Raw genomic sequence first — 72,089 nt, 5'->3', positions numbered from 1 at the left:
CAACTAGATAGGTCAAATGGTAACCCACAACACTTGTAACAAGGTTCTGTCTTGGAGGGATTCGATCAAGATTTCCAATTAGACTCGACCATTGCAAAGACTTGTCCAAGACTCGAGTCATCTCATCCGAGATTTTCAAAATTTTGTTCAATTTTTCAAAAAAAGAGGGAATATAAAAATGAAGAAGAGAATCTTGATGGATAAAGAAACCTCGCTTCTTAGAGTCTTTCATCAAGTGGTTTTCTCAAGTATTCTGGTTTCTTTGGTCAAACAAAGTTGAGAAACACAATATTAGAGATTGGGATCTGGTTAAGGGGACTGCAAAGAGATTCAACTGTGTTGCTGCTTCTCAAGTCTTTGTCATGCTCCATCAAGGGATGGATTTGATCAAATTCATATAAATGTTTTGAGTTGGTTGATGTTGCATAAGAATCAAAAGGATTTTTGTATTACTGAATAGGGAAAAAATGGATTCGGAAATGTGAAGCTCCTCTCAAAGGAAAGCTCATGGCTGGCTGAGGTCATAATGAGAGTTGATATAACAAACTAGTATCATGAAATATAGGGCTGTGGTGTTGGATTTGCTGATTAATTTGTGCACAACTGCCTTAGTAAGTTTTGAAATCTTACTAAGTTAGTATGAAAAGTGTTTTCCTAAAAATAATAATTGGGATTACACATTAACAGTTAAGGTGTTTACCTGTTACGTTTTGACTAGAGTTTAGAGATATTATATTTTTACTATGGTCAAAATAAAAATATTAGCATTTTTAAAATCAAAATAATAATAATTATTATTTTCCTTTATCCTCTCTCCTCTACATCCTTAAAACAAATATTTATTATTATTATTATTGAAAGTTATGATATGTATATAATATATATTTAAGATTTCATGAGGACGTTAGCATTCTCCAATACTTTTTTTTTTTCAAAAATGCTCTTACTCATTTTGTCATTTAGTGAAAAAGAAAATATTATATTAATCTTTTTACATAATAAATATTTATTAATGTAATTAATACTTGTCTATTTTATAATAAATACTAAAGGTATTTAATCTTTAGCATACTCCAACACCATCAATGCAAACAAGCATTTATTGTGTAAAATACCAACAATAAAAGACAAATGAATAGAGATATTATTGAAATAATAAAGTGTTGGAGAATATTAACATCTCCATAAGGTCTTCGATGTAAGCATTCCCCTTATGTGATAGTTAATTATATATATACATATCATAATAACTAACATGATTTTTTTCAAAATAAAATAATTTAAAAAAGAATTAGAATTTTTTAATTTGGGAAAATTTTAGAGTAATTTTTTTTTTTTGCATTAGAATCTTTTAAAACTACCGAACGTAAATCTAGGGAGAGTCTTCTCGTGGAAAAGCATCTACGGTTATGTACGCACCACCATGTCAGATGTGCCCCCGCCCCCCCCCCCCCCCCCTGTGTGTCTTCTATGTCATCCCAACATAACTCTACCTAGAGGACACACAGGGACCGGGGGGGGGGGGGGGTACATCTAACATGGTGGTGTGCACATAACCGTAGATGCTTTTCCATGAGAAACAAATAAAAGCATCTACGATTATGTGCTTGCCACCACGTCGGATGTGTCCCTCGTGTATCCCCCTATGTCACTCCAAAATTAGTCATCTAGGGATGGTGGGATATTTTGTGGAATCCCCTAGCCTTACAAACTTATTAAGATTTCAACTTTTACTAGGGTCGTTTGCCTCACCTTGTGACCTCCAAAAACATGATTTGATCCTACAAGGTTGTAGAGGATAAAATTCTATGAATTGTAAGACAAAAACTTTAAATTATTATTTTTCACCGAGGATTTATTTAATTTTTGTAATTTAAATATTAATGAAGGTATTTTTGAATTATTTTAAAACTTTATAAAACTAACTAATGTGAATATAAGGATGGTGAGATATTTTATAGTTTTCAAAGATAAAGAACTTGATTATAGGCCGTGAGATTACAATTTTCTTGTTTTTGACCAATACATACAAAAATGTATATATAAAAAAAAAGTGTTTTTGTTTTAAGGAACTAAAAGATAGAGGATAAAAGAAAATAATCATTATTATTTGTAAAAACCAACGACCTAATCATAGGCTGTGAGATTACAATTTTCTTGTTTTGTGTGTGTGTGTGTGTGTGTGTGTGTGTGTGTGTGTAAGGATGTAGAGGATAGAGGATAAAAGAAAATAATTATTACTATTTTTTTTATTTAAAAAATGTTAAATATTGGTAGTGATGTGAAGCTATGGGAGTTGGCTTTTTCTATTTAATTTTTTATATATAAAAAAAGGTCTTTTTTATCCATATTTAATATTAAAAAAATTAACAAAAAAATATCTATTTTTTCTAAAATTATTTTTTGAATTAATATTTTTTTCAAAAAATAGTTTTAGAAAAAAAATATTTTCCCTTCAGAGCAAAAGAAATTGAAAAAAAAAGACACTTTTGGGGGGTAATTTAGTAAATGGGAAAAATGCCACTTGAAGTGCCGTTTTAGGTTCTCTTGATAATTTTGAAATAATTATTATATTTTTGATAAATGTTAATTTAATTAATTTTTTTTTATAATCACCCCTCCCCCCGTTTGTTTTAGAGGACATGTTTTACAATGATTCAAAATGTTTTATGTTTCGTTCGATTCTTGAAAATCGAAAAGGGTTACCATGGTTCTTGAGTGTTTCGATTCCACTTATTTTATAATCGAAATCTGAACTGACAAGAACTAGAACTGAAAAATAAAATATGAGTCTAGTTCTAGGTACGTACCTTAGGATTTGAACCGAAACACATTGAAACTAGTTGGAGTATTTGGAATAAAAAGCTAGGAAAAGGCCATTTCAAAGTTTTTTAGAAACCCCACTCTTTTCAGTGGCATCTCCACCTTGCGTAAATGTTTGAAGCTCTCCTATGTTATCAATTTGATGACATACCCATTGATCTCAGTCTTCTCTTATAAATTTATAGAAATTGACTTAAAAACTCTCTTTTTCTCAAAAAGTTTTCATCTACATCCTAATGATGATGAGGGCATTTAGGTTATTTTCCATTAGTAGATCAAAAAAGAGCAAGGTCAAGGAGGACATGTTGATGGTTTGATAATATAAGGAGACATACCAAATATTCACAAAAATATTGAGAAGGCAACCAATCAATTTAAAAGTAAAAGGAAGCCTCACGTGAAGATGAGGAATCCAATGGTTGAATCCTACGAATGACTAATGAAAAAAAACACATGATCCCAATCCTTTAAATGCAAAATTCAATGGATGAGATTTATCCTCGGGATAAGTATGTCTAAGATTTGTATTATCAAGATACTTATAAATCTCAACCATTGGATTTTGAGTTTAATGGATTGGGATCATATGTTTTTTTGAAGATACTTATCCCGAGGATAAATCTCAATCATTTGGATTTTGTATTGGAAGGGTTGGGAACTTGGGGTCACGTGTCTTTTACCATGAGTCATTCTTAAGAGAACTGATCCCAACCATTAACCTATCCAGATCCTATGCAACCAGGGTGGAGGAATGAAACCCTCCTCCCACACTTCAATACATGCCACGTTAGCCACATTTAAAGGAAATTTTGCAAAGCTGATATTTTAGGCTTTAATTCCTTGAAATGTGAATAACGGTTGCATGAATTGAGGTGTGAGAGGAGGGTTCAATTCTTCCACTCTGGGTGCACACGATCTGAATTCTTAACTTAATATGAGTGTTTTTTTTTTTTTTTCTTTCTCCCCGTGTTTTGTGGGAGGTCAGGGAGTTCAAATTCTTAAGTAAGGAATGGTGAATGTAGATGTTGCAGCAATGGGGTTTACAGTTTTGGTGTTTGAGCCAGTTTTTGAGAATTTGTGATGGGGTTTTCTTTCGTTGGGTTGGAGATTGTGTTGCATTGTACGTACGAGACTGCTTCTTTGGATCAGCTTGGGAATATTACATTACATAAGGTAATTTGGTTACGAATCTTACAAATTTTGTGATTTCTGTGTGAAAGTTTACGTTTTTATGATGTGTAATGTTTTGATATTGTGTTACTTTAGAAACCATTTAAGAATTATATAGACTGTCTTCTCTTTAAAATGCTAAATAATTTAGAGATAAGAGAGAGATAATTGGGTTTCTCTGCAGTAGAAGATCTTTTGAATTAGTTAGTAGAGCATTTCATTTGTTAATATGTTTCTAATTTTTTTCTCTTCTTAACGTAGAATATTCATGGTTGCATGGGTTGGTCTCTCCCTTCCTTCAAATTAACAACTACAGCCATAGTATAAAAGAGGACAAGCATACTTTTCCCCCAATTGGAATTGTGGACAAACACATTTACCTGTTTAGATGCAACATTTGTTAGCGTGTCTTTACTTCCTCCACTCATTTTGCTTACATCCTAATTGGCCATATGTTTATGTGTACATGCTTACTTTGAAGCTTTGTCCATATTATATTATTATTATTATTATTATTATTTTTTGAGTCGTGTTGGGGTTGACACGAACAAAGACATAAAGGTGACAAAATGATGGGGTGTCACACACATTACCGTAGATGCTTTTCCGTAAGATATGAGTAAAAAGTATCTACAGTAACGTGCACGTCAACACATCATTTTTGTCACCTTTATGTCTCCATTTGTGTCATTCCTGCGTTTTCCCTTCTTTTATTATTATTATTATTATTATCATCATCAGTAAGCAAGGTTCATAGACCGCCCCACCCTTATATATTAATAAAAACAGGCAAAGCTGAGGAAAAATAAAGTCAGGTCCTCTAATGTAATAAGCAATAAATCAGGAGGAACAATGTCTTGAATATCTAAAACAGAAAAAGAATTAGATCTCAACATCACTAAGTACTTCTAAGACGGATGCACCTTCTTCATCAAGCAATTGATGATCTAGAAAATATTGCAAAAATTGCTTCTCTCTTGATTTATAAGAGGGTAGATCAAAATTAGAAAAAAATGGGAAAAAAATGTAGGTTTGATCAAGGTTATGAAGATAAACACAAATGAAGCGAGTTCTCAGCATGGGTCAGGATTTGGATTCATAGGCAGAAATAACATGAGAGAATTTCTTTTTATAGGGTGGAGTAATACGGATTTTGCAAATATAGTTCAGATTGAGCTTCAAGTTATTTTAGAAGCTATGAGATATGCAAGGATGAAGGGAATTCAACGAATTATAATTTCCTCTAATTCCTTATACTCAATTAAAAGCATTAAGCATGAAATCAAGCATTCATGGAAGTATAGTGAAATTCTACTGGAAATTTCAGAACAAATCAAATTTTTTGTGAAGTGTGCTTTTGAATTTTATTGGAGAGAAACATATCAGACGTCGGATTATTTAGCAAAATTGGGATGCTATTCGAATAATTATTTTGTTATAGAAGAGATGAGTAATGTTCTTCAAGATCTAGTGAAAATTATTGAGGAAGATTTAATGCGTATGTACACTCATTAGAAGTGTTTTCAAGGTGGGGTCCCTTTAACCCCAACTTATCAATCAAAAAACAAAAAAGATTATGAAAATTTGAGGGTCAAAAAACTCTAAAATTTAAAATTAAAATTCAATGGTTAAAAATAATTTTTTTAGACTTTTATCTTTCTCAATACTTTTTTGGATGTGACTTTGAAGCGGCCAAGCAGCTTCAAAATTTGGGCAGAATCCTCATCTTTACACGATGTGTGACCCTTCTACTGTTGAAATCGATCACTTTGATAGAACTCTCAAAACAACTGAACAAATTAGAGACTTGTTTGAGATAATTTGAAATTCCTGGATAGATTGACCTCTGGTGACAATTCTATTCAATAGATAATAATTATATAGATTCGGTTAACATAACCGCATAACTATCATAATGGTTACATAGATTCGGTTAACATAACCGCATAATTACCGAAACTACAACACCAATATGATTTGGTAAATATCGACACACTTTAATAAGTTACTACATAACTACTACTCTAATATCCTTCCGCAATCGCATGTTCCTTTGATTAAGAAATGTGTGATTGATTATATAAAATTAATGTTCTTGTGTCATGATGTGATTGTGGATTGGTAGTCAAAAACATCGATCGTACTCGTTTGATAATGTCATAAATTTGTTGAATCTGATTGCCAATTTCGTGTCCTTGATGGAGATGAAGAATTCAACTTGATGGTTGCTAGAGAGAGATAATTGACAATATGTCCCTTGTGTAGAAGACGAGGAGCGATACACTCATCTCGAATGAGCAAATTGTCAGTTTAGGCTAGAATGAAACCGGACGGATTTTAATTCATGACTAATAAAATCCGTGGGATCAATCATTGGCAATTGCCTTAAGTGGGTCCTCGTGGGCTCATCTTGAGCTGATGGGCTTTGGGCTTATTGATGGTACCCATAAGCAACAGTAGTGGAAAATCATTGGACTTTTTTTTTTATTTTCTTTTTCTTACACGAATAAATATAGGGACAAATTAAACATTGGTTGGACTAATTTTGGACATGTGAACTTGAGACGGGCTCGGGCTTAGGGAGAATAAGCCAATGAGCTGACCATGTTCAATTGGGCTTTGTTGGAGACACTTGGATTTTGGCTTAATAACAAGATAACTCAATATCAAACGAAATGACTAAAGACTTTGGGACTTGGGATGTAAGAACCTCCTTGATAGGGAATGAGTTAATGATTAGCATGATGTTGGATCTGGCATACAAAAGGTTATGAGGAAAAAGATTTACAATGACAGTTACAACAACAAGTGAGAAGTGGAAGAAAGGCAACAACAAATATGCTTAGTTTCTTCCATCTTTCTTCTTCTTTATTTCTTTCCTCTTTTGTATATCCCAAGCCATAAAAGTCTATGGTTCTGACACACCCCATGTAAGCAGAGTCCATTGAGTATGCCACATGGGCGAGCATATTATCATCACTTTTAAAGAAAGGACTACGAGTTTGTGATCCCGAAAAATATATTTTAATCAACGGGACAGAGGAAGATGATATCAAGCCTTTTATGTTAGGATACCGCCTTCTTCTTCCTGTCTCCATTTAAAATATATCGACTTTGCATGTTCTTCTAAATCCATATACATATTTACAAATAAATAAGGTTGGTTCCATGCCCACTTAGCCTTCTCTCATTCTACCACACTTAACCTTCTTGAGCACTATTTCCCACATTAATGGATGATATTGCAGTTGATGACATGATGCAACTAATCTTTCAAAAAAAAAAAAGACATGATGCAACTATCATCATCAATCTCAATCTCTGCTACTTCTACAGCAAACGACGATGATGATCTGACGTTAATCCAAAAGACAGCATTTGTGATAGGGTTTTCAACATCTAACGTCGCCAGTCGTGGGATCTTCAAACATCCAGGTGATGGTCCAAAAATGCTTGAAAATATGGATAATCAGACGTATGTGATTCTCTGCAAGGTCTACACCTTTGCTATGTTCATAAGCTTGGTATTGGGTCTGATGCTGCTTCTACTACTCCCTCAAATGATGAAGAAGAATTGCACTTTTATAATGGGGAAGAAGTTGATGATGTGGTTTCCAGTATTTTTGGTGATGTGTGCTTATGCACTTGGCACCTATATCGATCTTATGTTTCCTTCATCAACATTTCCACTGTTGCTGCTACTAGGAATATCATAGTATTAATATTGTGTCTGCTATATTGACTTATTTCGATCTCCTCAAAATGCTCAAATTAATGTTTGGTGGTTGTGTTTTGTAAGTATGTTTTATTGTGTATTCCTCTCCGCTGCGATTCTCATCGTCACGGATTGTTGGATTTGGTTATATACATCAATACTTAAAAAAAATGAAGTGACTTTGTTTTATATATATTCATTATAGGCAGGTTCAGCTGGCAACGTTAACAAGCCAACGATTTGGCAGCTTAAAAGTTTCAAATTGAGCTGATTTGTTGTAAGGATGGTCTCTATGATGAGGAGATCATCCTCACAAAAAATCTGCCAAATCTGAACCTTCTAACCTTATCAAGAGTGATTAGAATTGTGGACCCTCTTTTTTTTTTATCGATAATTTGTAAATCACTTTTGATGGATTTAAAAGTTTAAGATTTGGCTGATTTTTGTGAGGATAATCTCCTCACCCTAGAGATCATCCTCACAAAAAATCAGTTCAATCCAAAACTTTTAAGTCATATAAAACAAAATTGACTCCCCAACTATAGTTGCTGAATACCACCTATATTTATAAGGGTTATGTTTCTATTTTCAGTTCAAGCCGTACCAAATTCTGATTTCGTTTGTGACCAAAATGTCAAGATTCATCGAACAATATGGTAGCCATGCATGCAAATTGCATAACCAAATTTTCATTTTGAACAATTTTATATGAAATGAGCAATTAAGGTCCCGTTTGATTAAGCTGCCTGAATCTGTTGTCAAAAATTGAAACACTGAAAAGTTTGTTTGATAGAGCCTTGTAAAAGTGTTGTGTTGTTGACCAGAATATGATAATTATTGTTTGATATAGCTTCTAGAATCTACTGTATTAAGGTAAAATGACCAGAATACCTTTAAAGTTGAAAGAACACCCAAAATGCATAAAAAATTACCAAAATACTCTTATAAATATATAATTACACTAAATATATATGAATATAATAAAATTATATAAAAAAATTAAAAAATTAATTTTATTAATTTTAAAATATTTATAATTCTAAAAAAATTGTAGAAAAATTTATAATTCTATAGAAATTTCGGCAGTATCTCCTCTTAAAAATGGACATATAAAATTTTTCTGATAAATAAAATACTTGTATAGTATGCAATCCAATATTCACATTATATCGTATATATATAACACATCCACATAACATCTAATTTACATTCTGACATCATTTAAATATAATAATCATAGTTAATATAATAAGTAAAACTGAAATAAATAAAAACATGAAAAATATACATCCAACAAATGCATACAAAAATTTAAAAAAAATTGAGAAAAAAAATTCTGAAAATTTCTTAAATAACAAAACTATAATCACGTAGACCCTAAAATTGATAAAAACAAATTCTAAAATTTTCATATTTATAGGGTTAGAAAAATCATGAAAAAAATTCTTAAATTTTCTTAAATAACAAAAATATAATCAAGTAGACCTTAAAATTGATAATAAATTTTTTTTTTTTTGAAATTCCCATGTTTATAGGGTTAGAAAAATCAAACTAAATTAAATAAAATTGATAAAAAAAAAAATTTCTAAAATTTGCTTAAATAACAAAACTATAATCAAGTAGACCCTAAAATTGATAAAAAAATATTATGAAATTTTCATGTTTATAGGGTTATAAAAATCGAACCAAATTAAATAAAATTGATAAAAATAATTTTGAAATTTGCTTAAATAACAAAACTATAATCAAGTAGACCCTCAAATTGATAAAATAAAAAATAAAAAAAATAAAAAAAAAATTCTGAAATTTCATGCTTATAGAATTAGAAAAAACGAACCAAATTAAATAAAATTAATTAAAAAAAAAATTCTTAAATTTGCTTAACTAACAAAACTATAATCTAGTAGACCCTAAAATTGATTAAAAAAAAAATTCTAAAATTTTCATGTTTATAGAATTAGAAAAAACGAACCAAATTAAATAAAATTGATAAAAAAAAATTCTTAAATTTGCTTAACTAACAAAACTATAATCAAGTAGACCCTAAAATTGATAATAAAAAATTAAAAATAAAAATAAAAATAAATAAATAAAAAATCTGAGGGTTAGAAAAATTGAACAAAAAATCCCATTTGATTCACTTGTTTGTCGAGAGAGAAGAGATTAAATAACAAAACTACAATCAACAAAACTATAATCAAGTAGACCCTAAAATTTATTTTAAAAAAACTCAGAAATTTTCATGTTTATAGAGGGTTAGAAAAATTGAACTAAAAATCTCGTTTGATTCAAATGTTTGTCGAGAAAAAAGAGACGAAGTCAAACTCCTTCGATCATGCAGATCTGTGCGAGGCTCGACAGAGAGAGCTTTGCGATAGAGAGATATATGGTTCATGCAGATCTATACGAGCTGTGTGAGATGCTCCTCGACAGAAAAGAGAATAAAATAAGCAGAGAGAGACAGAGAGAGAGAGAGAGAGACTGAGAGGTGAGATTGAGAGGTGTGCGAGAGACAGAGGTGAGATCGACAGCTTCTGTCAATGAAAGGTTATGTCAAAGAGAATAGAGAGAAGGGGTAGGGGTAAAATAATATTTGCACATGAACCGTTTATTTGGTGATGAATTCTCCCGCAAACACAAATAAAAAAGCGCCTCTATTGGGCTTCTCAAATTTGTGTTTTAAAACGCAATTTCGTAACGTTGTTTTTATCAAACGGTAATTAGACAGCAAATCGCAGTTTTTCACCGCAGACACAGTGAACTCCGCGTTTTGAAGCAGTAACAAACACCACCCAAGATTTAATTTATGCAATGATAACAAAGTTTAGATTTAGTAATTATTCACCGTAAGCCCAATTTGGTTAATTTGGATAAATTCAAGAAAATTTGACAAAAATTTTAAAGAATATACAAATGATGTTTTTCCCATTTTATCTTGCTCTTGAAATTTAATTAATGTAGAAGGAAATACAATTTTGAGGCTTAGAGGAAGAAATATTATCATAATTCCCCATTTAAGATTTGAAAATATTGGAAGAATTTTGTGACTATTCTACACTTTGGCTCACCTGAGTCAACTCATGTTTATATCCCGAGGATTTTTATAACCATGTCAAGATACCCATTAGGAAGATCTCATGTGCTTAGAATGCGGTGGCTGACTCATAGGTACTCGGTTCACACTCCAAACCTACAAGTTGACTAGTCAACTCAAAATTTGCATTTACATGTAAAATATGCAAATGCAGCGAATCGAAAAAAGAGCCACACAAACTACAGTAAGGAAAAGTGTAACTGCTTTAAAAGTCAGAGCCGCCATGGCACGTGCTGCGGAAAACACTTTGAAGCAGTGAGGCGCTTCAAAATTTTGAAGTAACCTCTCTATTGAATTACACGTAGGTGTTCCACTTTAGCGACAATGCAGGTGTGTGAAATAAATTTAAAAATGCCACGTTTCATGTAATGAGTAGGGTTGCTTCAAAATTTTGAAGTCCCCTGCCAGCTTCAAAATTTTGAAGTCATGTGGCGCGGGCCAAGATTTGGCTAGCTGCCCTTTGGAATTAGGGCACATGCCTACAAATAATATTTGAAAACTTGGAGATATCGGATGGGGATTTGGACGGTTCTTTTATATTCGAATGAGTTTAGAATATGAATACAAACATTAATGTATCCGTTTCAAAAATACACGACTCGATTCAAACAATGTTTCTATAGCTATACAGACAACTTAACTTTTACAGACAAAGTCAAGTCATCCCACGCTTCTATCATTCATGTGGGTATTGGTTGGTTGATCAAAGTATCATCAAATCGTACCCTTCCATCTTGTGATCCGTTGGAACGGTTGAATCACAAGGACTGATTAGCATTCCAATGAGATCTTCAAACGTTAGTATTATAAGTTCAGTGATTGATACCCTTTAGAATCCATGGTTTTGTTTTGCGCCTAACGAAACTTTCTTCGCTCCTTTTTTGTCCTTTTCCGTATTTAGACACACGCGGACACACCGTCCTGGCCTTGGCTTTTAGAGAGCCACGTGGACACCGTTCTATTAAAGTGGCACACTGTACATAGTCCTTTAGCACGACCCACTTTTTCGAGGGAGTAAAGTACACGTCGAGATGCCAATGCTTCCCCATGTCACGTAAGGAACTCCAACGTTTTTTGGACCTATCTGTATCACGTAAAATGATATCGACACTCTTTTTCTTTTTTTTGCTTTTTTATTATATTATAAATATAAGATTGGGTGGGTATGTGTTAATTCTTCATTCCCACTTGTCTCATTCTCTCATTCTCACATATCTCTCAATTCTTCATGGCTGACATTGAAGCTGATGACACAGTGCAACTATCATCAATCCCTGCTTCTTCTGCAGTCGACGATCCGACGATAACCCAAAAAACAGCGTTTGTGATTGGATTTTTGATATCTAACATCGCCAGCCGTGGGATCTTCAAACATCCAGGTGATGCTACGAAAATGCTCGAAAATATGGATTATCAGACATATGGGATTCTTTGCAAGGCCTACACCTTTTCAATGTTCATAAGCTTGATATTGGGTCTGATACTTCTCCTTCTAGTCCCCAATATGATGAACAAGAATTGCACTTTTATAATGGGGAAGAAGTTGATGATGTGGTTTCCAGTATTTTTTGTGATGAGTGCTTATGCACTTGGCACCTATATCCAGCTTATGTTTACCTAATTAATCATCATCTAGAAAGAAAAAAAAAAAAAGTAGATTGAATATCCTGAGTGTACATCTATGATTCCCAAACTTGTTGCGTCAGAGGTGTCGATTGAGTATGCCCACGTGGTAAGTCATCACGACTCTATGGAGTATTGTTGTGTCTGTTGTTGGGTATTTTGGGTCTCCTCAAAATGTTCATTAATATTAGGTGATTGTGTTTAATTATACTTTATATTTATCTTCTCAATACTAAATAAAATGAAGTGACTTTGTTTTATATATATATATATATATATATATATATATATATATATATATATATATATATATATATTTATAGGGATTGCATGTGTTTCAAATTTCGTTTGTGACCAAATCTCAAGATTCATCGGAACAATATCATAGCCATGCATGCAAATTGTATAACCAAATCTACACTTTTGAGCAATTTTATTTTTTTTTAATTATCTAAAGTGAATAATTGAGGCTTCCATTTATACCATATTAACAAAGTTTGGATTCAGTAATTTGGATAAATTCAAGAAAGTTTACGAAAATTTTTGAGATTATATACAAATGTTGTTTTTGGGTTCCTATAAAAATTTATAATCTTAACTTCCCTAAAATTCCTATCTTGTTTTTGACATTTGATCGTCGGAGAAAATACAATTTTTTTTTGGAGGGTAAAGAAAAAAAATTGGAAGAATTTTGGGACTGTTTTATATTTTGGTTCAGCTGAGTCAACTCAATTTTTATAACCCAGAAGATTTTTATAACAATGCCAAGACAACCTATGGATAAGATGAGACCTATTAGGAAGATCTGAGAGTCATAACTCGGTCCTCACTCCTTAACATAGTCCTAAAACTTGACGAGTCATCTAAAAATGCATCGAAAACTTGGAATTATCACAATCTTTTAGCTGGGTTTTGATCCGTCAATTTAAAGAGACAGAAAAAATTCAGACTGATAAGACGTTTCCAGGATATAAATGGAGAACTGCTATTCCCGCACCAATTCCTATGTAAATCACCAAAGAATTGCACATAATTGGAGTGGTGTTAGCAAACGTTGGCGTGGCCATAGAATCTCTTTAAAAATAAACCTGTAACAAACCATAGCTGAAAATGGGCTTTCAATATCAGGCCACGAGTGCTACGGCGGTTTGGCCTACAGGCAGCTTGACTTAAGTCGTCGCAGAAAATGATCCCACACTTCTTTGCCTATGAAAATAGGATACCCCAAAAGTGCTGAGTTTTTAATCAAAAGTCTTCACTTAGTCAATACTTGGTTGAAGTGGCATAGAGACAAAATCATAGATCTTTTCAATTGAGATATATGATTATATATCTTTTAATAGTATGTGCAATTGTGTATCCCGAGAAAAAAGATCTATGATTTTATGTTCATACCACATCAATTAGGCCTGTCAATGGATAGTCGAAAATTCGAATCCAATTCAAATTCGTATTCGAAATTTTGGATAATATTCAAAAAATTTGGATTCAGATATATTTTAAGTATCCGAATAGATTTCGGATACGAATTCGAATGTTACTATATCCAAATCGTTAATATTCGATCGGATAACAATACATATTTTACTTTGAATTTATATTATATATATATATATATATAAAAGTAAAAGACAATTTTTTTATATTATATATTATATATCAACATAAGTCATCATTATACAAGACTTTTCATAATAAATAAATAAAAAGTGTCAAGTAACTTTTGCTATTATATATTATATATAAATAAAATCATAGATTTTTGTAGAAATCTTTAAGGACATGGCAGTCCCGATGCTTATGGTCGTACAAGAACTTCAATCAAATAGAAGATCTGTGATCACAGAACATCTAGAGATAAGATGCTTGAATTGGGCATCCAAATCAAAGGTAAGATCTTACCATAGTTCCATCACCATAGAAGACTTCGAAAACTCATCATCGCTAGTCTTCTCCTTCATAGAAATCCTCATCCATTTTCTCATATGTATTGAGATCTTGGATTTTAACTTTCAAGTGATTCCTCTCTCTCTCTCTTCCTTCAAATTACAATAAAAAATCCTTGATCTTTTGTGTTGAAGATGACTGGATTAGAGAGGGAAAATTTTAGGACTTTTGGTTATGGGTTGAAGATGAGGTCATCTCGATTAATCATAGATTAACTTCGAATCGGATAATATAGGATATCCGACAAGTCAGTCGAATTCGGATTCGAATGTCAATGTATTATCTCCGATCGGACTCGAATTCAAATTCGAATATTGATATATATATATATATATATATATATATATATATATATATATATATTTTATTCGAATTCGGATATAGACATATCCGATCGGATATCTCTCCGTTGACAGCCCTAACATCAGTCGAGTATTGACCGAGTAAAGACTTTCTAAGTAGATTCCCTAGCTAACCAGGTTAGTAGTCCAAAAGAAGTATTTTATGTTAAAACGACAGTAACGAAAAATTCATCAGACCGTCATAAGATCAGGAATCCTAGTCAATATAATGAAGCTTCATGTAACCCTCAGCCCTCTGTCGCCGCCAATTTTTTTATTTTTTTTTTCATTCGAGAATCGAGAGTCAGAAAAGGTTGGAGAAGTGCCTACGCGTCAATTTATTAGAAGTGTCAATTTTTCTCACAGCTGTGAGCAGCCAACAACCATTTGACATATGGTGCAGAAACATACATAAGAGTGAATTTTTTTTTTTCTCATAGTCACAGCTTCTTCTCATGAAGTGGATGATCCGATGCTGGCCAAAAGACAGCGTTCGCAATGGGGGTTTCGACAGCAAACGCTGCCAGTCGTGGGCTATTCAAACTTCCAGGTGGTGGTACTTCAAGTCAGCTTGAAAATTATATTGGAAATCCAAAGTACGAGATCTCTGCATGGTGTGTACTTTTGCCTTTGATATCGGGTTTGATGTTGCTTTTAGTACTCGCACAAATGATGATGAACCATAATGCTACTTCTATAATCAGCAAGAAACTGATGATGTGGGCTTCAGTAGTAACGGTGCTAACCTCTTATGCATTTGGGATCTATATCCATCTTATGTTTGCCTGATCGTAAGTAATTGTTGTTTGTATCTGTTGTTTGAGTTTATTGGGTCTCCCCCAAACACTCAATTAATGTTTGGTTTGTGCATTTTCATTCATTATATTATCATCCACAGTCATCCGTATTCTCTGCTAAGCGGATTGTTTTGAATTGTGACGTGTTCGGTAAAATGGAGAGGGGATACTCTGTAATACGTGTTATTTTTGTAATTCCCTGTGGTTACTTTTAAGTAGTTGAGAGATTGACTTGTTTAAAAGAAGAGTCCCGATAATCAAAGTAACCCACGTGGCAAACTCAATCGACTACCCTGACATGGCAATCTCCCTTTTAATTCTTGAAAATTTCCCAAATTTTTTCAAGCTTTCATGAAGATATTCATATTAAAAATATATATATATATGGGTCTCTTTCAGCAACAAACATTTTGGCAAAACATTTTTCAAAACATGGGTTAGATGTTTTGGAATGAGCTGATTTTTGGTGAGGATGATCTCTATGGTGAGGAGATCATCCTCATAAAAAATCAGCCCCATTCCAAAACTTCTAGCCCCATGTTTACAAGTTGAAAAATCGTGGACCGTCCATTTTTTGTAAATCATTTTTGATGGGTTAGAGGTTTTGGAATGGGCTGATTTTTGGTGATGATGATCTCCTCACCGTAGAGATCATCCTCACCAAAAATCAGCCCATTCCAAAACCTCTAACCCATATTTTGAAAAATGTTTTGCCAAAATGTTTGTTGCTGAACATTTCCATATATATATATATTTCAAACTTGAACCAAGGTGTTGAAAATAAACGACTACCAAGCACCCAAATTTAAAAATAAAATTCAACAGTAAAAATATATATATATATTTTTTTAAGTTCATGTAATTTTTTCCTCTACAAATCTTAGGCATTGGATCATATTTTTGAATGTCACAAGGTGATCAGATCAGAAAGTTTTATTATTTTCACTATAGGTAGGAGAGAGAAATTTTCTTTCTAATTGTTGATGTCATTCACACAACATTTCAAATGATTGTTGAGTTGTGAGCAAAAAATCACTCCACCAACAAAACGTGCCATGTAGTACATCTTACCTATATTATAGGAACGGGACATCAAATTGGATAAACAAAGATTTGTTGTTTTGAAAGTTATGTGCTAAGGTGATGAACCAATGACACAATGTCATGTGTACTGAAAAGTTACTAAAAATAAAGCACTTAAACTACTCCCAAATTTGACTTTCAGTCGTTATATTTAACTTATTCAGTCGTTATATTTAACTTATCCAATTGTCAAATTTAATTTTTCTTAACTGTCTTCAACCAACAAAAGTGGCTTTATTATCTAACATAACCTATTTTGATAGAGGTTCCTAAGTTTTTTTTGAGTTTTCTATAGGCATATTTTATAATTTCGTCAAGCTTAACCCATTTGTAGGTACTAATATCCATTTGCATTATTTCCTTTTTATTAACTGACATTATTGGCTTTTGCATTAATTTGCAAATGTATGTTTTCGTGTATTTGTGTATGTGTAGGATTGTAGGAGTTGGAATTTATATTGTTAACTATTGATGGTGCAAGACTTTTGGAGAGGTAACTATAACTTTTGTTATATTTTACTTTATAACTTGTCCCTCCAACTGATTTTACGAGAATCCATTACAGGTTGGCTTACTTTTGGGGTTTCAACAGAAAATCCAATTGGTTCTCCAAAATCTAGTAATGAGAATGTCTTTGAGTGAATGTTTTGGACCATGAGAAAAATGTCATTTTGGATTGCAGTAGATCCAAGTGGATGTCCAACATGTACGAGGTTCTAGTTGATGTCATATGGCACAGGTAAGCTTAAGAAATCACCTACGCAGTAAGTGTGTAATATGTGACATCATCTTTATAATTAAACTTTCATTTTTTGAATTTACAACTTAGAACTGCAATGAAAGAATATAAAATCTCCAGTTATTACACCTGGTTTTTCATAGTGACACCATACATGTTCTATCTTTTAGTTTGTAAAAGGCCAATACATATTCTGTCTAGGTGGGAGCTTGTATGAAGTTTAGACTTGGTTCTAACTTTTTTGGTTGTTTTTGCTCTGCTCCCATGGCTTCTGTTTACATATTAGTAGTACTTGGTAGGTCTTCTTGACCTCCTTCTATAAGCCTTCATTTGCTTACTGATAATTTCAATGACTCTTATCAATTGGAACTGAAGCAAACAAAGGGTTATAGAAGGAGGTCAAGAAGTCCTACCAATTAAGCTTCTAATGTGGCAACTGCAACCACTGTGGATGCTAACTATAGTTTACCTCCTAATGTTGTGCTGATCACTCTTCAGGTGATCTTGTCTCAAAGGACTATTAAGTGTAAAATGGTGTGGGTTTTATAACACTTTGTCTAAGAACTGTATTAGTGATGAAGTGCTCACTTAGCTAAGTTGGTAAGAAGTGTGGCCTATTCTATATTTCATTTTTCAGTTTGTTGTCATTGCTTTAGCAAGTGTTATTCTTTATGGTCTTCTTCTATTTGTTCGAAAGAGCTTGAAGATTTTGCAGCTTTCTATTCTATATCACAACAGTTTCTCCATTATTTTGGAGAAATATGATTTTGTTTGACATTTAAATCTAGTTGTCTTCATTGCATTAACAAGTGTTCTTTTCTTTTATTTCTTGAAAAACTTGACATTCATTCACAAACATGAAAAACATTAATTGGCTAACATTGTGTGTATCACTTATAAGCCCGATCTTGGGAATCAATCTCCTATGTTTGTTAAGTAATTCATCTAATTTTTTTTTTTTTTTTTTCCATCCATAGAGCTCTTGTACAAATATTTTCAGAAGAAAAACGCTGGGAGTCCCTCAAAGTAGTCTTTTAGCATTGCCCCCTTGAGAGGTGGTCGAGTTGATAATTCTATCCACATTGTTGAGCTGGGTTCCATGGAGATGCTCACTTTCTTGTTGAAAATTTAAAATTTCAGCTTCTTAGTGTCATCCAGCCTAATAAATTTACAAACAAATACATGTCTTTCTGCCTTACCTTGATTCCAATGAATTGCTATTGTGTTCATCAAAGTTCTAAAGAGCCCACGGATTATAACTTATCATTATGTATCATCTGACCACATCAAATGTGTCCCTCGTGTACATCCCTGTGCCATTCCAAAATTAGTCATCTAGGAATGGTGGGATATTTTATGGAGTCCCTAGCCTTACTAACTTATTAAGATTTCAACTTTTACTAAGGGTCGTTGGCCTCACCTTGTGACATTCAAAAAACAAGATTTGATCCTACGAGGTTGTAGAGGATGAAATTCTATGAACTATAAAACAAAAGCTTTAAATTGATATTTTTCACTGAGGATTTATTCAATTTTTGTAAGGGCCTTTTGTCATTTAAATATTAATGAAGGTAATTTTGAATTATTTTAGAATTTTATAAAACTAACTAACGTGAATATAAGGATGGTGAGATATTTTATAGTTGTCAAAAGTAAAGAACTTGATTGTAGGTTGTGAGATTACAATTTTCTTGTTTTTGACTAATACATACAAAAATGTATATAAAAAAAGTGTTTTTGTTTTAAGGAATTAGAAGATAGATGATAAAAGAAAATAATTATTATTATTTGTAAAATCCAACGACTTGATTATAGGCTGTGGGATTACAATTTTCTTATTTTTGACCAAAATAACCTTAATTATATTAAGTTTAAATATAGAGTTGTAAGAAGTGGTGTTAGTTTTTTTTAATTGTATTAATTATTAATTTTTTACGAAAAATCTAAATACATACAAAAATAATATATATATATATATATATATATATATATATATATATATATATGGAAATGTTCAACTTCCTAAGCTTTACCCTATACTTTAACAAACGTGTTTTGTCCTATATGGGTTAGAAGTTTTGAAATGAGCTGATTTTTGGTTAGGATGATCTCTATGATTAGAAGATCATCCTCACAAAAAATCAGCCCAATCCGAAATTTTTAGCCCCATGTTTACAAGTTAAAAAATCGTGGACCGTCCATTTTTTGTAAATCATTTTTGATAGGGTCAAAAGTTTTGGAATGAGCTGATTTTTGGTGAGAATGATCTCCTCACCATAGAGATTATCCTCACCAAAAATCAGCCTATTCCAAAACTTCCAACTCATGTAGGACAAAACACATTTGTTAAAGTGTAGGGTAAAGCTTAGGGTGGGGAACGAGACCCAAAGAGTCCTTCGGTAGAGTGGATGCACAGAAAAAGGACATCCTTTTGAGAATCGAAGATTTAGATCATAAGGAGGAGATGAATCCGATCTCGATAAACGACAGGGCAACGAGATTGAACCTTCGCGAGAAGTATCAGCGGATGGCACTTATGGAAGAGATCAGTTGGAGGCAGAAATCCAGAATTAGATGGCTTACAGAAGGGGATGGTAACACAAAATATTTTCACTGCATGGCCAATGCTCGAGATAGAAACAATCGCATCACGAGGTTGTGCGTGAATGGGGAGTGGTTGGTAGGGGAGGAGGCGGCGGCAAAGGGGATTGTAGACTTTTACTTGGATCTGTACACCGATGGAGTTGGAGATAGACCGAAACTTGATTTGTTGCAGTTTGATAGAATATCTTAGGCACAGGGCGAATGGTTGGAAAGACCTGTTGAAGAATATGAGATATGGGATGTCATCTCATGCATGAAGAGCGATAAAGCACCGGGACCAGATGGTTTCCCTATAGAGTTCTACAAAACTTGTTGGGAGGTCATCAAGTGTGACTTCATTGCCCTGATTAATGAGTTCTTTAGAGAGGGTGTGCTGGATCGTGATTCCAACTGTACCTTCATCGCTTTAACTCCAAAAGTGGTGGGAACTGAAGATATTAAAGACCTGAGGCCTATCAACTTGATAAACACTAGTTACAAAATCATCACGAGTATCTTTGCTAGAAGATTGAAAGGGGTCATTCAAGGGATAATAGGGGGCAATCAAAGCGTTTTTGTCAAAGGGAGACAGATTCTTGACGGAGTTCTAATCGCAAACGAGTGCATTGATTTTAGACTGAAGTCGGGAAAAGCGGGTGTGGTGTGCAAGGTTGATTTTGAGAAGGCCTACGATCGCGTCAATTGGCAATTTTTGGAATATGTGTTAGGGAGGATGGGTTTTGGTAGGAAATGGGTTACATGGATTATGGCGTGTGTAACTTCCCCATCTTACTCGATTTTGGTGAACGGAACTCCTCACGGTTTTTTTAGGAGCTCGAGAGGCCTTAGACAAGGGGACCCCATATCACCTTTCTTATTTATCATAGTGGCAGAAGCTTTTGGTAAGATGATGGATAGAGGGGTAGCGAGTGGAACCCTTTCAGGATTTTCAGCAGGGGCAGGCACGGTTACCATTTCACATCTCCAATTCGCTGATGATACTCTAATCTTCTTGGATGACTCCATAGATCAGACAAGGAGGCTAGGTGGATTGTTGTGTTGCTTCGAAGCGATGTCCGGTATTCCAGTTAACACGAGAAAAAGTAAGGTGTTCCCGGTAGGCTTCGCTAGATGTACAATCCTTTTGGCAGCATCGTTGGGTTGGTAGGTGGGTAGTCTTCCTTCATCATACTTGGGGATGCCTCTGGGGGCCCCCTATAGGAGGGTGGCGATTTGGGACCCGATAGTGGAAAGAATCGAAAGGAAACTAGCAATGTGGCAAACCAACTATCTTTCAAAGGGAGGTAAACTAACTTTGATTAAAAGTGTCCTTTCTAGTATTCCAATATACTTTCTCTCTCTTCTCTCAATGCCTCGAAGTGTAGAACTAAGGTTAGACAAGTTGTTTCGTAATTTTTTGTGGCACGACAGAATTGGGAACAGAAACCATCATCTTGTGAATTGGAAACAGATTTGTTCATCTAAGAAACATGGTGGCCTCGGCATTAGGAGACTCGGGGAGATGAATGTGGCTTTGAGGGGCAAGTGGTTGTGGAAGTTTGGGAACGAGGAGAACAGTTTATGGAGACAAGTTATAGAAAGTAAGTATAAGCTGAGTCGGACAGGGTGGGCAAGTGAATCAACCAGACAACCATATGGATGCGGGCTGTGGAAGAGTATCATGAGGATCATCCCACTGTTCAATATGAGAATAAAATTCAGAGTGGGTCAAGGCAATCGAGTAAGATTTTGGGAAGACACTTGGTGTGGTAATCGACCTCTAATGGAGACTTTCTCAACCTTGTATTCCATTTCCTCGAAGAAAGGGCAACCAATCACATCTGTCCGAAGAGTTATGGATGGAGGTGTGGAATGGGATCTTGGACTTCGAAGGGACATTGATGACTTAGAACTTCAAGAAGTTGGTAGGTTAGTTGGTGAGGCTTCAAGTATCGACCTCCGTACGGGAAGAGAAGATGAAAGAGTTTGGATAGCAAGCAAGGATGGAAGATTCTCGGTACGCTTGTTTTACCAATCTTTGTACAATAATGGGGACTCGTCTTTTCCTCATGTCTCAATTTGGGGTCCAAAGGTGCTGAGCAAAATTGCATTCTTCACGTGGACGGCGGTTCTAGGAAGGATACAAACGACAGATTTGTTCATGCGACGGGGATGGAGTGGGGGCAAGTTGTTGTGTGCTATGTATGGAAAATGGAGAATCATCGGATCACCTCTTAATTCATTGCAAGTTCTCGCATGGGATTTGGACTCATTTTCTTAACTTATATGGGGTTTCAACATGCTTACCGGAATCAGTTAAGGATTTATTCATTGGTTGGTCGTCAGTGGGCTATTCGTTTGGTGGCACAAAGAAATTGCTTTGGAATATTACGCCTTTTGCAATTTGTTGGGGGGTGTGACTTGAAAGGAATAAGCGTATATTCGAAGGAAAACAAAAAGATTGTCTAGACACGATCATGTTTATCTTGGGTTTTATCTTTTGTTGGTCTAAGGTGTATAAGGAGCTTAGGGGTCTGTTTTTTGAGGACTTTTTGTACAAGTGGGATGGGATTTGCGGATCTGTACGTGAGTAGCGCTATTGTGTAAGGTCTTCCCAAGTTGGTCAACTCGACCGATTTGGTTTTTTTAATGAATACAATGTTATTTATCAATATATATATATATATATATATATGGGTCAGGTTCAAGGGCCATATGAGAAAACATATGAGAAAACTTTTGACGGTAAATAAAATTTTAAAATATGGGTTAGAAATTTTGGATTGAGCTGATTTTTTGTGAGGATGATCTCTATGATGGGAAGATCATCCAAAAAAAAAAAAAAATCAGCCCAATCTGAAACTTCTAACCCCATTAAAAGTGATTTAGAATGTGGACCGTCGATTTTTTATCAATTTTATCACTAATTTGTAAATCACTTTTGATGGATTTAGAAGTTTCTGATTGAGCTGATTTTTTGTGAGGATAATCTTCTCATCATAGTGACCATCCTTGCAAAAAATCAATTCAATCCAAAACCTCTAACCCTTATTTTGAAAAACGAAAGTTTTCTCATATGGCCCTTGAATATATATATATATATGGGGCCGGTTCAGCAGTTCTAAAGTTTGCCAAACATCTTGCCAAACATTTTTCAAAACATGGGTTAAAAGCTTTGGAATGAGCTGATTTTTTGTGAGGATGATCTCTATGATGAGGAGATCATCCTCACAAAAAATCAGTTTATTCCAAAACCTCTAACCCCATCAAAAGTGATTTACAAAAATTGGATGGTCCACGATTCTTGAACTTGTAAACTAGGGTTAGAAGTTTCAAAATGAGCTGATTTTTGGTGAGGATGATCTCTTCACCATAGAGATCATCCTCACAAAAAATCAGCCCATTCCAAAACTTCTAACCCCATCAAAAGTGATTTACAAAAAATGTTGGCAAACTTTATGGTTGCCGAACTGCTCCCTATATATATATTTGTTTTAAGGGTGTAGAGGACAGAGGATGAAGGAAAATAATAATAATTTTTATATATTTAAAAAATGCTAAATATTGGTAAGATGTGAAAAATATCTATTTTCATTAAAAATATTTTTACTAGAATTATTTTTTGAATATAATATTTTTTATTCAAAAAATATTTTCCATTCAGAACAAAAGAAATTGAAAAAAGGACACTTTTGGGGAGTAATTTAGTAAATGGGAAAAATGCCACTTGAAGTGGCATTTTAAGTTTTTCTTGATAATTTCGAAAAAATTATTTCATTTTTTAAAAATATTAATTTAATTAGGTTTTTTTTTTTTAATTCACCCCCGCCCCCCTTTTTTTAAAGGACATGTTTTACAATGATTCAAAATGTTTTATGTTTCATTCGATTCTTGAGAATCAAAAGAATCGACTGTGGGTTACCATAGTTCTTAACTGTTTCGATTCCACTTATTTAGAATCGAAATCTGAGCTGACAAGAACTAGAATTAAAAAAAAAAAATATGAGTCTGGTTCTAGGTACCTTAGGATTTGAACAAAAACACATTGAAACTAGTTGGGAGTACAAGGAATTAAAAGCAAGGAAAAAGCCATTTCAAAGTTTTTTTTTTATAGAAACCCCACTCTTTTCATGTGGCATCTCCACCTTATGATAAATATTTGAAACTCTCCACTGTTGACCTCAGTCTTCTCTTATAAATTAATAGAAATTGACTTAAAAACTCTCTTTCTCAAAAATTATTCATCTACATCCTAATTATGATGAGGGAATTGAGGTTATTTTCCATTAGTAGATCAAAAAAGAGCAAGGTCAAGGAGGACATGTCCTGGGTTTGACAATATAAGGAGGCATACCAAATATTCACAAAAATATTGAGGGGACAACCAAACAATTTAAAAGTAAAAGGAAACCTCAAGTGAAGATGAGGAATCCAATGGTTGAATCGTACGAATGACTCATGAAAAAAACACATGATTCCAACCCTTTAAATGCAAAATCCTATGGTTGAGATTTATCCGTTGGATAAGTATCTCCAAGATTTGTGTTATCAAGATATTCATAAATCTCAACCATTGGATTTTGTGTTTAAAGGGTTGGAATCATGTGTTTTTTTGGAGATACTTATCCCGAGGATAAATCTCTATAAGTTGAATTTTGTATTTAAAGGGTTGGGAACTTGAGATCATGTTTTATTTGCATTAGTCATTTTTAAGAATCAACTGATCCCAACACATTAACCTACGAGTCCGGATCCTATGAAACCCTCCTCCCACACGTCAATCCATGCCACGTTAGCCACATTTAAAGGAAATTTTGAAAAGGTGATATTTTAGGCTTTAATTCCTCAAAAATGTGGCTAACGTGGCATGTATTGAGGTGTGGGAGGAGGGTTCAATTCTTGTACCCTGGGTGCACACGATCTGGATTCTTAACCTAGTATGAGTTTTTTTTTTTTTCCCCCGTTTCTTGTGGGAAGTCAGGGAGTTCAAATTCTTAAGTAAGGAATGGCGAATGTAGCTGTTGCTGCAATGAGGTTTACAGTTTTGGTGTTTGAGCCAATTTTTGAGAATTTGCAGAGGATTTGTGATGGGGTTTTCCTTCATCGGGTTGGAGATTGTGTTGCATTGTTCAAGACTGCCTCTTCAGATCGGCTTGGGAATATTACATTACATAAGGTAATTTGGTTTCAAATCTTACAAATTTTGTGATTTCTACATGAAAGTTTACATTTTTATGATGTGTTCTGTTTTGATAATTGTGTTAATTTAGTAACCATTTGAGAATTATATAGACTGTCTTCTCTTTAAATTGCTAAATAATTTAGAGATAGAGAGAGATAATTGGGTTTCTCTGCAATAGATGATCTTTTGAATTAGTTAATAGAGCATTTCATTTGTTAATATGTTTCTAATTTTTTTTTCTCTTACGTGGAATATTCATGGTTGCATGGGTTGGTCTCTCCCTTCCTTGAAATTAACAACTATAGCCATAGTAGAAAAGAGGACAAACATATTTTTCCATTAATTGGAATTGTTCCAATGTATTTACCTGTTCGGATGCAACATTTGTTGGTGTGTCTTTACTTGCTCTACTAGTTGTGCTTACATTCTAATTGGCCATTTGTTTATCTGTACATGCTTAGACTTTGAAGCTGTGTCCATACTATTTTTTTTTATCGGTAAGCAGGGGTTATAAAGCGCCCCACCCTAATAAAAAAAGGCCAAAGCTGAGGAAAAATACAAGTCAAGTCCTCTATCACTCAGGAGGAACAATGACTTGACTATCTAAAACAGAAAAAGAATTAGACGTCAACATCACTAAGTACTTCCAAGACAGATGCACTTCTCTATCAAGCAATTGACAGTATAGAAAATATTGTAAAAATTGCTTCTCTATTGATTTGTAAGAGGGTAGATCAAATTCAGAAAAAATGGGGAAAAAAAATTGTAGGTTTGATCGAGGTTTTGAAAATTTGACGGTCAGAAAACTTTGAAATTTAAAATTAAAATTCAATGGTTAAAAATAATTTTTTTAGATTTTTATCTTTCTCATACTTTTTTGGGTGTGCCTTTGAAGCAGCCAAGTCGCTGCAAAATTTGGGTAGAATCCTGATCTTTACATGATATGTAGCCCTTCTACTGTTGAAATTGTTCACTTTGATAAAACTCTCAAAACAGCCGAACAATTTAGAGACTTGTTTGAGATAATTTGAAATTCCCGGATAGATTGATCTCCGGTGACGATTCTATTAAATAGATAATAGTTACATAGATTCGGTTAACATAACTGCACAACTATCACAATGGTTACATAGATTCGGTTAACATAACCCCAAAACTATCGTAACTACAACACCGATATGATTTGGTGAATATCGACACACTTTAATAAGTTAATACATAAGTTTGATTCAGAAACGTGCGATTGATTATGTAAAATTAATATTCTTGTGTCATGATGTAATTGTGGATTGGTAGTCGAAAACATGGGGCATACTCGTTTGATATCATCATAAATTTGTTGAATCTAATTGCCAATTTCATGCCCTGGATGGAGATGAAGAATTCAACTTGATGGTCGCTTGAGATAGATGATAGACCTTGTGTAGAAGATAAGGAGCGATACACTCAACTCGAATGGGCCAATAGTCAGTTTAGGCTAGACTGAAACTGGACAGATTTTAATTCAAGAGTAATAAAACAAGAAAAATGGTCGACAACAGACCGATAAACAAGCTCAATGCCAGCTCCTTCGTGGGATCGATCATTGGCAATTGCCTCAACTGGGCTTTCGTGGGCTCATCTTGAGATGATGGGCTTTGGGACTTATTGATGGTACCCATAAGCAACAGTGGTGGAAAATCATTCAACTTTTTTTTTTCTTCTTACACAAATAAATACAGAGACAAATTAAACATTGGGGTCACTGCTCATTGGAGTAAGCTTTGTGCACGTAGATTGGAAAATTTTGGACTTGTGAACTTGAGAAGGACTCGAGTTTGGGGAGAATAAACCAATGGGCTGACCATGTTCAATGGGGCTTTTTTGGAGACATTGGATTTTGGCTTAATAACATGATTAGGGGTGCGCATAGTTCAGATTTATGACAAAATCGAAACCGAACCAAATATGATCAATTCTACAAATTTAAAATCAAATCAATTCAATTACCCTATAAAATAAAACCAATCAAATCAACCTTGATTCGGATTGGTTCATATCAGTTCTCATACTTATTATTTTTAATAATAAAATTAAAATAGTTAAAACTTAAAATTAAGTAAAATAAATATTAAACAAAACATCACGCATAACACAATACGCATAAACAAAATATCAACATACTTATAATTTTAACATAAACAAAACATCACACATAATATATTAAAAATAAAAATCATGTGAAAATTAAAAATTAAAGCAAGAAAGCAAATTTTAACATTTATCTTGTAAAGGACGATCGAGTATTGTTTGAATGTTTTTACCTTTTGTCTTTTAAGATTATATTATATTATATATATATATATATATATAAATTGGTTCAATTCTATTATACCCCTAATCCTGAACCGAACCAAATCAATTGGTTTTTCTTTAACAATCCGCACCCGACCAAATCATGCTCAATCCGAACCAATCCAATCCAAAAGTCTTCAGATTGGTTTAGTTCTCAGATTTACCCGATCCAGTGTACACCCCTAAACAAGATAACTCAATATCAAACGAAATGGCTAAGGACTTTGGGACTTGGGAGGCCTTCAATCTCAACTTGATTTGGTGTAGATGGCTATGAGGAAAAGATTACGATGACACTTACAACAATAATGGTCACCATGTGAGAAGTAGAAGAAAGGTACAACAAAGATGTTTAGTTTCTTCCGTCTTTCTTCTTCTTTAAAGGCGTTGTGCAACATGTTCACAAAGATGGAAGGTGTTTGTTGATTGGAAATGGGAGCAGTGATGAGATCTTCAATAAATTTACCATGGAAGGTGAAACAATGCCATCCAAGTGGTTGGGAACAAACCTCTCAATAAAATGTGGGCCAATTGTAGGAACAACAATGATGATGTTGAGATTGGGTCAAAACATATTCTGTTAGTCAAAATGCTTGTCAGACAGAATTTGATCAGAAGGATATGAAAATGGAAGGATAATGGGCTAAGATCCAGCAAAGAAATCTTCAAATTTTAAAATCGAGATCGACCATGGCTCTGATACCATGATAAAACTCTCGGAACAACAGAACAACATAGAGACTTGTTTGAGATAATTTGAAATTGCCGGATATATTGATCTCCAGTGACAATAAGCGCATAACTATTGTAACTACAACACCAATATTATTTGGTGTATCTCGATACACTTTAATAAGTTACTACATAACTACTACTCTAATACACTTGTCCCTCAATGTTTTTGTGAATATTTAACATACCTCATCTCTCCTTGACTTTGGTCTCCGTTTATGGATTAAGGGAAAATAAGCTCAATGCCCTCATCATCAACGTTATCATTGTCACCATCATCTCATCCCCATCAGTATAATGATGAAGATGACTAATTTTGAAAAAGAAAATAGTTTTTAAATTATTTTCTATTAGTCTGTAAAAGAAGATTGAGGTCAAGGGGGTATGTTCCCAAATTGAAATATGTTTTTTCTGCCTTGTGCTCCCAAGACCTAGCAACTTAAGTTGCAGCCACTAATTTCCAGTGACGTAGATACTCAATGATTGCTTTAAGTAAGTAACATGGGCAAGAGTCGTGATATACGGACTCCTTTTTTAGTACGCACCCTTCATATAGATTCATCAATCTTTTGCTTCGGGATACACAAATAAAAAGATATATGATTTTGTGAACTGCCAGGTCAGGGGTGCATACAAATGAGGGAGTCCGATTATCATTAATCTATCGGCAAAGCATGTTGTTTGGACTTTGGACTGACCATTAATTATTAGAGTCGTGCAGGAGTAACATTGAAATGTACATCGATTTTCACATTACTGAAGTGGAGGTGCTCACATAACCATATATGCTTTTCAATTGTATCTCAATGAAAAGCATATTTAATTTTGTACATACAACCACGTCAGTGATGTGAGAATCATTTTACTGTTATTTTGGCATTTTACTGTTTATTATGCAAAAAAGTGTAAGACCTATATTTAAGATAACCCTATTAAAATTGCATTAAAATATATATATTTTTCACTTTTTTTTCGCTTGAATGGAGGTACTACATTAGAATATTGGAGAGAAAAGTAATAAATAACTTCTTACTACACTGCACTTATGTAGTCATATGCATAGTTAGCAATTCGGTGAATGGCAAAAAATTGTTACGGGATTAATTTGAAGACGATTTGGAATATACATTTAGTATTTTTTTTTGTTTTTTCAGATGTGGACAAAAATTCGAAAAACGACAATACAATTTGGAATATATATTTAATAGTTCGTTTAAAAATTCAAAAAATGGCAAAAATGCGATACAAAAATGTTTCAGGTATAATTTGACTTCAATACTCTAAAAAAATTTCAAAAATTTGTGTGTATACATATTAAAATTTTCTTAATATTCATATCCAAATATTTTGAAAACTCTCCTATCTTTTTAAGATTTATTATTTTTATATCTTATTCTTTAAAATCACCATCAATAACTTTAATATTTGAACTCATCCTGACAAATTAAGAACATATGATATTTTTATACATGTATATCAAACACTTAAGTCTTATTACAAATCAATAACATTTGGATACCTTTACAAATATTCCATTTTAATATTTATTCTAAAAAAACATATATAGAAAAAATTTAAATTAAGAATATATTTTTTATCTTATGATTAATCATATTATTAATCCAAATCTTCATAATGCAAAGTACATACTAATCTGAATTAATAGAGTTACCAAGACTCATGTTCAAAAAAATCTGATAGGAGAGAGAATATATGTAAAAGAAGTGAAAAAATTTATTGTTGATTGAGAATCGTGAGATTTGATAACAAATCAATATTAATGCAATAACAATCAACAATCAGTGATTGGATAAAATCTTTTAGTATAAACAGAGAATAATGAAAATAGTATCACGACGACAACCTTCGTAAACAAATATGTCAGGTCTCTCTCCCTATTATTGACTTCATCACAAAGATAATTAATGAGGAAGGAGGCATTCTCTCCACAGATGCATGCGTTCTATCCCATCAACATTGATAGAGACAAGCCTCCCACAGCTCATCTGCTGTAGTTTTTGTTGAAAGTGAGCGCGGAGAGTTTTTTTTTGTTGGGGGGTGAATTTTTTTTTTTTTTTGATAAATAGTATTATATTCATAAAAAAAAAAAAAACAGATCTAGGCCAGTCAAGATGACCAACCTAGCAGGACCTTACATCAGACGCTACCCACTAAAAATACACAACATCCCATTTGGGGGGGGGGGGGGGGGGGGATTTGATTATTTCATCATTTTCCAATTGTATTTTTAAATGGGTGCATAGAGACTAAACCGTGTGGGGATAAACCGATTCCTCGAGCACTGTGGAGCGCCGCGTTACAGTTGACGTCAATAGCAAGGCTTCCTTCGTCTAATCTCTCGTATGCGTGGTGGACTGGGTTCCTCGAATGTGAACTCGACCGTTTTCCCAAAACATGTGAAGCTTCTTCCTTGATTAAAACCGCCACTCCTAAAGGGATCCCAAAACCGCCACTCCTGAAGGGATCCCAAAACTTGGCACTTAGTTTCGACTCTAAAGAGATCCCAATATATATGGCTTGAGTTTGGACTTTAGCTCTTAATGACTATTGCGGGGGATCGAATTTACTGTGACCTTATGATAGAATTGTTTGATGCCTCCATCATACAAATTCAAATTTTGCTTTAACCAATCATTACAGAGCTTGGATCACCACTTCTCCGACCCGTATACAAAGATTATATGATCATTACAGAGCTTGGATCACCACTTCTCCGACCCGTATACAAAGATTATATGATGATTGATAGGCTTAGTTTGATTATAGTAAAACTAACTAAAGTAATGATTTTTTGACTCCCCCTCCATACTCTCGTAGCGTGGCATGGCATGTGCTAGAATCATAGATGTGTGCCTCTCGAGATAGAAGAACTACACGTTTATGAGAATGTGCAGATATGTTTTCCAACTATAAAGAAAGAGTCATGCTAATCTAACTATCTCGTGTGGCATACTCAATCCACTCCCTAATGTGGGGTGTGCTAAAACCATAGATTTTCTTTCATCGGAAAACACAATTGCACAGATTTATGGGGATGTACAGTAATATATCTCGAGACATAAAAGTCTGGTTCTGGCACATCCCATGTAAGGGGAGTCGATTGAGTATGTCACTTGGGGGAGCATATTATCATCACTCATAAAGAAAGGGCTAAGAGTTCGGTGATCCCCAAAAAAAAAATGACCACTACAAAATATGAGGTATTTAGAGGCGGTTTTAAACCGCCTCCAATTACGAGTAAACCGCCTCCAATATATTTAAGGGCGGTTTAGTCAAACCGCCCACTATAGTGGCGTCGCTGATTCCTTTTAGTGGCCGACTAAGGGTGGTTTTAAAACCGCCTCTAAATAATGATTTAAGGGCGTTTTTTATATTTTTAGAGACTGTTTTAAAACCGCCTCTAATAATAATAATTTAATGGCAGTTTAAAAACTGCCTCTAAAGAATATGATTTAAGGGCGGTTATTATATTTTAGAGGCTATTTGAAAACCGCCTCTAATAATAATAATTTAAGGGCAGTTTTAAAACCGCCTCTAAATATTGTTATTTAAGGGCGGTTTTTATATTTTGGAGGCAATTTGAAAACCGCCCCTAATAACAAATTAGTTTAAAAAAAAAAATAACATTAGAGACAGTTAAAAACCGCCTCTAATGTTGTAAAAAAAAATTAATAAAATATTCATTCCAAAATAAAACCTGCAATTATATAAAGAAAAAGAATTGCTATTGGCACCCCACATTTCACTTATCACATGTTTATAAAATATGCCACAACCTGTAAATGTGTTGTGTGGAGGTCCACGCTTGATCTGGTCCGAGATAGTATTTTTCAAGCATTGGAAATGCCTTGAGATGGTCTTGAAAGCTAACGCGGTGTAAGGTGTAGCAGCACTGAGACCTACTACAGTTTCAAAGGAGAACACTACCATTTGCATTTGTTGGTGGTAATGCTTGTACCTTTTGCAAACCTTTAGAGAGCACAACAAGGGTGGACAGTCACCAAAACGAATTCAGAACCATGAAAATAAATTGAGATGCTACTATGATCCTCTATCTAGCAAAACATGAAATGCACAATGCACAGATAAAAAATTAAAGCTTCGAACGATACTCTGCAGTTTATGACGAAGCGCTTGAGGAAATTGCTAATCTAATAGCACATATTACTGATAATAGAGTTTAGAATAGCCTTCTTTAACAACAATATAAACATTCTAATATGGAAAAAAGAATAATAAATTAAACATTGTGACCATAGTAAGATCCAGGGGATACTAGTGAATTCAATTTGGACTAGTGTGACAATTACTTTAGCTGTAGTGCTGGTTCAGCATTGAATTAAAGTTAGATAAGAATGGTTGTAGTGTCATGGGCCAGGCCACTTGATAATTGTAACAGTAATTTGACAACACTTCATCAGCAGAGGATCATATGAAATATGGATGGCCATGCCAATCAAATATTGATGGTCAAAGGAAGTACCTTGAAATGGGCAAGCAATGGAAATCCACTTGTTTACATACTCTGCAAATACCTGTCAATAAACGATTCACATCATAGGTCATAAGGGAGCTGGCATTATCCTCTCAGTAACACAAGTTCAAATTCCACAAAATATATATATGGATAAATGAGTCAACTCGGCACCTAGATAAGATATACGCACATCATGATGGAGAGACATGAAGCACATCACAAGCAATCCACCCATTGAATGTGATATTATATTCACTTTTCTCCCTCCCGAAGCCTTATAAGCATTTGCCAACTTTACTTTTAGATCATCCATTGCTTTGTCAATTCTGCTAACATGATAAGCAACCCGAAGCTGAGACTATCGAGTGTATTCATTAAATGCAAGTTTGATAAAGTCAACCCAAACATCAACCAATTGACTACCTATTACTTTGCCGGAAGTCATAACCATATCCGAACAATGTGATTCCCTTCTCGTACCCACATCCAAGAAGCATTTCAATCATGTCATGGAAATGGTAAACATTGGTCAAATGTGTACACTTTACCAACTGTCACATCAAGTGAAGAGCACAACAGAGAAACAAGGTAAGGAAATGCTAATAGTAAATTTATAAAGTCAAAGGAACATTTTTATTTCAAAACACATAATACCATCACATCTATTGACGCTAAGGCAAAATCACTTATTCAGTTATTCCAGTTGTGTGGATTTGTGATTCATAGATAAGTAGGGGGAAATTCATTCATGACAAAATGGAAACCAATGGCTGAGAATTTTTTCAAAGGTTAATATCATGTTAGTATTTCTCATGATGCTGTTTGACAGGGAGCAGATGCAATTGATAGTTTTTCTACTCAAACATTCAATTTTAAATTGATTAATTAGCTTCATTGAGGTAAGAAACCTTATATTAGTCGCAAAATAATACCACTAAATACATAAGCACATGTGAATTAAGGGAACAACATTCAAATACTCATGAAATAAATGAAAATCTGGATCAGAATAAGCCAGCATTAGAAATATTCAAGCTACATAACATGATGCAGTAATAAACCCATAGCCCTGCATTTCTGTGGTTGAGATCATGTTTATGAAATTTGTAACTTTTCAAAAACATAAATATTAATGGTTTAAATATATGGAGCAAATTTATCACTGTATTTGTCGCTAAGTATTGCATTAATTCAGAAGCTACTAGAACATCTTATTAGCTTCTGTATGTATTTAAAAATTATTAGCTGCATCAATACTATCTACATGAACTTGACTGACTAGATTTTCAAAGTCACAACAATAAGATATATATATATATATAAACATCCTCTTTAGGGTTAAAGGGGTAAAAGAGGAAAGATAGTAAAGTTAAGAGGGGTATTATTAAGGGGGGAGGGGGGGGTGAGGAGAGACAATAAAGTTGAAGGGGTGGAGAAGTAATAAAATAAAGTATAGTGTGGACCCCACTCCACTGTAGCTGGAGTGGGAAGTTTATACCCCACAATTGTAGCTTGAGTGGGATCCACCACTGTATTTTATTTTATATATATATATATATATATAGATAGAGAGAGAGAGAGAGAGAGGATTTAACGAAACAACTTCATTTGAATGTAGCCTTTACTGAAATACAACACTGTTAAGTTAAATTAGTGCAAGTCAAAGGCTCAAAAGGAGCAAGAAGAAAGCTGAAAATGAAGTGGAAGGTGGTAAGAGAAGATATGAAGACACGTGTATTTCTACAACGCATGGCTCATGATGATGATGACAACTTTCACAGCATGTTTGGTTTAGTCCCTAGTACTAATATTTCGTAAAACACCAGCATTTTATGTAGCATTATAAAACTATTCAAGAAGTGAATCTAAAAGGTGGTCCAACGTCTTTCGTGATTAAACCATAAGAAAGATAAGAGAAATATCATGAAGCCAAGTACTGCAGAGGTAGGTGCTGGACCTGCAGGCTTCACTCCATCCTGTACATACAACCCAACAATGCACCAAGCCATGGTAAAGGGAGAGGGGCAGCTATTGGTTATGCCATAATCCAGAAATAACACCAACCACATGGACCATCAATTGTACAAACTTTTTGGGCCATCTGTAAACCATGACCACCAAGACTTCTTTTTTACATGTCCAGGTCTAATCTATATTTTACAGATGGGACTTAGATAGGGAGATGAAAATGACGGTCTGTATTTTTCTGCATTATAGCCCACCCAAGGGGTGCTTGTTAATAGAAAGTCCGCATGGTTGACCATGCTAAAGCACATATTTCTAGAAACGCATACAAAAACAGTTACAAAGAAACATACAGAAACACACACGCACAACCACCCCCAACCCACACACAGATGTATATATATAAAAACACTTGCAAACCAGCTACACATGCACACACATTTTATAGAGGTTACAAACTTACCCATGAAGGATCTAAAATGTCAATTGCAAACAGCCCATGATCATCATCAGGGACAACAACATCAGAGTTTTTATCCATTGTTTGTGTGTAACCTGGAAAACCAAACTCTACAATCAGCTTTGGGAAAACTAAACCAAAAGGCGGTTTTTTTTTATAGGTAAAAGATTTTATTATAAAAGAAGAAAGCAAGAGCAGGCAAGGTGGCCATGCACCGAATTACATGAAGATCAGCTAACTAAAGAAACAACAAAAGCTACAAAACAGAAACTACACAGTCAATGATCGCACAAAGAACACCCCCCCCCCCCCCCCCAAAAAAAAAAAAAAAAAAAAAATTAATAATAATAATAATAATAATAATAAAAAATAAAATAACTCTTCTAAATTCTTTAAAGCTGTTGATGAGAACCTCTTGAAGAGAATTCTCTTTTCCTTTTGAGACCCTGTAGTTCCGCTCCAAATGGACTGTGATAACAGGCATGGGCATAAGAATGACGACTCGAGAAGGAGGAGAACTGAAGTTGGAAGCTCGTCGAGAATAAGACAAAGGCTGAGCCAGTATGAGTCAGGGGGGGCTATCTTCAGAAAGAGAAGGAAGGCGAGTGGGGAGATAACACACTGGGCGAATGCAGAGAGAATAGATAGGCAGAATTCGTTGATCCGAGGGTTATGGAACTATTACAGCTGCGCAACAGATGCCCCAACACACGGCAAAAGAAGTTAAAAACCATAGAATGCTTTTTTGAGAGAGGAATTCCTTTATAGGCCAACAATGACAAAGGTCTAAGAGTGAAGAAGGAAAACACCAAGAAATTTTAAATCAAGAGATGTAAAAGACCAATGAATTAAAAGATGGTTAATCAATTCCCCACTCAATTTGCACAAAAAACAAAAGTTAACTAATGGGATCCCCTAACCATGAGATTGTCCAATGTCAGATTTTCCATGAACAATGGACCAAATGAAGGAAATTTTTTATGGAACTGTTGTGCCCCAAATGACCACGTCAAGAAAGGGATGACTGAATGGAGACTTCATCGACTTGCAAAACGATTTCATAGGAAATACTCTTATCTTTGAACCTTTAAAGATTTCATCAACTTAGGGGATTATTCCCTTGAACATTTAAACCTTATGGACAAGACAAGATTTTTGGGGAGGTTGATGATGGATTTTTGGGAAGAAATATGTATATATATATTGGGGACGGTTCAAGAAATATTCAAAAACATACCTAAAGATAAAACAACATATCCGTTGGATCTGAACAGATTGACGGCCAAGATATTTTTTTCTGAAATAAAGCAAAATCTGATTTATTAAAAATGTGTTACTTGAAATGTAATTGTTGGATCGCGCACAATCCAAAAATGACAAGTACTTGGAGTTAGGATTTTGGATTTTGGCCGGGAAAAGCAACAAACAAATAGTGGTGGATATCCTATTATCCAAAAATTCATTTCCCTTAGGTGGTCCAATTTACTTTTTTTCTATGTTTTATACAAAAATAATTCAAAAAGGTACAAGATTCCTTTTTGTGGAAATGTCTAAATGATTCTAAAAGGAGGAATCAACAGTACCATTTTTCAATAACTTGAAAACTAGCTACTATTCAATGTTCCATAATTTATTCTTTGATCATTCATTCCCCAAATAATAAACCCCCAACTTGTTTGCTTCACTGAGCAATAAGAAAAGTTATAAACATCTTTCACCCACACAATGTCATCAAAACCTCAAGAGGCTTGAATGATCTCCTGGCAGATGACAAACCACTCAAATTCCCTATGGATAATACTGAGGAATAACCTCCTTCTATTAATTGAAAGAGTTATCTTGCAGAAAACCTTGAAGTTGTGGTAATGATTATAGGATGAAAAGATTCCGACTCATTTGCTATACAGACTGAAAAGAAAGCAGTGCTATCCTACAGTCATGCAGCACCCAATTATTCATCTCCAGGCATAATTTTAACTCGTTCATACCTAGTTTATGGTAGATGCCTTAATCAGTCCCACACTCACATTACTTTTACTGCATAATTCCAACATTAGCTTCTTGTGTTTAATTTGCCTAGGATTCTCAAAGTTCACGATTATACACTTTTTTTTCTTAAATATTTTACCCAAATTGTTCAATAAATATTTAAGCCACATATTCATGTGTTAACACACCCTTTATTAATACTTCAGAAATGCCAAAGACCAAAAATTTTGACAAATCTTGTTCTAGGACTTGCCATGTTTCATGTGAAACCAAATTGAAAAATAAAAACAAAACAAAACAATTATAACGATGACTATAAATGAGACTGCCAATAAAGATGTACCTCAAGACTTCATCTTCTTAGCTATATTAATCAACTTCAACCTACGATGAGGATGGAAGGATAAAAATACTGCCTTTAAAGCACTACATTTGATTCAATAAAAAATAAACTTCTGAAATAGACATGAAAAACATAAATTGAAGCAAAGCAAAGCAAAAGTAAAGAAAAAAAAACTTCTCCTTCCCCATAGAAATCTTAAAAAACCTGTTTGTCAGTGCAGGAAGTTCACTGAGATGATCTCCTCTCAATATTAAAAATTTGGAAAATGAAATCTAATGTTCAAGGATCCATTGCCACACCGTAATCAAAAGTACGACATTCTTTTATTAAAATCCTAGCTATAAAAATGAGAGATTAGGTTTTGGTTTGAAACTGAACCAGAAATAAAATCAAAACTATATCAATTAGGATTTTGGTTTGAAATCGAACCAAAAATCAAATCAACACTATAGAAATTAGGGTTTCGATTTGCAATTGAACCAAAAATAGATTATCAAACCTGATTAAAGTTTCAATAACAAACAAACAAAAAAAAAAAAAAAACCAAAACCTGATGAACCCTAGTATCAAAACAAACAAAAATTATGTAGAGAGAGAGAGATGGATAGAGACCAATAGCTAAAACGCACAGATCTGAAGAAATACTAAATAAAAAAATCCAATATCACTATGTTAGATAGATAGGTCTAACACTAGAACAGATCGAGAGCTCGAAAAAAAAAATGAAAAAAAAAAAAAATACAAAAGCAAACCTGATGAAACTTCAGCTTGAACAGATCGAGAGAGGGCGCGATTTTGAGAGAGAGAGAGAGAGGGCAGATTGAAAAGAATCGCGCTAAAACATTTGCTCAATAAGTGCCCGTTGATCTGGATTTTGTAGCGTTTTTCCAAAAAATGCCCTCATTGATCTGGTTTGTGCGGCATTTTTCGAAAAACGTCCCTGTTGGTCTGAAATTTGAGGCATTTTCCTAGAACCGCCGGTGTGTAAACGCCTCCAATCAATCTCCGTTGAAGATGTTCTTCGTTTTTCCACGGCGTTTCTGACAAAATCGCCTCCAAAACCCCTTTCACTGGTTTATCTCGACGTTTCTACCAAACCGCCTAAAATAAGAGCCACTAAAAGCCCTAATTTTTGTAGTGGACTGACATCAAGCCTTTTTTAAGAGGTGTTGGGACTGGAGTCCTCTTAACAGTCTACATCATGCGACACTTGCTTGGATGCTTCCTCATGCAAAGATTTCGTCTTTCTTGTCTCTCATCTTGAGTACTATTTCCCACTTAGCCTTCTCTCATTCTATCTCACCTAACCTTCTTGAGTACTATTTCCGACAGTAATGGGTGATAATGGAATTGATGACATGATGCAACTATCATCATCAATCTCAATCTCTGCTACTTCTGCAGCGAACAATGATGATGATGATCTGATGTTAATCCAAAAGACAGCATTTGTGATAGGGTTTTCAACATCTAACGTCGCCAGTCGTGGGATCTTCAAACATCCAGGTGATGGTCCAAAAATTCTTGAAAATATGGATAATCAGACGTATGTAATTCTCTGCAAGGTCTACACCTTTGCTATGTTCATAAGCTTGGTATTGGGTCTGATGCTACTTCTACTACTCCCCCAAATGATGAAGAAGAATTGCACTTTTAAAATGGGGACGAAGTTGATGATGTGGTTTCCAGTATTATTTGTGATTAGTGCTTATGCACTTGGCACCTATATCCATCTTATGTGTACCTAATTAATCAGCATCTCTATGTTGTATGTTGTTGGTGCTACTAGAAGGAGCAGTATCATAAATAAAAAAAGTAGATTGAATATATCCCGAGGAGTGAAGATCTATGTTTCCCGAACTTGTCGCATCAGGGGTGTGGTAAGTCGGATAGATTATCACGACTGTATGGAGTATTTACTGTTGTGTCTGTTGTTGAGTATTTTGGGTCTCCTCAAAATGTTCATTAATATTTGGTGATTGTGTTTAATTATGCTTTATATTTAACTTCTCAATACTAAATAAAATGAAGTGGCTTTGTTTTATATATATATATATTTATAGGGATTGCAGGTGTTTCAAATTTCGTTTGTGACCAAATCTCAAGATTCATCGGAATAATATCATAGCCATGCATGCAAATTGTATAACCAAACCTACACTTTTGAGCAATTTTTTAAATTTTTTTTTTTTTATATCGTATTAACAAAGTTTGGATTCAGTAATTTGGATAAATTCCTATCTTGTTTTTGACATTTGACATTTGATTGACACCCGTTTGACATATGGTGTAGATGCATAAGCAATAAGAGTGAAAATATTTCTCTCCTGCCCAATATGAAAAAAACAAAATTTCTTATTTAGATCACTTTGTGACGTACAAAAACATGATCCACTACCACAATGTTGTAGAGGATGAAATTCTATGAATTTTCAATTTTTATTAAAAAAGTTAATTTTCATGGTCGATTTTTAATTTTTAATTTTTGTACTTGGTAGCCGTCCATTTTCAACAATTTATATCAAGCTCAAAAAACTGGTTTTTTAACCATATTTTCTTGACCATGAGATTTTATATGAAATCTAAATGATAATCCGTGTGGGTCCCATGACTTTTTGAAAATTTGAAATCTTGAAATAAACCTCTAACAAACCATCACTGAAAAAATAAACCTTGTGAACAGTCGAATCACAAGGACTGGTTATCATCCCATTTAAGATTTGAAAAAATTGGAAGAATTTTGTGACTATTCTATACTTAATTAGGCCTACCTGAGTCAACTCATGTTTATATCCTGAGGATTTTTGTAACCATGTCAAGAAGATACCCATTAGGAAGATCTGATGTGCTTCGACTGCACTGGCAGACTCATAAGTACTCGGTTCTCACTCCTCAACAACTTAGACCTAAAACTTGACGAGTCAACTCAAAATTTGGACTAGTCAATTCAACTCAACTCATCTCAGACTAAAATGTAAAAAATGTAAATGTATCGAATCGAAAAAAAAAAACATCTAATTATCACAATGTTTTTACTGGTTTTTGATCCGTGTGATTGGTCGTTTTTAACTTAAGCACCCAAAAAAGTATAAGAATAGCCCTAGAATCAACGGCTACAAACCATTGATGAAGATGTGCTTCAATCTCACCGCATGTGCATGCTACAAGCTAAACAGACGACTTGACTTTTACAGACAAAGTCAAGAAGATACCCATTAGGAAGATCTGATGGGCTTCCACTGCAGTGGTAGACTCATAAGTAGTCGGTTCTCACTCCTCAACAACATAGACCTAAAACTTGACGAGTCAACTCAAAATTGCAAACAAATAAAGAAGGTGGGCAAGCCAAGCTCGTCTCTGGATCTGGAAATCACAAACCCAAATTACTAAGACGGAAGACGATTGCGTCGATAGAAAAGAAGAAAAAAAAAAAAAAAAAACCCTAATCCTAACTCTAATTTCTGTCAAAGATGAGCGATCCTATTTGTATGCTAACTTATTTGAAATGTAAACATCTTTTATTTATTTATTTGTCTTATTTTGATGGTTTTCAAGGTTATGCGGTTGCTGAAGGAAGATCTGTAAGAGAGGAAGATCTGTAAGAGAGCGTCGTCTTCCTTGTTGTGATATTAGTACTGTTTGGTTCCTGTAAGTTCACCTCATTAGTATCTTGACTTACATATTTTCTGCTATAAACTAATACAGAACATTCAAGGCCTTAACTTAGTTTTCAAAAGGGGACTTTGGTTGTGTTTCTCTGAGAAAAGGAATATATATATATATATATATATATATATATATATATATATATAAATAGGGAAAAGGTTGCATGGACTGAGGGAAATGCAAAGTATGGATATCCACGTATGGGCATGGACTACCCCATTGGTCCAAATGACAACTCAGCCCTCTTGTTTGTGGTTTTGATTGGATTTGGAAAAAAAATCCCGAAGGAAAAGTATTTTTTTTAGAGTCAGATTTTAAATTTAAAAATGGACAGTAATTGAATTCCTAGATTTAGAATTTAAATCCAATGTTGAAAAAAATAGCTTTTTTCAATTCTGTTTTTTTGAGAATTCTTAGAATTTCATGCTCTATGTACAATCTGATGATGTATTTGGGTGTCACGTTGACTGAAGGTCCATGGAAATAGATGGTCTTTCAGTCCATATAACCTCATCTCATTTGCCATTGAACTCCTAGATTTAGAATTTAAATCCAATGTTGAAAAAAATATCTTTTTTCAATTCTGTTTTTTTAAGAGTTCTTAGAATTTCATGCTCTATATACAATCCGATGATGTATTTGGGTGTCACATTGACTGAAGGTCCATGGAAATAGATGGTCTTTCAGTCAATATAACCTCATCTCATATATATATATGGGGGCGGTTCAAAGGCCATATGTAAAAACATATGAAAAAACAATGGTTTTTCAAAATAAGGGTTAGAGGTTTTGGATTGAGCTGATTTTTTGCGAGGATGGTCACTATGATGAAAAGATCATCCTCACAAAAAATCAACTCAATCCGAAACTTCTAAATCCATCAAAAGTGATTTACAAATTAGTGACAAAAATTGGCAAAAAATTGACGGTCCACATTCTAAATCACTTTTAATGGGGTTAGAAGTTTCAGATTGGACTGATCTTTTTTTTTCAGATGATCTTTCCATCATAGAGATCATCCTCACAAAAAATCAGCTCAATCCGAAATTTCTAACCCATATTTTAAAAATTTATAGATGTTAATTGTTTTTACATATGTTTTCTCATATGGCCCTTGAACCTTACCCTCTCTCTCTCTCTCTCTCTCTCTCTCTATATATATATATATATGAGATGAGGTTATAGATATTAAAAAGCCTCCCTCCCAGAAGAAAAAAAAAACATAATAGTATACCTCATTCAATAATCTCCGATCTAAACACAAAATCTTTGAAAAAAATCCCTTCAAAATCAATGGAAATCAACAACTGGTGATGCATAAGCTCTTTGAATAACAGAGTAATCTCATGAACTCTAGCTTCAACTGCTTGTAAAAATCCATGATTCTTAAATACACCTTTTAGAAAATCATTTGTGGCAAGACATAAAAAAACAAGAAAAGGTTATTTGCTTCATAATTTGGGCCTTTTTTTTTTTTACAAGACCATCATTAGCCAAATGGATTTATATTTTTGACAAGGATGGACCATCCTTTTGTCTACCTAATTAATATATGCTTTAACTAGATTGGTCACTGAACCTGAAAAGTGAAAGGGCCAGATCAATCTAGCAACTAGATAGGTCAAATGGTAACCCGGCTCACTAGTAACATGGTTTTGTATCTCGGAGGGGACCAACATAACTTAGGCAAATCATCTCGGTCTTGGAGGGATTTGAGCAAGATTTCCAATTAGACTCGACCATTGCAAAGACTTGTCCAGGGCTCGAGTCATCTCGTTTGAGATTTTCAAAATTGAATCCACAATGGAGCCTATATTGAAGTCGTTTAAGGCTTCTATTGGGCCATTCCATTATTTCATTTTATGATTGTTCTGTCTAGTTTGAGTTGCCGTTTTTTTTTTTTTTTTAGTATTGGTGATCACTGTTCTTCAATGATCCTGCTCTTGGAGGCTATTGATTTTAGCAAACTCATGTTGATCTTTGTTCACCATAAGTTTGAGGGAGGGTGTTAGATTATTAGATATGAAGCATTGGACTAAGGTGTAGTGACACACCGAATCATGTATTTATAGAAATTAAGATAGTATTAGACTGATTTAAGATTACGATTAGATTTGTTAAAGATAAGGTTTATCACTAATGCCTTCCTCACCTAGCTAAAATATATATTGGAATAACTTCCAAAAAGTATGTATGGGAAAACGTTGCATAGACCATGGGACCATGTAGAGCATGGACCAAATGACAATCCAACCTCTTGTTTGTGGTCTAGATTGGGCTCGTAAAAAAAATCTCTCCCAAAAAAAGCATTTTTGGTGTTAGATCTTAAGTTTAAAATGGACGGTCATTGAACTCCTAGATTTAAAATTTAAATCCAACAGTGAAAAAATCTTTTTTTTCAATTCTATTTTTTTTACAATTCAGGAAATTGTATGCTCTACATACATGTGGCACTCAGTGGTGTATTTGGGCACCATGTTGCCATGTGGTTCATAGAGAGAGAAGGTTCTTTGGTCCATATAACCCCATTCGGAAATGGAATAAGAGTTGGTGATTCCGTAAAATAGCATTTTAAGTGACAGCAAAGGACGATTATATTAAGTTTTTTTTCCAGTGGTACATCAAAGTCACCCTCATTCTATATCATGCTAGACTCTTCCTCTTGTAATCTGTCTGTATCCATTGAAATTATATCCACGGTCCTTGTTCTTCAATTCCAAATCCATATTTAATAAGTATATGACTTATCTCGGCATCAACATAAGCATTAGGATTTGAGGAAAAACATAAATGTCCTAGAGACTAGTTTCTAGGGATACATTTCTCTTGGGAATCCTCAACATCCCAACATATGTGTTGATGGAGAGCCTGGTCGAGGCAAGTATTTTCCTTAGAGAAATTTCTAAAAACATCTGCAACTTCCAGTAAACTATGCATTTTAATTTTGAAAACATGCCTAGAAAGATCATAGGTATTGCAAAGTGATGATCTCACTAACAAAATTCAAACATGAGATGGCGAGATCAGTACTATTTATTTTAAAAGTGACGATCTTGTTGGAAAACAGCAGGATCACTCCTATATATCTAAAAGTGACAATCACACTGATATTATACAAGAGACGACGTCACTAAAAAGCATGTTTTGGGAATTAAAATGAACAATGTAATGTAAGAATAGGAATTTTCATGGAGAAATTTCCCAAAATGTGATCAAATTGTAAGAAGTCTAAGTCTTTTCTAGTAGAGATAGTAGAGAAAGAAAACATACTCAAGAGAGGAGAGATTGAGAGATTTGAGAAGTTTGAGATTTAGAAAAAAGTGAAGCAAAGTGATAGAGGTACTCCTAGTATCGATTTGCTCCATTTTCTTTATGGTGAAATCAAGTTTCAACGCTCATACCTCCATGGATGTAACTTTCAAGTGTAAAATTTCGTGTTGTCGGTATTATGTTTTTACTCTTTCTTTGTGTGATTATTTATCTTCTTTATATTTGCTACTATTACTTGAGTTTGTCCTCCGTTGTCATTAGCAAACAAGGTCTTCAAAAGTGTGGCATACAAGGTGTTTGATGAAATACCCAATAAGTATTTCATCAAATTACTAAGTGAGCATGTGTTCATAGATTGTTACACAGGGATTAATAATAAATAAAATGAAGTGAGTTTGTTTTATATGCATATAACTTTGTTTTTATACTAGAGTTTGCATGTGAAAGATCATCTTCTTAATGTTAACGGGGATAAAAAGGATAGACTATAAAATTGTAGGGGTATTATCGGAGAAGGGTTAAAAAAGAAAAATGCAATAAAGTTGAAAGGCATTTTTGAAAAATAAGGTACAAGGATACAATAAAATCATTTCTAGAGATGCATGCAAATATTGAATTTGAGTCGCTTAATAAGAGTTCTAGTTCTGATTTCAGTTGATGCCATATATCAAGTTCTAATTTTTATTGTAACCAGATCTTAAGATTCATGGATCGATATCATAGCCATGCATGCAAATTTTATAACCAAATCTTTACTTTGAACAATTTCCATCTAAGGTGATGAATAATTAATGTTTGTGTTATTCCGTAATAGCAAAGTTCTGATCCCTTTATTACATGATGGGTTCAATTTAGTTAATTTGGATAAATTCAAAAAGTTTCCCAAATTTTTTGGAGAATATACAAATGATGTTTTCGGTTTCTTGTCAAAATTCATAATCTTCAACCTTCATAAAAACCCTATCTTGTTGTTGAACTTTAATTTTGAAGAAAATAACATTTTGACGGTTAAAGATAAAAATGTTACCGTTATTTCGCAGTTAGGATTTTGCAAAAACAATTCAAAAACTCAAAAAAAAAAAAAAAAAAAAAAATCCAATTGTTTTATACTCTGCTCACCCAACTCAATTTTTATAAGCATGTCAAGATACCTGCGGATATGAGACCCATTAGGAAGATCTGATGTGCTTCGACAGTTCGACAGCAGTGGGAGAGTCATAACTCGGTCCTCACTCCTCAACATAGACCCTAAACTTGACGAGTCATCTCAAAATTCGGACTAGTCAACTCAACTCAAACTAAAAAATGTAAATACATCGAAAAAATGGAAGTATCATATTAGTCTTTTTAGTGGTTTTGAATTCGTGGATTTAAACATACAGACTAATTGGTTGACTTCTAGTCTTTCACAGATAAAGGCAAGTCGTCGTTGTCGCCGGTTTATTTTGATGAAGAAAACGATCCCATGCTTCTTCGCCTATGGAAATAGGATACCCCAAGCAATATATCATTGATTCAGTGTTGGTCGATCAAAGTATCATCAAAAGATCAAATCGTACCCTTCTAGTACTGATCAGTTGGAACGGTTGAATCACAAGGAGTGGTTAGCATCTTCAAATCCAATAGACATCCTGAGTCTATTATCAACGTCTTAGAAAGAATCTCCAAACGTAAGTACTATAAGTCTAATGAGACCCTTTGAACTAGAAATCCGAAAGCTCTCTCAACTCTCAAGCAAAGAAGTTTGATTCCATTCAAGATATTTTGAGAAAATTAATAAAAATGATAACAATTGTAGGCTCTCTGATGAGTTTTAATTTCTTTGTCATTGAACTTTAGGGCAATGTCAGTGGCCACATCCTCTTCCACAAGCCCGATATTGTTGGCCTAAGATAAGGACCTTCAATTATGTACTAAACATGCTTGTTTCTGCGAAACAATTAGATATCATTCACCATGTGTACTTGGGTGCACCTTGATTGGGTTTTGAAATCAATACGTGTTTACTACGTGAAAAAAAAGGGTAAATTCTATAGGATTCTTTTAAAGGACTAAATGTAAATCAGAAATTAATCTGAAAATGGATTCTCAAAATAAATGCGAAAATAATCTGAGAATCCAAATCTGAAAAATACCCAAACTTTTTTTGTATAAAATACATATCACCAGTCATTGTTTTTCACACTCTTACGTTGCGAATCTTTTGGTCTTGATTTGGAACTTTCAAAACTCTGATTCACTCTTTAGATGGTGTAAAAATGAAGGAGATTAAGAGAGTGTATCTGTTTTGGGGACCAAACGAAGGTATTTATAATCAAACTTAGTCGAAGCTTCCATCAAGTACTCAATCATGTCTTGATTCGTTGCTACAACCCAGATCTAAACTGAGTCATGTTTCTTAACTATAAGAAACGTGTTGGAGACGAAGTGGACCACTATAAGGAGATCTGAAAAAAGGGAGTTTATAATCTGTCGAGAAAATTGGAGCTAACACTAAATTCAACGGACCTTGGAATCAAATTTATCACTTTTTTCACTTAGTGAATGCATCCTATAAAAGATTTATGTGAATGTAACAAGTTGGTTGTGGTCTGGTAAAACATGCATCGATTTCTTCATCTTCTTCTTAATTTGATTCTTTGGAGTCTCTTCTGTTCATAGGAAGAAACCCATTCGGATCGGTTAAATTCATTATTTCAGTTATAAGGCTGCCAATTGATTGGTTCGTATTGGATCGGGTTCAATGTGAGCTTATTTGTTAAGAAATGAATTTTGCTAAATTAGACTCACCTCCCCGTTTCTCCAACCAAATAAACTCTCTCCACTTCTTCTTCCTTCCTCCTTTCTCTCCAAGATTTGGGCGACTACACAAATAAACTCTCTCAATTTTTTTATTTTTTTTTTCTGGGATTAGGACTTAAGTTCTTTGGTGGGTTTTGTTAATTGGAGTGGGTACAGAAGATCACAATAAAAAAAAGTCAAAAAGGGGGAAAAAAGGGTCTATGTCGGCATCGCGTGATTTTTGCTGGATTTCTTTCTTATTTAATGAAGTTTGATGAAATAGATAGATTGTTAATGAAATTTATTTGTTTGGTCTTGGTATCAATTTTGATTTGTTTGGGTAAAAAAGATCGTTTTTAGAAAATTTAGGGTATGTTCTTTACAAAAGCTAGCTCCAGTTCCAGAAGCCAGCTTCTGGAAGAAGTAGAAGCCTAGAGCCAGAAAAGCTACATTCAACAGAAGCTTGTTCGTTACAGAAGCATTTAAGCTAAAAATTGATGTTTGTTTGACAATTTTTTATTGCTGGATTCTGGTAAAATGATCAAAATACCCTCAATGTTGATAATGCACAAAAAATGACTAGAATATATATTATAAAAATAATTATTTTTAATTTAAATAAATATATAAATTTTATAATTTTATTGAAATTTCGACAGTATCTCTTCTTAAAAATGGACATATGAAAAATGACATTAATGCATTGCCATCATTATCATTGTCATCGTTATTATTGTCTCATTATCATTATCTGTATTATTTTATATAAAAGATTGAAGATGACTAATTTTCGAAAGAAAATTCAAATTTTTTATAAAAAAAATCTAGGATTTCATTTGGTGATTTTTCATTAATAACTGAAAACAAATTATACTAATTCCTAAACAGATAATATATAGTCATCTATGGTAAATTTTAGTTATTTTCCTTTTTATCTCAACCGTCATTTGATGAACAGTAAACCTCTTATGCTTGTCTTTGCATCTTTAGGCTAAAAACAATAAACCTAATTTTATTTTATTTTATCTTAGAATTTGAGATGATATGTTTTTAAGAAAAAATGAAGACTTTTTTAACTAAGATTAAAGATAAGGGTATTTCCATCATTTTATGTCAATATTTCATGGAAGATCAAAGAAAGATTATGTCATCAGTTTGAACTTTGAATTTAAAAATACATAGGATTATCTATAATGAGAACTTTTATTGGCACCCCAACATTTACGTACAACACCTCATCTAAATTTTATAGTCGATGGTGCCAATGTGAAAATATTAATTCCTATTTTAAATGCCTTGTGTTAATTTTTTTGTTGGAAAGTGGTGATAAATAATTTAAAGTAATTGGATTGTAATAAGTAAAAGTTGAGATGCCAATATAATTTCTCCATAATTTTAACAAAGAAAATCAAATTGCTTGGGGTGAAGTCATAATTAATGGTGTGTTAATAACACATGCTTTATTTATTTTCACATCTTTATCACTCTCTCTCTTTCTTTTTCTCTCTCTCTCTCTCTCTCTTTCCATTACATGTGGCGGACCCATCTACCACAAATTTTTTTTTTCTTAGATATTCATCACTCTCTTTCTTTCCATTATATGTGGCGGACCCATTAGCACAATTTTTTATTTTTTTATTCTTAAAGAAGAAGGGCATTTGGTGAAATATTATTTAAAGAAGAAGGGTAGTTAGGTCATTTTAGGTAGAGCCATTTTCGGTCTTTGCTTCGCGCAAAAGCACCCTTGCGAAGCACCTCTAAGGTGGCTTCAATTTCAGACTTTAATTTGAAGCCCCATCAACTCCAAAAGCCCAAACGAACGGAATCCAACGGGCTTTTTTAATCCATATCGAAGGTGTGTTGCGTTGTTAATATACTTCTCTCTCTCTCTTATTAAGTTGGGATTGCAAGCTGTAATTGAATGAGATCGGGTTTTGGACTCTTCCCCAGTCCCCACCTCTCTCTATCTCTCTCTCTCTTATAAACGCATGTCGCCATGAATGAGAGATTGTATCTGATAGGCAACTCATACTCTACCCTTCGTAAACAAATGAATTGGCCTTTGTTGAATTTATATTTTTTTAGAAAGATGATTGGTTGGTTGTCTGCCATTTATCTTGATTGATTCTCATTTGAGGGTTTGATTGGTGAAGAGAGACGGAGAGAAATAAATAAAGAGAGATGATCAAGACCAAACCAGACAAGATAACGAGATTGAAAATCATGCATCTTAGAGATAAATTAAAACGACATATATAACAAGAAGCAGTTTGAAAACTTCACATCCAATATTAAAGAAAGAACAAGAAATTTAAAAAAAAAAAGTTTAAACTAATTATTCTCAAATATGGCTTCAATCGAACCAGAAATAATTAAAACCCACATATGTATATATGGTACGTATGTGAAACTAAATCACTTCAGTTTATTTATTTAGTATACGCAGCTGTGTGTAACCCAAACACACACAACAATTATTATTATTATTATTATATAAAAGCATATATAGTAGCAACAGTAACAGCAGAGATTTTTTCATATGAATATATTGCTACTTATCAACAAAAAAAAAAAAAAAAACAGCAGAGATCTCTAGAGATGATGATATTAGGGAAACGAAATGTGAATATAGGTGCCAAGTGCATAAGAGCTCGTCACCACTGATACTGCAACCCATATCATCAGCTTCTTGCTTATTATAGAAATGTGATTCTTTTTCATGATCATTTGAGGTGGTAGAAGAAGCATGAGACCCAATAGCAAACTTATGAACATGGCAAAGGTATAGACTTTGCAGAGAATCACATACGTCTGATTATCCATATTTTCAAGCATTTTCGTAGCATCACCTGGATATTTGAAAATCCCACGGCTGACAACATTAGATATCGAAAACCCAATTGCATATTCTGTCTTTTGGGTCATCCTCGGATTGTTTGCTGTGATCGATACTTGGATTTCATCAGCTTCAATATCACCCATTGATCTTAATGTGGAGATATGAGAAAAATATGTACTAAGGAATGATGAGTAGTTGGAATCCCTGCGGAGCCTAAGTGACTGTCTGATACAGCTTTTAAACGCAGATTTTACTGCGTCTGCATTGAGAATCTGAGTTTTCCTCCCAAATCACCGTTTGTTAAAGTTTTAAAAATCTGCGTTACGAATTTTTAACAGTGTTTTAATGCAGTTTTGAGAAGCTCCTGAAATGAGTTTTTTTTTTTTTTTTTCTCACAGAGTAACTCAAAAACTCATTGACGTGGCAGGTGCAAGAACCGTATATTTTTTCTGTTGGGATACACAACTGCACATGCTTTATGTTGTTGTGAAATTGAGTATCTCGAGGGAAAAATCTACCGTTCTTACAAGGTACACTACAGTTTAGAAATCGAATTTTGATGACCCACGGCCATTGAAAATTTTTATGTTCCCCAATTGGATGGCTCAGAGCCATCAACTTTCTCCCATTCTCCATTAATTTGATGATTTCATTCCATCAAAAAAAAAAATTTGACAATGAAGATTTTGAGGCCTTAGGCTGTCAAATATAGGTTATTTTCACATTATGTGAGTTCACCTTTTTTTTTTTTTTTCTCTTAATGCAATTTGCTTAGTTAGCAAAAAAAAAAAAAAAAATGTAGGTTTTGATGTGAATGAACGAGTGTAGATCTAGTCTACCTTAGCTATACGAAGACGACAACAACGTTGTAACCTTCAAAAACAACATTACAAGAGGCGAGGTGTCAAAAGAAAGAGATAGAGTAATTCTAGCTTGATTGTGGAGAAGAACATGCATGTGGGTTCTACACTTAAGTTTGAAGGGTATTGTTATAATTTAGAGCAAGTAATAGAGAATGTTATTTAAACACATTTGACTGATTTGGTAAAATATTTTAATTTCAAAAATAACAAAGTACTATTTTCAAAATTAAAATTAGGGACAATGATCTCAAAGACCTATTTTTTGAAAATATATATCAAAAAGTCCCTTCTAAAAAACTATGAACTCCTTAGTACCCAATTCATCAAATATTAGCCTAAAAAGTATTTTTGAAGCGAAAATACCATAATTACCTTTTCAATGATTTTTTAAGTTTAAAGAAACATGTTTATTTGAGAATATTTGAGCTACTCTTATATTTTATAATAACATGCCCCTTAATTATGGTCATCTCTTATAGATCAATAATAAAAAATAAAAAAAAATCTTGTATCACTTACCAAAACTAGTAATCTTTAAATCACATAGATGATGATGACTATACCGATGATGATGGAGATGAGTATGATCATCATGAAACTGATTTGGTCTACGTATATTAGATTTATTAAAATACATAAATAATTTTAAAACTTGACTTGAATGTTAATCGAATTGATTTAACTCAAAAATTAGCAAGTCGATACAAATGACTCAAATAAAATATTTATTTTTTATTTTTTACAAAAATATTAATAACTAAATAAATTGGTCCAAGTTTCTTGTTTGACTCCCTATATTTTTAGATCAAACACTTTGTAAAATTGTTAAAAGGGTATTTCAGGTATTTTTCTTCAAAAAATTCATAATAGACTAATATTTTATTAAGTTGGACTTAAATGGTTCGTATTCTTTACTATGGGACTATTTGGTATATATTCTCAATAAAGACTCCTTTAAATTCATTCTCCCTTAAAATTAACAATCAACTATTTTGTAAATTTTTCAATTTTTAGTGCATGCTTGGGCAAAACAGCTCCATTTTTAACTCCATTACATATGTTATAGAGGAATTCAAACAATTCTTATGTATTATATATTTATTTTTAAATGTAGAATAATCTCAAACCATCCATGGTAGTAAAAGAAATGGCAAAATAAATCGATTTTAGATAGCCATCGGTTACAACCCAACTATTTTGATTCCTATCAATTTGGTCTCATTTTAGACTTGACTTTAATAAAGTATGTATAAAAGGAACTGCAACAACCCTAAGGAGTGTTCTACTTGCACCCACAATTTATACTCTATGCACCTACTATTTGTACCTCCCTAAGATCCTTGTGGTCTCAACAACTACCACCCCAATCGAACTTTTTTTTGTATACTCTTTGCACCAACCAAACCTCATTCATTCATCTCTCTCTCTCTCTCTCTCTCTCTCTCTCTTTCTCTCTTCCAACCTTTACCCTACTCTATAATTCCTCTTCTTCTTTTTCTTCTCATTTTCACAAGGTCTCGATGAGAGTTTTAACGAGGATTTCATAATACAAAAAGCAATAACTTTAGATCTTAAAATGTAGGCTATAAATAATCATGCAAACCTCAACTCTTGATCTAAAGGTTATTAGGAATTGGGCAAAAAAAAAAAAAAAAAAAATTTCAAATGAAGCTTCATTCAATTAGTTAGTACCAAATACTATAATATAGTGTTGGTAAGTAGCTACCGAATCAATTCAGAAAGATTTGGTATATTACCTAGTATATCAAATTTGGTAAGATATTATTGAATCCTTTCAAATAGATTCAAATAAGATTTTACTGTGTTAAAATGAAAAATTTTAACAAATTTTTAACAAACAAAAAATTTGACATGATAATGCACAAAAGCATAGGTATTTTTCTTCGGGATACACAAGGAAAAAAATTTTGTTTCTACTCACATGCCTCGTTAAGAGCATCAAATTTTATAGCTTAAGTTTATCATTAGTCTTCTAAGAGTCGTGATAAATTGCAGCTCTAAAATAGTTGATTTTAAAGTGAGTGCGGCGAGGAGGTTTTTTTGTTTTTTTGTTTTTTTTTTGGGTGAATTTGATCATCTGAGATATATTGTATTTCAATTGTATTTTTATATGGGTGCATAGAGTCTTGCGCGATAAACCGGTTACTCAATGACGAAGCTTCCTCGAATGTGAACGTGACCGTTGATCCCAGAACATGTGAAATTTCTTCCTTGATTGTGACCGCCACTACTGAAGCGATCCCAAAACTTGGCACTCTAGGCTTGAGTTTGGACTTTAGCTCTTAATGACTACATCATGCGACCCTGCCTGGGTGCTTCCTCATGCACAGATTTCGTTCTTATTGAAACTATCAGCGTCAAAAGAGTATTTTGAAGTTGTCACATCGGAAGTCATTATTCATAAATTTAATATATGAAATAGTAAGCCGGAATGATTTTTTCCGACTATAAAAAAAAGAGTCATGCTAATCTAACTATCCCACATGACATACTCAATCCACTCCCTAATGTGGGGTGTGCTAAAGCCATAGATTTTCTCTCATCGGAAAACGCAATTGCACAGATTTATGAGATGTGCAGTTATATATCCTGAGACATAAAATTCTATTGTTCTGGCACACGCCATGTAAGGGGAGTCGATTGAGTATGTCACTTGAGGGAGCATATTATCATCACTCATAAAGAGAGGACTAATGATGCTTAATGAAAAAAGTGTTAAAAATGAAGGAAACACAATAGAGTTCTACTTCCTTAATGATGCTTGCCAATAGTTGTTGTGTTTTTAGCCATTGTTTCTTGTTTGTTCTTTTGGTGTGTAAGGTTTATATAGAATTTAGTTGTAAGTACTATTTTCAAAATTAAAATTAGGGACAGACCTCAAAGACCTATTTTTTGAAACTATATATCAAAAAGTCCATTTTAAATATTTTTGAACTCTTTAATACCCAATATATCAAATATTAGCCTAAAAAGTATTTTTGAAGCGAGAATACCATAATTACCTTTTCAATGATTTTTCATGTTTAAAGAAACATGTTTATTTGAGAATATTTGAGCTATTCTTATATTTTATAATGACATGCCCCTTAATTATGGTCATCTCTTATAGATCAATAATAAATAATAAAAAATAAAAAATAAAAAATCTTGTATCACTTACCAAAACTAGTAATCTTTAAATCGCATAGATGATGATGACTATACCGATGATGATGGAGATGAGTATGATCATCATGAAACTGATTTGGTCTACGTATATTAGATTTATTAAAATACATAAATAATTTTAAAACTTGACTTGAATGTTAATCGAATTGATTTAAATATTAGCAAGTCGATAAAAATGACTCAAATAAAATTATATTGAATTTAAGAAATAAAATATTTATTTTTTATTTTTTACAAAAATATTGATAACTAAATAAATTGGTCCAAGTTTCTTGTTTGACTCCCTATATTTTTAGATCAAATACTTTGTAAAATTGTTAAAAGGGTATTTCAGGTATTTTTCTTCAAAAATCCTTAATAAACTAATATTTTATTAAGTGGGACTTAAATGGTTCTTATTCTTTACTATGGGACTATTCGGTACATATTCTCAATAAAGATTCCTTTAAAGTCATTCTTCCTTAAAATTAACTAACTATTTTGTAAAATTTTCAATTTTTAGGGCATGCTTGGGCAAAACAGCTCCATTTTTAACTCCATTACATATGTTATATAGGAATTCAAACAAATATTATGTTTTATATATTTATTTTTAAATGTAGAATAATCTTAAACCATCCATGGTATTAAAAGAAATGGCAAAATAAATCGATTTTAGATAGCCACTAAAGACAACCCAACTATTCTGATTCCTATCAGTTTGGTCCCATTTTAGACTTGACTTTAATCAGGTATGTAAAAAAAAAACTACAACAACCCTAAGGGGTGTTCTACTTGCACCCACAATTTATACTCTTTGCACCTACTTACTATTTGTACCTCCCTACGATCCTTGTGGTCTCAACACACCTACCACCCCAATCGAACTTTTTTTTGTATACTCTTTGCACCAACCAAACCTCATTCGTTCATCTTTCTCTCTCTCTCTCTACATGAAAATTATAAAAATTGACAGGAAAATTTGACGAATCAAGACCCATGAATTTTAGTAATCAAATTTCGACGGCCCATGATCATCAAAATTTTTTACATCCCCTAATTCGTCGGCTTAGAACAGTCAAATTTCTCTTACCCTCAATTAACTTGACAGTTTCGATGCGTCAAAAAAAAATTGACAATGAAAAATTTAGCGCCTTGGTCTGTTGAATTTTAAGAAATTTGACGCCTTGGACGGTCGAATATGGCATTTTTCATGTTCTCTCTCTCTCTCTCTCTCTCTCTCTTCCAACCTTTACCCTACTCTATAATTCCTCTTCTTCTTTTTCGTCTAATTTTCACAAGGTCTCGATGAGAGTTTTAACGAGGATTTCATAATACAAAAAGCAATAACTTTAGATCTTAAAATGTAGGCTATAAATAATCATGGAAACCTCAACTCTTGATCTAAAGGTTATTAGGAATTTGGCAAAAAAAAAAAAAAATTCAAATGAAGCTTCATTCAATAAGTTAGTACCAAATACTATAATAAAGTGTTGGTAAGTAGCTACCGAATCAATTCAGAAAGATTTGGTATCTTACCTAATATATCAAATTTGGTAAGATATTATTGAATCCTTTCAAATAGATTCAAATATGATTTTATTGAGTTAAAATGAAAAATTTTAACAAATTTTTAACAAACAAAAATTTTGACATGATAGTACACAAAAGCATAGGTCTTTTTCTTCAGGATACACAAGGAAAAAAATTTATGGTTCTATTCACATGCCTCGTTAAGAGCATCAATTTTACAGCTTAAGTTTATCATTAGTCTTTTAAGAGTCGTGATAAATTGAAGCTCTAAAATAGGTGATTTTAAAGTGAGTGCGGCAGGGAGGTTTATTTTATTTTATTTTGGGTGAATTTGATCATCTGAGATATATTGTATTTCAATTGTATTTTTAAATGGGTGCATAGAGTCCTGCACGATGAATCGGTTACTCAAAAACGAAGCTTCCTCGAATGTGAACGTGACCGTTGATCCCAGAACATATGAAATTTCTTCCTTGATTGTGAGAAGCGATCCAAAAACTCGCCTCTTTAATTTTGACTCTTTAGTTTGGACTCTAAATAGATTCCAAAATATCTATGGCTTGAGTTTGGACTTTAGCTCTTAATGACTATTGCGGGGGGATCGATTTGCTGTGTCCTTATGATAGAATTGTTTGATGCCTCCCTCATATAAATTCAAATTTTGCTTTAACAAACCATTACAGAGCTTAGATCACCCCCTCATCGACCTGTATACAAAGATTATATGGTGATTGATAGGCTTAGTTTGATTATAGTAAAACTAAATAGAGTAATGATTTTTTGACTCCCCCACGTGCCATACTTTTCCAACTATAAAGAAAGAGTCATGCTAATCTAACTATCCTCACGTGGCATACTCAATCCACTCCTTAATTTGGGGTGTGCTAAAATCATAGATTCCTTTCATCAGAAAACACAATTGCACGTGGCATACTCAATCCACTCCTTAATTTGGGGTGTGCTAAAATCATAGATTCCTTTCATCAGAAAACACAATTGAACAGATTTATGGGGATGTGCAGTTGTACATCCCGAGACATAAAATCCTATGGTTCTGGCACACCCTATGTAAGGGGAGTCAATTGAGTATGTCACTTGGGGGAGCATATTATCATCACTCATAAAGAAAGGACTAAGAGTTGGTGGTCCCTTAACAGTCTACGACACTGCTTGGATGCTTCCTCATGCAAAGATTTCGTCTTTCTTGTCTCTCATCTTAGGATAACGCTACCTTCCTACTGTCTGAATTGAAACTATACCAACATTGCGTGTCATTATAAATCTATATATATATTTACAAATAAATAACGTTGGTTCCATGCCCACTTAGCCTTCTCTCATTCTACCTCACCTAACCTTCTTGAGTACTATTTCCGACATTAATGGGTGATATTGGAATTGATGACATGATGCAACTATCATCATCAATCTCAATCTCTGCTACTTCTGCAGCGAACGACGATGATGATGATCTGATGTTAATCCAAAAGACATCATTTGTGATAGGGTTTTCAACATCTAATGTCGCCAGTCGTGGGATCTTCAAACATCCAGGTGATGGTCCAAAAATGATTGAAAATATGGATAATCAGACGTATGTAATTCTCTGCAAGGTCTACACCTTTGCTATGTTCATAAGCTTGGTATTGGGTCTGATGCTGCTTCTACTTCTCCCCCAAATGATGAAGAAGAATTGCACTTTTATAATGGGGAAGAAGTTGATGATGTGGTTTCCAGTATTATTTGTGATTAGTGCTTATGCACTTGGCACCTATATCCATCTTATGTTTACCTAATTAATCATCATCTCTATGTTGTATGTTGTTGGTGCTACTAGAAGGAGCAGTATCTTAAATAAAAAAAGTAGATTGAATATATCCCGAGGAGTGTAGATCTATGGTTCCCGAACTTGTCGCATCAGGGGTGTGGTAAGTCGGATAGATTATCACGACTCTATGGAGTATTTATTGTTGTGTCTGTTGTTGAGTATTTTGGGCCTCCTCAAAATGTTCATTAATATTTGGTGATTGTGTTTAATTATGCTTTATATTTAGCTTCTCAATAGTAAATAATGAAGTGGCTTTGTTTTATATATATTTATAGGGATTGCATATGTTTCAAATTACTTTTGTGACCAAGTCTCGAGATTCATAGGAACAATATCATAACCATGCATGCAAATTGTATTACCAAACCTACACTTTTGAGCAATTTTGGCATTTCTTTTTTTTTTAATATCATATTAACAAAGTTTGGATTCAGTAATTTGGATAAATTCCTATCTTGTTTTTGACATTTGACATTTGAGAGACATCTGTTTGACATATGGTGTAGATGCAAAAGCAATAAGAGTGAAAATATTTCTCTCCTGCCCAACATGAAAAAAACAAAATTTCTTGTTTAGATCACTTTGTGACGTACAAAAATATGATCCACTACCACAATGTTGTAGAGGATGAAATTCTATGAATTTTAAATTTTTATTAAAAAAGTTAATTTTCATGGTCAATTTTTAATTTTAATTTTTGTACTTGGTAGCCGTCCATTTTCAACAATTTATATCAAGCTCAAAAAACTGGTTTTTTAACTATATTTTCTTGACCATGAGATTTTATATGAAATCTAAATGATAATCCGTGTGGGTCCCATGACTTTTTGAAAATTTGAAATCTTGAAATAAACCTCTAACAAACCATCACTGAAAAAATAAACCTTGTGAACAGTCGAATCACAAGGACTGGTTAGCATCCCATTTAAGATTTGAAAAAATTGGAAGAATTTTGTGACTATTCTATACTTAATTAGGCCTACCTGAGTCAACTCATGTTTATATCCTGAGGATTTTTGTAACCATGTCAAGAAGATACCCATTAGGAAGATCTGATGTGCTCGACTGCACTGGCAGACTCATAAGTACTCGGTTCTCACTCCTCAACAACTTAGACCTAAAACTTGACGAGTCAACTCAAAATTTGGACTAGTCAATTCAACTCAACTCATCTCAGACTAAAATGTAAAAAATGTAAATGTATCGAATCGAAAAAAAAAAACATCTAATTATCACAATGTTTTTACTGGTTTTTGATCCGTGTGATTGGTCGTTTTTAACTTAAGCACCCAAAAAAGTATAAGAATAGCCCTAGAATCAACGGCTACAAACCATTGATGAAGATGTGCTTCAATCTCGCCGCAGGTGCATGCTACAAGCTAAACAGACGACTTGACTTTTACAGACAAAGTCAAGTCGTCGCTGCTTTATTTTGATGCAGAAATGATCCCACGCTTCTATCATTCATGTGGGTATTTGTTGGTTGATCAAAGTATCATAAAAAATCGTACCCTTCCATCTAGTGATCCGTTGCAACGGTTGAATCAAACGTTAGTATTATAAGTTCAGTGATTGATAAAGACTTCAATTATGTACTAAACATTCTTTCTTTCTGCGAAACAATTCGATATCATTCATACTTGATTGGGTGTTGAAATCAATACATGTCATGTTCCCATTAAAGCTTTACGTGAATGTGACAAGTTGGATGTGGGATTTCCAATGTCCTTTGAGCCTTATTTTCTCCTTTGCGCCCTTTTTTTTTTTTACGTGCCTACTGAAATTTCTTGTGCGCTTCCTTTGATGATAAATGATCACTCCATCCGTCGTTGTGTTTACCATTATCATCATTAAATAGGGTTCAAGAAGATGACTAATTTCGAAAAGAAAAGAAAAATAAATAAATTAGTTCATTTAAATCATTTTTCTTTAATCTATAAAAGATAATCAAGGTCAAGGGGCATGCCATCAAATTTTAAAACATAGAGGTATCTTAAATATTCAAAAAAATGTGGACCTCTCAAGCAGATCAATTGATGTTTTAAGTGGTTGAAAGGATATTTGTAGACATCTAGGATTTTATATAAAAATATCTTCACTCATCCTTCTTAGACTTTTCGATACATATTTTCAAAAAACAAGTTCTTATCATCATTGTCTCTTTTTTCTTCTCCCGATATCATCTAATTTCCTTATAAGAGGCATGACTGAAGTTTTAAAATCTCATCATTTAGACATGGGTGTACTTTGTCTTTTCTCTAAACAAAATTTGATGGAATCGTCTTCACATTATGACAAGTGATTTTTCGTATTTAATTCACATTCTTATTTTTTCATTAATTAATATTTCAAATACGTACCTCCTTGAATATACCACATGTAATCCAACGAAGAGTGTTTCTTCAAAATTTGAAAGTGGGTTAATTGCTTCAAAGTTTTTTCCGAACGAGGGTGGAGGGTTAAAACGCCCACATCTCAAATCAGGTCCACTAAATGCACTTTAAAAAAATAAGGTAAATTACACTTTAACCCTTATAATTTGGTATAATTCCATTTTAACCCCTTAACATTTTGATTATTGCACTTACCTAACCTTTTGGTTTTCACTTATGTGTTAAAATTCAGATGTTATTTTACCCTCTAATCTTATATTATTTTTTATTAAAAAAAATAAATTTTAAAATAATAATTAAAATGTCGCAGTCTAATCATTTCCTGAACTCATTTTTTCACAGGCATATTTTTGTTTATAAAAAAAAAAAATTACATTTTAAAAATGCGAAAATGATCTTTATAAAAAGAATTTAACTCTAAAGTTGATTGAAATTTGATGGAAGGGGGTAAGTGAACCCCTTGGATAATTGTACAAGAGCTAAGGGCTATTTTCAAAACATTAGGGGTTAAAATGGAATTATGCCAACTGTAGGGGTTAAAGTGTAATTTACCCAAAAAAAATAGATTCTTTTGAGAGATAGCATCCGATTCTTCTAGGGTAAATCTGGTCAGATTCTCATGGGATCAATGTTGGTTCAGTCCGATCCAATCCGAATATCCGATCCAATAGGAACGATGTGGAATATGGCGGGGCCGTTTTCAAGTAAAAATTCCAGCTTTGGGGTGATCCATTCATGTCAACGGTAATAACAAACAAATAAAGAAGGTGGGCAAGCCAAGGTCGTCTCTGGATCTGGAAATTGCAAACCCAAATTACTAAGAAGGAAGACGATTGCGTCGATAGAAAAGAAGAAAAAAAAAACCCTAATCCTAACTCTAATTTGAAATGTAAACATCTTTTATTTATTTATTTGTCTTATTTGGATGGTTTTCTAGGTTATGCGGTTGCTGAAGGAAGACCTGTAAGAGAGCGTCGTCTTCCTTGTTGTGATATTAGTATTGGTTGGTTCCTGTAAGTTCACCTCATTTGTATCTTGACATACATATTTTCTGCTATAAACTAATACAGACCATTCAAGGCCTTAACTTAGTTTTCAAAAGGGGACTTTGGTTGTGTTTCTCTGAGAAAAGGAATATATATATATATATAAATAGGGAAAAGGTTGCATGGACTGAGGGCCATGCAAAGTATGGATATCCACATATGGGCATGGACTACCCCATTGGTCCAAATGACAACTCAGCCCTCTTGTTTGTGGTTTTGATTGGATTTGGAAAAAAAATCCCAAAGGAAAAGTATTTTTTTTAGAGTCAGATTTTAAATTTAAAAATGGACAGCCATTGAATTCCTAGATTTAGAATTTAAATCCAATGTTGAAAAAAATAGCTTTTTTCAATTCTGTTTTTTTGAGAATTCTTAGAATTTCATGCTCTATATACAATCCGATGATGTATTTGGATATCACGTTGACTGAAGGTCCATGGAAATAGATGGTCTTTCAGTCCATATAACCTCATCTCAATCTGAAACTTCTAAATCCATCAAAAGTGATTTCCAAATTAGTGACAAGAATTGGCAAAAAATTGACAGTCCACATTCTAAATCACTTTTAATGGGGTTAGAACTTTCAGATTGGACTGATTTTTTTTTCAGATGATCTTTCCATCATAGAGATCATCCTCACAAAAAATCAGCTCAATCCGAAATTTCTAACCCATATTTTGAAAATTTATAGATGTTACATTGTTTTTACATATGTTCATATGGCCCTTGAACCTGACCCTATATATATATATATATATATATATATATATATATAGGGTCCCGTTCGGCACCCTAAGTTTTACCACACACTTTAACAAACGCGTTTTGTCTTACATGGGTTAGAAGTTTCGGAATGAGCTGATTTTTGGTGAGGATGATCTCTATGGTGAGGAGATCATCCTCACCAAAAATCAGCTCATTCCAAAACTTCTAACCCCATCAAAATTGATTTACAAAAAATGGACGGTCCACAATTTTTCAACGTGTAAACATGGGGCTAAACATTTCGGAAGGGGCTGATTTTTGGGGAGGATGATCTTCTAATCATAGAGATCATCCTCACCAAAAATCAGCTCATTCCAAAACTTCTAACCCATGTAGGACAAAAAACGTTTGTTAAAGTGTGTGGTAAAACTTAGGGTGCTGAACATTTCCCATATATATATATATATATATATATATGGGTCACGTTCCTAAGACTCATATTGAGACTCACATTGCGACACACCGTTTTGTCTTATATGGGCAAAAATGTTTGGAATGAGCTGATTTTTTGTGAGGATGATCTCTATGATGAGGGGATCATCCTGGCAAAAAATCATCCCATTCCAAAACTTCTAACCCCATCAAAATTGATTTACAAAAATTGGACGGTCTATAATTTTTCAACAAAAATTGGACGGTCTAGAAGTTTCATAATGAGCTGATTTTTGGCAAGGATGATCTCCTCACCATAGAGATCATCCTCACAAAAAATAAGCCCATTCCAAATATTTTTGCCCATATAAGACAAAACGGTGTGTCGCAATGTGAGTCCCAATATGAGTCTTAGGAACGCTGTTCTATATATATATATATATATATATATATATATATATATATATATATATATGGGTCGCGTTCCTACGACCCTCATTACGACCCCCATCGCGACACACGAATTAAATCGTCCGATTAACGACAGATCTACGGTTCAGATTGTTTTAACTTTACAAACGATTGTTTACAAATGAAATTTCGTTATTTGCAACTAACTCCCCGTAAACAAACAATTCGAGTTCAGCTCCTCATCTCAACTTTGTCTTCTTCGCTCTAACCTCTGCGTTCGAAGCCCGCTCTAACCTCTGCGTTCGAAGCCATTTTCTACAGATTCCTCATCTCATCTTCCTCGATCTCTCTCTGTTTCTTTTTCGGGTCTTCCTCTTTGACAGAGATCAGAGATCAGATCTGACTTCATCTTCTTTCCTTCCTCGTCTTCTTCCTTCCTCAAGGAAGGATCAGATCTTACTTCATTTCTTTACTGTAAACGAAGGTCACGGTCTTCCTCATCTCTCTCTCTCTCTCTCTCTCTTTGCAAAGAAACGGAGAGCTCGATAGAAGAAATCCTAAGATAAGAAATCACAAACCCTTAATTAGTTTTTTTTTTTTTTTTTAATTTCATGTTCTACTGAGTTTTATGTATGGATTTTGACGAATCATCGAAAACAAAGATTCTTGCTTTTAGAGTTCACATCTTGAAGTGCTGAGGTTGAATTGGGTGATACAGCAGGGTAGTTGGAGTCTAACAGAAACTGTTTAGATTCTGAAAGCTGTAGACTCAAATTATTCTCGAATGTTGGGTGTAAATTATTCCTATTTTCAGATTTCCATTTTCCCTGTATAAATGCCAAATATGGGTATGAATCATAAATGTCAGTGTAGCAAACTAGTTCAGGATTTGATGCCACTTATTTAAGAATGAAAGACAACTCTACTCTGTGTATTTTGTGGATTACTTACACTTGCATCCAATGTACTTAAAATTTTATCTTGGGAACCTGTTCAAGTTGAGAATGGCCACTGCTCCAACTTCTCTGTAATATAACTAACTAATTAGTTGTTGTATTTATCTTCCTCATTTTTTTAATGGAAATTAAAGAGAGAAAAAAAATTATCAATTACTTAAAAAAATTGGAGAGAGTAAATCATGTAGATAAGGCTTTCTCATGAACATACCAGTGTTAAGTAGTTCAAGTCTTGATAGTATTGGTAATTTGCTTCAATGCTATTAGGCCTCTGCTATTAAAGAATTATCTTAGGAAGTGTGCCATAGGATGCTTGGCAATAGTTAATCATCATGTTCAAGATTGTGGTTTGTTTGTGGCTTGGAATTTTGTTGGCTTGTTCATATGCAATTCTAGTGCACCACTGACAAACATGGATAAGTGTAGAAGGTGATACCTGCGATTGGCATTGTCTAGGATCAAGCTAGGACATCAAAGTGTCCCAAATATCCATTGTCTACTTTCCTTATCTAATAAAGGGGATATTATTATTTTCATTAACCTTTTAGAAAAGTAAATTACTTGCTGTTTGGAATGTTGATCATAGAATTTGTTGATGTGAGTAAGATTATAACAACTTCACCGAACAAATATTTTTAAGGAACTACTTCTCAAGCACAAAATGAAACCATTTTGTTGTAATGCGCTTTTAAGTAGTCTTTGTTTTTTCACATATTGATAGTAATAGTAAATACATAGCTGGAAAGGGAAGAATAAAAAGAAAACTCATTAATGGTTGAGAATGGCATAGAGTCTGTGTGGTGAATTGATACCTCTTGTTGCTGCATGGTGGACTGTTATTGGACAGGAACTTTCTAGTTTCTATATGGATTGATGCCCAGGTGGTAGAATTCATGGGATTTAAATGCTGGCCTCTTTCCTTTTGGCTCAATTCATGCACTTTGCCATTTTTTGTTACCCACAATGAGATTGCCATATATTGAAATGTGTTATATTGAAAACTAAATTGCTATATACAAAGTCTATATTGCCATATATGTTTTACAGTCTTAGAAATGTTGCAAGTAGAATTTCTCTATCCAGAAAGATGTTAGTGGTGGAAAATATTTGAATTACAAGGTCATAGTAAGTATAAGAATTAAGAAACATATTGCATGGGAAATAAATATCTGAAGTTTTGATTTATGCAGGTCTCCTGATATGGCTGCCATGCATCAAGATACATCAGAGGACTGTGAAGTGGTTGGTGAGAAACTGAATGAAATTTTTGGGGTATGACACTAGATTGTGTAAAATTCAGTACCTAATGGATATGGATTGCCGAATAATCCTTATATTCTTTCAATCACAGATCGTAGATTCTACTCCAATGATGACAGAAGTGGTGGCTGAAGTGTGTGACATTGTTGTAGAACGTGGGGGGTCATCTTCCTGGAGTTGGCATAGTTGCTATTTTGAAGAAGCTAGGAAGAATTGATTCAAAGCAGGGAAGTGGGGTTTATCAACACTATCGACTTTTCATAAATTATTTGCATAACAGCGTATGGGAGGTGCTTGGGAGTGACTTTCCTCCTTTCAAACTCACAGGTCCGGTTCAGATTGGAGGTTCATAAAACATATTTCAGTGTTGTGGGAAATGCCTTGGACTGGACATGCTACTTCTCTTCTTAGTATTTCTAACTCATGAAGGGCTTGATTCTAATCCACAAAGTTGTAAATGAATGTAACATGTCAGATATAATGTGCTCTTTGCAGTAAGGCTTTTTTTTGGAAAACTAGTTGGTGAACTTGATTAATTACTCTTTGTTGTTCAAGCTGAATGGTTTCATTTTTTGTAATTTTCTAATCGCTCCAAAATCTGATTTTTTAATAATCCGGCGTAGATTTCTAAATATTTGATGGCATATTTGTTTAATTGGATGGGAGTGATAAGACCCAAAGACATGCCCCTCAACTAATGATATGTCTCATTATAGAGTTGAATTGTGAAATCGATTTGTGTTGCTGAATCCAATGCGAAATTGGTTAACATTGTTATATTTTTGTTTAAAGAAAGAAGCATCAATAATATAATAGAGAAGTCAAAAGAGATTGAGCACAACATAATATGCCTACAAATGCCACAGATCTAATGGATTGGGAGTATGTTGCTATAGGTCCTCCCTACAATGTGGTTTGATTGGCCCAAGATGACCCTATTGAATGTCCTCCACATTTTTTCTTAAATAACATTGCCTCCTAGAACATGGAACCCTTTTTTTCATAAGATATGTATATGAAATAGAAGTCAACAGAAAGTCCAAAGGAACGAAAGCAGGCTTCTTCATCTCCTTCAAGCCCCAACCATGAAATCTTTCACTTCAGGCATTTCCTCATGTTGTTCATAATTTGAAATTCAAGAATAGTAAGTATAGCCAAATGCATGAAGTGGCAGCTCGAACCACTCCTCGACCCTCGGTATTGGACTAAATGGAGCTCCTCGGCACCACCTACAAAGAAATAATGTAACTTATTATATACAGTTAGTAACGAACAATGGCTGTATTGTTCATCGGCAGATCGACAACGCACAAAAATTAGATGTTCTAAAAGAAATGTGGTCACATTTTCTTAATTTTTTTCTTTTTTGTTTATGTTGTTGTCAAATGCAACTTTCAACTAGCATCACCTACAAAAAATGATATCAAGTTTGAAGCTAACTATATGGTTCGACGAACTATACACAAAAGATTAAAACAGACACATATAGAAATGATTCAATGAATATGGCTTAGAAAAAGAAATTTTTTAGAACCTTAAATTTTTTAGGCCAAGGTTTGGAAAAAAGTTACATGGGACACACAGCCATTATTTAGGCCAAGGTGTAACCAATAGAACTCATTATGAACTATTTGTTAGCAGGAATTGATATCCATCCCATTCAAGGAGGAGATCAATTCTTGTTAGCAATCTGGTTTGCTAAAATACAAGTAGAAAACATTGTTTGGACAGCAAATGGAGGTAACCCAGTGCAGAAAGGTTCCAAAATTGAATTAACATCCAATGGTGTTTTTGTCCTCAATGCTCCAAATGGTACAGAACTTTGGAAGGCCGAACCCTCAGACAGTACCCAAGCCACCTCCGCTGCCATGCTTGACACAGGAAACTTCGTGCTAAGGAACGCACAATCCATTAACAATTGGCAAAGCTTTGATGCACCAACAAACACAATCTTGTTTAACCAGACACTAGGCCTTGGTAGTAAACTCGTTTCTTGATGAACCAAAAACGACTACTCGACAGGAAGATTCGAGTTTATTCTACAAGGTGATGGTAATCTTGTTATGTATCCCTTAGCTCGGCCTAAGGAAAACAATTACAAAGCTTATTGGACAAGCAATACTGTGAGTAATGGTGCAGCAGTGGTCTTCTACCAATTTGGCTATATTTATCTAAATCTAAAAGATAGGAGCCAATTCAACTGGGGGTCGTTAGAGACGCCAATCTTCGAATGCTGAGGGTTTTTGAACAGTTAAAAAATGCAACTATGTACATATCCATACATAAAAAATACAGCAATCATAAAATTTCCTTACGAATCTTTGTTTTCGATGATTCGTCAAAATCCATACATAAAACTCAGCAGAACATGAAATTAAAAAAAAAAAAAAAAAAAAAACTAATTAAGGGTTTGTGATTGCTTACCTTAGGATTTCTTCTATCGAGCTCTCCGTTTCTTTGTAAAGAGAGAGAGAGAGATGAGGAAGACCGTGACCTTCGTTTACAGTAAAGAAACAAAGGAAGATCTGATCCTTCCTCAAGGAAGGAAGAAGACGAGGAAGGAAAGAAGATGAAGTCAGATCTGATCTCTGATCTCTGTCGAAGAGGAAGACCCGAAAAAGAAACAGAGAGAGATCGAGGAAGATGAGATGAGGAATTTGTAGAAAATGGCTTCGAACGCAGAGGTTAAAGCGGGCTTCGAACGCAGAGGTTAGAGCGAAGAAGACAAAGTTGAGATGAGGAGCTGAACTCGAATTGTTTGTTTACGGGGAGTTAGTTGTAAATAACGAAATTTCATTTGTAAACAATCGTTTGTAAAGTTAAAACAATCTGAACCGTAGATCTGTCGTTAATCGGACGGTTTAATTCGTGTGTCGCGATGGGGGTCGTAATGGGGGTCGTAGGAACGCGACCCTATATATATATATATAGGGTCAGGTTCAAGGGCCATGTGAGAAAACATGTGAGAAAACTTTCGACGGTAAATAAAATTTTAAAATATGGGTTAGAAATTTTAGATTGAGCTGATTTTTTGTGAGGATGATCTCTATGATGGGAAGATCATCCAAAAAAAAAAATCAGCCCAATCTAAACTTCTAACCCCATTAAAAGTGATTTAGAATGTGGACCGTCGATTTTTTATCAATTTTTATCACTAATTTGTAAATCACTTTTGATGGATTTAGAAGTTTTTGATTGAGCTGATTTTTTGTGAGGATGATCTTCTCATCATAGTGACCATCCTTGCAAAAAATCAGCTCAATCCAAAACCTCTAACCCTTATTTTGAAAAACGAAAGTTTTCTCACATGTTTTCTCACATGGCCCTTGAACTTGACCCATATATATATATATATATATATATATATATATATATGAGATGAGGTTATAGATATTAAAAAGCCCCCCCCCTCCCAGAAGAAAAAAAAACATAAAAGTCTACCTCATTCAATAATCTCCCATCTAAACACAAAATCTTTGAAAAAAATCCCTTCAAAATCAATGGAAATCAACAACTGGTGATGCATAAGCTCTTTGAATAACAGAGTAATCTCATGAACTCTAGCTTCAACTGCTTGTAAAAATCCATGATTCTTAAATACACCTTTTAGAAAATCATTTGTGGCAAGACATAAAAAAAACAAGAAAAGGTTATTTGCTTCATAATTTGGGCCTTTTTTTTTTATATACAAGACCATCATTAGCCAAATGGATTTATATTTTTGACAAGGATGGACCATCCTTTTGTCTACCCAATTAATGTATGCTTTAACTAGATTGGTCACTGAACCTGAAAAGTGAAAGGGCCAGATCAATCAAGCAACTAGATAGGTCAAATGGTAACCCGGCTCACTAGTAACATGGTTTTGTATCTCGGAGGGGACCAACATAACTTAGGCAAATCATCTCGGTCTTGGAGGGATTTGAGCAAGATTTCCAATTAGACTCGACCATTGCAAAGACTTGTCCAAGGCTCGAGTCATCTCGTTTGAGATTTTCAAAATTGAAGCCACAATGGAGCCTATATTGAAGTCGTTTAAGGCTTCTATTGGGCCATTCGATTATTTTATTTTATGGTTGCTCTGTCTAGTTTGAGTTGCCGTTTTTTTTTATAGTATTGGTGATCGACTGTTCTTCAATGATCCTGCTCTTGGAGGCTATTGATTTTAGCAAACTCATGTTGATCTTTGGTCACCATAAGTTTGAGGGAGGGTGTTAGATTATTAGATATGAAGCATTGGACTAAGGTGTAGTGACACACCGAATCATGTATTTATAGAAATTAAGATAGTATTAGACTGATTTAAGATTACGATTAGATTTGTTAAAGATAAGGTTTATCTCTAGTTTAGGATTTGCTTCAATTGTTTTCTACTTAAACCCTGTCAGGGTTACTATAATAAAAAACTAAGAGACAAATCTCATTTTATTATCAATATCTTCGTTAAGTATCAACCTATGGTTTTTGAAATTTTTCCATGGATTCCAAAACATATTCATGGACTTTCATAAAACTCCACGACAGATGTTCACTTTCAAACCACCATAGTTTAGTAATTAGCAAATACCTAAGTATAGGTTTTTTCCTTTCAATTGGAAAGGTCACATATCACGCCATTCTTAGTAGGTCCAAGCCGTTTCTTCATGAAAATTCATGGAAAAGGAAAACTCGTGTACACAGGCACTCCAATATCTATAGCTGAACCACTAATGCCTTCCTCACCTAGCTAAAATATATATTGGAATAACTTCCAAAATGTATGTATGGGAAAACGTTGCATAGACCATGGGACCATGTAGAGCATGGACCAAATGATAATCCAACCTCTTGTTTGTGGTCTAGATTGGGCTCGTAAAAAAAATCTCCCCCAAAAAAAGCATTTTTGGTCTTAGATCCTAAGTTTAAAAAAGGACGGTCATTGAACTCCTAGATTTAAAATTTAAATCCAACAGTGAAAAAATATTTTTTTTCAATTCTATTTTTTTTACAATTCATGAAATTGTGGCACTCAATGGTGTATTTGGGCACCATGTTGCCATGTGGTTCATAGAGAAAGAAGGTTCTTTGGTCCATATAACCCCATTCAGAAATGGAGTAAGAGTTGGTGATTCCGGAAAATAGCATTTTAAGTGACAGGCAAAGGATGATGATATTAAGTATCCATTGAAATTATATCCACGGTCCTTGTTCTTCAATTCCAAATCCATATTTAATGGTATATGACTTTTCTTTGCAACAACATAAACTTTAGGATTTGAGGAAAAACATAAATGTCCTAGAGACTAGTTTCTAGGGATACATTTCTCTCGGGAGTCCTCAACATCCCAACATATATGTTGATGGAGAGCCTGGTTGAGGCAAGCATTTTCCTTAGAGAAATTTCTAAAAACATGTGCAACTTTTGGTAAAATCCCCATTCCAGTAAATTATGCATTTTAATTCTGAAAACATGCGTAGAAAGATCATAGGTATTGCAAAGTGATGATCTCACTAATAGAATTCAAACATGAGGTGGCGAGATCAGTACTATTTATTTTAAAAGTGACGATCTCGTTGGAAAACAGCAAGATCACTCCTATATATTCTAAAAGTGACAATCACACTGATATTATACAAGAGACGACCTCGCTAAAAAGCATATTTTGGGAATTAAAATGAATAATGTAATATAAGAATAGGAATTTCCGTAGAGAAATTTTCCAAAATGTGATCAAATTGTAAGAAGTCTAAGTCTTTTCTAGTAGAGGGAGTAGAGAAAGAAAACATACTCAAGAGAGGAGAGGTTGAGAGATTTGAGAAGATCGAGATCTAGAAAAAAGTGAAACAAAGTGATAGAGGTACTCCTAGTATCGATTTGCTCCATTTTCTTCAAGGTGAAATCAAGTTCCAACACTCATACCTCCATGGATGTAACTTTCGGACGTAAAATCTTGTGTTGTGGGTATTATGTTTTTACTCTTTTTTTGTGTGATAAATTATCTTCTTTATATTTGCTGCTATTACTTGAGTTTATCTTCCGTTGTCATTAACAAATAAGGTCTTCGAAAGTGTGGCATACAAGGTGTTTGATGGAATACACAATAGGTTTTTGATCAAATTACTAAGTGAGCGTGTGTTCATAACTTGTCACACGGGAATCAATAATAAATAAAATGAAGTGAGTTTGTTTTATATGCATATAACTTTGTTTATAGACTAGAGTTTGCATGTGAAAGGTCATCTTCTTAGGGTTAACGGGGGTAAAAAGGATAGACTATAAAGTTGTAGGGGTATTATTGGAAAATATTTAAAAATGAAAAAGACAATAAAGTTGAAAGGCATTCTGGAAAATAAGGTAAAGGGGATACAATAAAATCATTTCTAGAGATGCATGCAAGATTGAATTTGAGTCGCTTAATAAGAGTTCTAATTCTGTTTTCAGTGATGCCATATATCAAGTTCTAATTTTTATTGTAACCAGATCTTAAGATTCATGGATCGATATCGTAGCCATGATGCAAATTTTATAACCAAATCTTTACTTTGAACAATTTCTATCTAAGGTGATGAATAATTAATGTTTGTGTTATTCCGTAATAGCAAAGTTCGGATTCCATTATTACGTGATGGGTTCAATTTAGTTAATTTGGATAAATTCGAAAAGTTTCCCAAATTTTTTGGAGAATATACAAATGATGTTTTGGGTTTGTTGTCAAAATTCATAATCTTCAACCTTCATAAGAACCCTATCTTGTTGTTGAACTTTAATTTTGAAGAAAATAACATTTTGACGGTTAAAGATAAAAATGTTACCATTATTTTGCAGTTAGGATTTTGCAAAAACAATTCAAAAACTCAAAAAAATAAATAAATAAATAAATAAATCCAATTGTTTTATACTCTGCTCACCCAACTCAATTTTTATAAGCATGTCAAGATACCTGTGGATATGAGACCCATTAGGAAGATCTGCTGTGCTTCGACAGTTCGACAGCAGTGGGAGAGTCATAATTCAGTCCTCCCTCCTCAACATAGACCCTAAACTTGACAAGTCATCTCAAAATTCGGGCTAGTCACTCAACTCAAACTGAAAAATGTAAATACATCGAAAAAATGGAATTATCATATCAGTCTTTTTAGTGGTTTTGAATTTGTGGATTTAAACATACAGACTAATTGGTTGTTTTTAAGTACCAAAAAAAAAGATAAAAAGTAACCCTAGAATCAACGATAACAAACCATCGATGAAAATGGGCTTCAATTTCACACCATCTATAGCCTACGGGCAGCTTGACTTCAGTCTTTCACAGATAAAGGCAAGTCGTCGTCGTCGCTTTATTTTGATGAAGAAAATGAACCCACGCTTCTTCGCCTATGGAAATAGGATACCCCGAGCAATATATCATTGATTCAGTGTTGGTCGATCAAAGTATCATCAAAAGATCAAATCGTACCCTTCTATTACTGATCAGTTGGAACGGTTGAATCACAAGGAGTGGTTAGCATCTTCAAATCCAATAGACATCCTGAGTCTATTATCA

At 33.7% G+C, this 72,089-nt stretch overlaps 1 protein-coding gene and 2 long non-coding RNA genes across 4 annotated transcripts; 2 read left to right on the top strand and 1 right to left on the bottom strand.

The window, feature by feature from the left end:
- The first annotated feature begins 16,990 nt into the window (after nucleotides 1-16,990).
- Nucleotides 16,991-18,296, top strand: LOC147390610 (uncharacterized). The gene is made up of 2 exons (XR_015183222.1): nucleotides 16,991-17,086; nucleotides 17,159-18,296. It is a non-coding gene; the product is annotated as an uncharacterized LOC147390610 (long non-coding RNA).
- A 13,669-nt stretch (nucleotides 18,297-31,965) lies between these two features.
- Nucleotides 31,966-38,552, bottom strand: LOC147390609 (phospholipase A(1) LCAT3-like). Of its 2 annotated transcripts, none has more exons than XM_086417194.1 (6): nucleotides 38,171-38,552; nucleotides 35,090-35,181; nucleotides 33,085-33,212; nucleotides 32,833-32,987; nucleotides 32,668-32,719; nucleotides 31,966-32,153 (listed from the first exon to the last, which is right to left on the bottom strand). In XM_086417194.1, the coding sequence occupies exons 2-6, from the start codon at nucleotides 35,165-35,167 to the stop codon at nucleotides 32,108-32,110; spliced, it is 459 nt and encodes a 152-aa protein (XP_086273320.1). In that variant the 5' UTR covers nucleotides 35,168-35,181; nucleotides 38,171-38,552; the 3' UTR covers nucleotides 31,966-32,107. The 2 variants fall into 2 exon arrangements, with proteins under 2 accessions (XP_086273320.1, XP_086273321.1); XM_086417195.1 differs by having other exon boundaries at nucleotides 31,967-32,153; nucleotides 32,852-32,987.
- Nucleotides 38,553-62,479: 23,927 nt separating this feature from the next.
- LOC147390608 (uncharacterized) lies at nucleotides 62,480-65,084 on the top strand. The gene is made up of 2 exons (XR_015170266.1): nucleotides 62,480-64,581; nucleotides 64,661-65,084. It is a non-coding gene; the product is annotated as an uncharacterized LOC147390608 (long non-coding RNA).
- The last annotated feature ends 7,005 nt before the right edge of the window (nucleotides 65,085-72,089 follow it).

The sequence above is a fragment of the Akebia trifoliata genome, chromosome 11 (genome assembly GCF_017979445.1).
Source record: "Akebia trifoliata isolate Shusen 1 chromosome 11, ASM1797944v1, whole genome shotgun sequence".
NCBI classification, from domain to species: Eukaryota; Viridiplantae; Streptophyta; class Magnoliopsida; order Ranunculales; family Lardizabalaceae; genus Akebia; species Akebia trifoliata.
The sequence above is the reverse complement of the archived record's forward strand: the minus strand, read 5'-3'. Positions and strand labels throughout refer to the sequence as shown.

Bases quoted from the DNA above. Each gene is read 5' to 3' on its own strand.
- LOC147390609 (XM_086417194.1), bottom strand. From the start codon at position 35,167: ATGGATAAAAACTCTGATGTTGTTGTCCCTGATGATGATCATGGGCTG. The intron at 33,213-35,089 runs GTAAGTTTGTAA...TTGATGTGACAG, and splicing joins ACATTTTAGATCCTTCATGG to TTGGTAAAGTGTACACATTT. The intron at 32,720-32,832 runs GTGCCGAGTTGA...GTTTATTGACAG, and splicing joins TGTGCGTATATCTTATCTAG to GTATTTGCAGAGTATGTAAA.